A 72,089-nucleotide genomic window follows, 5' to 3' on the forward strand; every position below is an offset into this window, starting at 1 on the left:
TCGCTCTATATCTCGACTTTACTCGGTGCGAAATTACTTAGCGGGATGACCTAATTAGGGCTCCACTAAGAAAAATTGCGGGTAGTAAAGTCGAGATATGAAGCGAATTTAAATACAAAGTAAACGCTAATCACCTTTTTACTGATATGGATGGAAAGTGAGCGTCATTTAAAAAATAAAGAGAAGTAATAAAGGGTATACAACGGCGAAAAATAACTCTCTCGGTATGGACGTCGCCATCTTGACTATCACGTGATTACCCCCTCTGAATAAGACAGGTAAATAGAATGTACTTATCGATGGAGTCTGTCTTTTCGTCATTCCATTTAACAATAAGAAGCCGCAGCTACAAGGTATGTATTCTCATCTAGTAAATCTCTAGGGAAATACATAGATTTTAAGCATTTCATCGAACTCGACATCTTCTTAAAGAACACACTTTAGTCTATTAATTTGGTATAATGTGAAACCTGACAAACGTCTGTATACAACGCAGACAAACATGTTTAATATCGTACGGTTAATTTTTGGTCAACCAAACCTTATAGACAAATGGACACAGAGATTAAAAAATATACATTGATAGGTTCTGTTCATCAAAATGAACATTTGGAAGAGATATCATAATTCTTGGTCCATTTGTATCATCTTAGAAGATTTTGTTTGGAAATAATCATATTTTTTCAACGGTCGCACGTTTTAACAACAGCTTTTGTTCGTATTGTATGTTAATTACGACTAGTAAATACATTTATGATTTTATCAAGAGCATAATATGATATTTTAATAAGGGTATAATAATTTATCGATTAACAAAAAATGAACGAAGCATAATTCTATTGCAACGTTGTACATGATATTGACTTTTTATAACGATCATGTAACAAATAAATGCACTACGAAAACCTTAATAATTTGATGTTCATAAACTGTATTTTCATTCTTCAAAATCGTAGTCAATGATCCGTTCAAGACCTAAATACTATTATATTAAAGGCTTATTAAAATACTTTTTTGTTAGACTCCCCCCCCCCCCCGCCATATTCATCAGTAAAAGCAGCCTTCTGTGATGCTAGTACCTTATAAGGCACAGTTACGATTTTCAGGGTCAATACATTCACTGATGTAACGAAAACAGTACGATCAAATAAGATATTTTATGGTTGATATTACGCTAGAAAACTACTGCATCGAAGGCAAGTCATTCGTTAAACAACAAGTTTTTTTAATGGAAAATTCTAGGCTAAAATGCGAAACGTCATACAGTTGAACTTGTGCAAACATGGCGTGATAGCAACTTCATAATCAAAGCTTTCAATGGCAAGTTCAAGATCAAGTGTATAGAACACGATTAAATCATTAAATCTGTCCCTAATGCAGATGACGCACTACATTATTACCCATGATTAACAGGTTTTAATGATACACTTCTTGTCAGTTAGTCTCATATTTCACATGAATCTACCTTCTTCTGTTTCCGTATAATTAGCAGTATAAGAAACCGTTTATATGTTTTACGTGACTTCAAAATTCTTAATGAAGGATATTCCAAGGAAACATAGGTCATCAAACGTTAGGTCGCAGTTTAATTAGTTTAAATATACTAAATATACGTAGTATACAAGTTTTATGATCCCATGTGCCATTTATCCGCTTGTTGTTTTAAAGCTCAAGAAAGAAGGCACACGCAGACTATATTTTATGTATTATAAGACACCAAAATCAAATAATCAAAGCTCAGTCTATATTCCTTAACATGTGATACAGAACACTGAAAATTGCATAGAAGCTTAAGTTTGCTATGGTTTTGTATACACCGCCCCTCTGGTTTCAAAAGTCTTTTTAGGTGGGCCATGTGGAAGACAACATTAATTGTCACACAATTAAACTTAAAGCCCACTTGTTCCTCAGATGTGCGACCTTCATGTTACAAGTTGAATATATCCCTTTGCAATCAATACCAGAGCAGGATATTCCGTTGAATCCATAAATTCGCGTGTAATGCTCGATAAATTAACACAAATTATGTAATATTAATTATAATAAAATAACAATCAGAAAAAGTTAATGAACTAGCTGATGTTTTCAGATGTGTCACTTCAGTCATCTAACCTATTGACTTAGCATGTCTATACGTAGTATCGGCCCTCTTAATGAATAGTTACGTATTTTGGAAGTGAACAAATACAAAAACACACATGTGTTATATTTCAAACAATAGTTAAATGAGTATTCTTGGACATAACAACGAAAACTGCATTTTATTCGGCAATGTTTTGACAAAATACTGGCTTAGACTTAGATCCCAGTAGTAATTTGTTTCGTATAGTATCGGCCCTTCTGATTGGTTGCTAAGTTTTGTCACTATGCGCATGTGGTTTGTCTAAAACAAGGTAACTTAATGGAAAAACGAAACATGTGCTCATGTTGTTCTTAAATTTTTTTTACATTTAACTCAAAAATAAGCGCCATATGAAACATTCGATTAAGCTACCATTAATCCATAAAAAACTAACATAATTGTGTGTTACGTAATAAAAAAATCATAGCATCGCCCTGGAATAAAAAACATGACCTACTTTCCAACGAACACCGAAAATCATGAGAATGATCGTCGTAATAGTCAAGGATAACCATCAAATAAATTACAACTTCAAAAAATTGAAGAAAAAACACACTTTCCTGCACTTCTTATAGTATTTCTTTAAAGACACGATACTAAGGGGAGGACCGATACTATGAGAGTAAAGGATAAGTAGAATGCACGAAGAATTTCATGATCTGAAATATACTACCCAAATCTTTCAAAAAAAGCTAACACGATAAAACGGACCTGTTTATCCATGCAGATAGGCATTTTCTTCGTGTATTGCCAAGTAAATCACACACAAATCTACACAAATCAACTTAAAAGTCTCATTTGTTATCGAATCTTTTATATTCTCACTTAGGTCACCGGAAAACAAGTCTACTAATATTGACCTGCGTAGCGACCCTGCAGACCCGTCTCCTCTCTGTGTATTACCAACAATTTTCCATAAAATTTACAATAACAACACACTTTAAACTCAGAAGAAACCTTTTTTTCAGATCCGTTACCTAAGTCACCGGAGCATCAACCCCCTAGTTGGGGCCTGTGTAGAACCACTGAAGACCTGCATCCTTTCAGTGTACTGTCTGAAGGGGAGCCTTCTCGATGTCCTAAAATGACAACATTAAGCTGGACAAGATTTTCAAGGTCTCCTTTGCGACTGACATTGCTAAGGTAATGGTGTCCGAATTTGATTATCGGTCGTAAATTTTAGTTGACCATAGAATATTAAAGATGCGAAAACGCTTAGAAAAACTTAATATTACACGTGCATTATTTACCAATAGTTTTGGTGATCAATGACTTTTAAGTAAAACAATCACTCATTACTTAAAGTTGTCATCCTAATTTTCATAAAACCATGCCCTGATTTGAAGCCTCATTTATCTTTGTGTTTATGTTCACTCCAAGCTAGTTTCATATTTATGTTCATATTTATATTCACGGTTCTCCTTGGTAGTACAGAATTTGTAACGATGTCCTCACCATTGCAATTTAGACAAAAAGCCCGAACTTCATCATAAAAAGTGTTTATGTTACTATGTAAGTAATTGCTGTAATCTCAGTTATGCATGGACAACAATATGGTGTATTGATTTTGGCCTTCGCGGCGGCCATTTTCAAACAATTGTTTACTTATATCGATTATTATACATTATGATGATAATAAGCCAATTATAGGTCTTTATACATTAAGTATGTGTAATAATTAAATTTATTTATACACGTTTGAACGGAGTTGCATCATTAAAGAATGATTTTAAATATTATATACACATAGCACGGACTCACGTTAAATCTTTGTGCATGCAATGGTGGTTTTCATCTGTTTGCACTACATGATCATTTACACTTTTTGCGTTGATTTTTTTTGTTCTCCACATCTTTGTGTTTTGATATTACTTTAGGGGATGAGTTACTTGCATACATCCAATGTCAAAAGCCATGGGCACTTAAAGTCATCAAACGTGTTTATCGACCCACACTGGACTTGCCGAATAGGCGACATCGCTATGCCCATCTTCCGGGACGGGGAACGACCACTGCACGATAGTGAATTCAACAAGAATTACCGTAAGTCGGGGCAATAACATCTGTGTCAAAGTAAGGAGAACAGCGGTTGGATTTTATTTTCTGAGACCGTGTGTTAAAATATCGAAAATTATAAAACCACGCATCGAGATTCAACTAGTTCTAAGAAACCTCATCCAATCCCTGCTTAAATTTCAAATGACATGATACTGATTGAATCGATTTTTACTTAATTTTACGTTTGAGTGTTTGACTGTAAACATATAATGACCATTTCTGCCAAAAGGCATATAGTATAACTATATTAGAAAATATAACAAACTGTTGATCCATGAAAATCTGGATTTGGATAATTGTAAGTGTGATTGCCGATAGTACCATTGGTAAGGTAACGGCCAAACGGATTCATAAAAAATAACTTCAGGTCAAATAATTTGCTTATGAAGTCGTTAACTAGCATGTAACGAATACTTAGTGTGCACCTATTTATTTTCTCTCGATTGCATAGAAAACCTAATGCTTATTTGAAACGCTATCGAGTCCGTTTCCTGCGACTATAACCAGTGCTTGGTGTCTCTGGGGGAAACCTAAAGAACGCTTAAATACGAAGTAAAATAGTATACTAATCGTATCAGACATTTCATCGTTCTAAAAGATTATATCCAATATTTGCAAGTATTTGAGTTACCATCAAACATGTCCGCGAGTTGGCGACCCAGTGTTCCAATTATGTCGAAAACTCCGGAATATGGCACATATGTTAGAGTGTTTCAACCAATTAAGAGTTCAAATGGTTGCGGCTATAGAAGCTCATATGAACACTAGCTATATGCATAGTTTCACTTTATTTTTTATACATAGAATATCAACCAATTTAAGTAATACATTCTTACACCTTTTTTGCGAACATTTTTGTGATTTGTAAAGTCGATTGCAAGTTTACTGATTATTCAGGCACTTGGGCCCGTATAAACCAACCGATTTTTAGATTTCAGTCAAAAAAATATTTTTAAAATTTTAAGGTACTAAAACTTCTTTAAGTCAAGTGTATTATTATTATTTGATAAAAACAATAGGTAATTAAAAAAGCACCATTTCGAGCCTGTATATAAATTCAAACTCTGATTTAGATTTATTCATAAGTCTACGAAATGGTTGATGAATACCTAATCTGAAACACATCATTTATATCTGCCTAACGTATCAGATACTTGGAAAGCAACTTATCAAATAGGATTTCATCCCTTCCTGTTTTAAATACATGTGTATTCCAATGTCTAGCATTTACATATGCAGCCAAATTGCGTTCATAGCTAAAAATGATAATATTCGGTGATTTGTATATGAAGAGTGGCATAACACATACTATTTTGAATAATAAGGCATCAATTTTAAACTCCAGCCCTTAGTTTTGAAACGTATCTACACTCACAACACAGTTAAAATACTGCTCAGTGCCTATGTTTCCATGATTATTAGAAATGTCTACTCTTCCAATTCGAATTTTCGGCTGAAAGTTGTATTGTTTATAAGAACCTTGTCTTGTCTTATCACTGCCAACGTCATGCGATTTATCGAATAATTTTTGTTTGGCACTGTTTATTTATAATTATTATAATTAACAAAGTCAAAAACGATTGCAATGGTTGTTCTCTCTTCCATCGTTATTAATGCATAAAGTCGAAATCAATGAACTCGTTTTTAATGTATTAAGTCATAAACCTAAATATATGGCACACCAACGTAACTACATATATCTAGGCAATTTCAGAATTGTTGTGGACAGCACCCGAGTTGCTTCGCGACAAAAGTCAGAGCGTCCGAGGCTCCCAGAAGGGTGATGTGTATTCCTATGGAATCATTTTACAGGAAATCATACTGAGATCCGGTCCATATTCGTATAACCATCTAGATCCCCAAGGTGATGTGATTTTCTCATGAATAATCCTGATATGGCGATAACCATAATAATGACGGTGATTTTGCTATCGATATTTGTTTAAGTAACCTTGGTCAGGAGGGTTGTCCTGTTTAAATGACCATCTTTTTCATTCTATTATTGTAAATGATGATGAGTATTCGGACGATTTGACAGCAGATAGTTTACTGACCATAACGCTAATGAACCAAATGCTAATATTGATTATTGTGCCGAGTACGTAAATATATTGATCAAATTGCTCTTTGACCGATGTACGGTAGTTATTTAACGAGCACGAAGACGAGAACAATTACTTGAGTGATGGCAAAAGTAGCTGCAAATGTAAAAAACATTTGCAAATACCACAGCATGACTTTACTGGAAACCAATAAATGTATTTGTATTTCGCCATATCTTAAATTTTCTTTCAACATTACTACTTTCTATTCATTATTAAATGTACAAATACATTGACTACATCTTTGTCTTTTGCTTATTTCAGATATCCTTCAACTTATAATTGCAAAGCAGACGCCCCCTTTCAGGCCGGAAGTACCGACAGAAGAAACAATACCGGAACTCGATGACATTATGCGCATGTGTTGGGAAGAGGTTCATATGTTCCGCCCGACCTTTGATACAATATTGAAACTGTTGAAGAAATTGAATAACGGAAAGTAAGTTATTGCTCTATTAAACGAAAAATAAAATTGTCGAGAACAATATGCGCGAGAGCTTGTCGGTTGACACTATTCTTGCCATCAAAGGCTTTGCGTCGAGTGCGAAAGAATCCATCGATTTAATTATTGCATATCTGCTTAGGAAATGCGTAGTTCCCGGAGATAGATTTCTAAACGCTACACTAAATCTTGTTAGCTTTTGCACAGGTCTTGATAACATAGGTTGATTATAAAATAGTGTTTAATACTACGTCTCGTCTTAAACGATGCATTTGTTTTATACAAAAATGTACCATGACATCTGAAGAATGATTGTGTTACAACCTTACTTCAAACTTCGAGTTTTCGTGTTGTTGTTTTTTTCAAATCAAAATGATAACTTGACAGCAGCAAACGGTCTATGAAACGCTCCAAAACGCGCCAGAGTATTTATCCATTCAACGGATACCACCGTTATGCTGTTTAATACTGACATCACACGCACTATTAATTGGCATTTGAAACGAAACGCGTTTAACTTAGTTTTAGCATAAAAATTGCTAAGTTATTAACAGATGCTTAGACAAGAACACTTAGTCATTTTTAAAAGAAACCCGTTTGGTTTCTATGACAACTTACTGACACAAAGTTTTTGACACACCCAAACAAAAAAATATTTAAATGAGACATGAGTAACTACAGCTTTTACAAATTCGAACTAAAGGCTTGTCAATTAACCCTTTGCATGCTGGGAAATTTATTCGTCTGCTAAAATGTCGTCTGCTGAATTTCTAAAAATATCATTTTTTTAAAATACTACCAGAATAGCAAACAGTTTGGATCCTGATGAGACTCCACGTTTTGTGGCGTCACATCTGGATCCAAATTGTTTGCAAAGGCCTTCAAAATTCGGTTCCAGCACTTTAAGAGTTAACGGCCTGTTTGCAGGACAACGAACCTTGTGGACCAGATGGTGCACATGATGGAGAAGTACGCTGACCACCTTGAAGAACTCGTTAACAGCCGCACACAGGAGCTAGAGATAGAACAGAAACGCACAGAAGACCTTCTTTGTAGGATGTTACCCAGGTTTTTTTTCATTGTACGTTTTAAATAGGAACGTAAAGTTTATGCCTGTGGATAGAACAGAAACGCACAGAAGACCTGTTGTGTAGGATGTTACCCAGGTTTGTCATGTTTGCATGTGTTAAACAGGAACGTAAAGTTTATGCCTGGTGTTAGAGGACTTTACCTCGAGGTTTTTTAACACATTCCGCACACATTAGCTAGAGATAGAACAGAAACGCACAGAAGACCTGCTTTGTAGGATGTTACCAAGGTTTGTCACCATTGCACGTGTTAAATAGGAACGTAATGAATGTGGTAAGAGTACTTTACCTCGAGGTTTTTGAATATATGCCGCAGCGAGGAGCTAGAGATAGAACAGAAACGCACCGAATACCTTCTTTGTAGGATGTTACCCAGGTTTGTTGTAATTGTACGTGTTCAATAGGAATGTAAATTGTATGCCTGGTGTAAGAGTACTTTACCTCGAGGTGTTTGAACATAGGCCGCACACCGGAGCTAGAGATAGAACAGAAACGCATCGAGGACCTGCTAGAGTAGGATGTTACCCATGTTTGCATAGTGACGATTGTCTGTTTTACCCAAGTACGCAGTTACGCAGATCAAATACTCTTGGCAATAACTGTTTTCCTCGATGTTGGTGCACATCCGCATCAGCTAGAGTTGGAACAAAAAAGCACTGGGAATTTGATGTGTAGAATGAATCCAAGGTCTGCATTGTTACCGTACAGTAATTGCCCTTGGTGAGGGTAGTTTGCCTCGATGTGTGTGCAAATGCTCATCTTTATAGGTAAAACCATCCTTTATAGCACAAAGTCACTTCCAGTTGAAGCCAGTATTGCAAAAATTCCATCTTTGGGTAACACATATGAGCATTTGTACCGCCCTTTGTAACTATATTATTTTGTACCTAAATCATGTTGCATTTTCGAATGCGAGACAGAATAGGCACGAACCAAGCATCCATAATGATTTTAATTTAGAATTGGTCCGTATATTTATCAGGTCGATAGCGAACGACCTGAAGTTGGGCAAGATGGTCGCGCCTGAGACGTACGACAGCGTCACAGTCTTCTTCTCCGATATTGTCGGATTCACGACTCTTTCATCGGAGAGTTCCCCGATGGAGGTTGGTTCGTAAGTTTGTTTGAAATCTTCGACGTTTTCAATTGAGACCAGTTTTATTGCGGGAATAGGTTATTTTACTTAACACGGGGATCAGTAAACTGTCTGTGTTCTGAGGCAGTCTTTACAAATTGCGCATACATATGCCAGTAAATGGAAGATGTGGTAGGGACGAGGTCGAACAAAGGATGTTATTACAAATCCCCACAATTCCGTCCGGAATTGAATGCACTCTTTCCCGATTTTAATGAAATAACTGTTTAGAATCCTCATATAAATATATAATATCAATCGATTAAACGCAAGTCGGCATACTATAAACTCTGTACGAGATATATGTTGTCGCTTTTTTGCGATTCCATTTTACCATATTAAACTAACTATTTTTCAAACGTTATCATGGAGTTGTGTATAGTATCATTTAGAATGCAAGTGACACATAAGATTGACCGAGTTTTTACCAATCTTTGAAGCAGTAGCAGACTATTCACGTTTTACCAGCTAGTGTAGTGCAACACGATCACAACTGGCACCAACATTTACTCCTCATAAATGTTCAACAATTTCAGCGACAGAGTTATATCAAATACTAATACGCCAAAATCATTTACAAATTAACACACGAGACTTCGATAACAAAAATTGCCACACTTAACCATTTTACAAATGTCAAATCCACATAAGATTGAAGTCAATACCCATGCAAAATTGTTGTTTAAAATCATTAGGGAATATGTGAGTAACCAATGACGTCACATATATTGTCCAACGCGTTATGAGAAAAGCGAATACGTAGTACCAGTGTATTTATTTTTGTAATTTTATTTGAAATAAAGTAAAGTGCATATATATTTTAAAACTTCGTGTGATGCGGCATAACAAAACATCAAGACTTATACATACTCTTTGAACAAATGACTAGCGTAATAGTCCCTATGTATTCTTGCGCTTTAGCACATGAGCTATAAGAAGAACGTAACGTGTTCACGATTCGGATTGATTTATTGCTTTGACATGCACTTGTCAAATGTGTTAATTTTTTATGGCCGTTAGCGTGGTGCAAGATTTTGTTCAATAGCGTGCAAGGACAATTTGTAAACACTAGTTGCTGCAAAATTTCAAGTATATACAGTGCCACCTTTATGAGCCTTGCTCAGTGAAAAGGGGGCTTTATGCATGTGCGTAAAGTGTCGTCCCAGATTAGCCTTTGCAAACTGCACAGGTTAATCTGATACGACACTTTACGCACAAGCATTTAATCCCCTATTCAAAGAGCGAGGCCCATATGTTATTACTTTTCTTTCAGGTTGTTAACTTTCTGAATGATCTGTACACGTGCTTCGACACGATTATTGAGGACTACGATGTATATAAGGTAATAGAAATTATAAGTTTATACTGAGATCTTCGTTACGTATTTCAGTCTATAAAATCATGTTATTTTACATTGCGTACAATACCTCGATACATTTTAATGTGTATACACAGATGTGGTAATCAGTTGATAGTCAAGATGGCGATGTCAATTCCGAAACAGGTATTTTTCGCCGTTTTATATGTTTTATTACATTTGTTTAATCTTTAAATGACGCTCAGTATCCAGCCATATCAGTAAGAAAGTGGTTACAGTATATTTCCTATCATAATTTGCTTTATATCTCGACTTAACTCGCTGTGAATTTTCTTAGTGGATTTGTAAATAGGTCATCCCGCTTAGAAATTTTGTAGCGAGTAAAGTCGAGATATAGAGCAAGTTTTTATACGAAATAAAAACTAAAAAGTTCCTTTCTGACATTGCTGGAAAGTAAGCGGCAATTATCAAAAGAATTAATATAAACATTAATGAAAGCAAAACGGCGCAAAAATGTCTCGGCATTGATATCGCCATCTTGACTATAACGTGATTATCCTGACTGATTAAAACATACCTTACTGGATGGGTCGAGGGAGAGAATGTTTGTATATGCATTTATCAGCTTTGTAGTAAACAAAAGTAGCAGTATTGTTCACTACGCTGTTAAATAGTATCATATGTTATTTATTTTATTTATATTCCTTTATTATATACCTTTAATATTCATTGACGTTTTTTTAACGTTTAACATCCTTACCGCAGCGGAGCATTTAATCTAATGACGTTGTACATGCATCGTGTTTCTCGAGAACTGAATCCTCGCAGTATATTTTAAATACATATTTGAAGAATGTTTTTCATGTTTCACTACAATGGTGTTGCAAATCTGCAATATTTCAAATTTTAACACCATGCGTATTAGACTGATTGTTCTCGAAGGATATATCTTAAGCAGACTGAAATGTTCGCTTAAACTCGGATCGCTCATTACTAAGTATATTGGACGGATGCACGTACAATGTTTGAAATATATTTGACGGGCACGAAGTACTAATGACGACAGTAGATCGGATTATATAATAGCTATATAAGACAAATATGTAAGCGATGAGCTTTTGGATTTCATTTTAAATGTATTCTATACTCGTATTAGAGTATCCCTTTAAAGACAAATATAAACTAATTTATGCGAGTGAGAATGAAGATAATTCTCTTTACATGTATTAATGATATTTATTCAAACAGCAGAAATATGGCGACCACTTCATGGTTGAAAAGTTATTCAAATAATTCACACAAACCTATTGCAAAATGAATTGAACGCAATGTCCTTGAAAGAACATATAATTATATATGGCATATATGGTGGAAAGGGTATTCAAATAACTTACACAAACCGATTGCAAAAAAAAACATAAACGCAATATCTTTGAATTAACGTTTAAGTACATGTCGTTTAAGTGGAAACCATAGGCGACGTATTTATAATGGCAAGGGCATTCCAATAAATAACAAAAACCTACTGAAAGAAATATCGAACGCAATATCTTTGAAAGAACGTATGTTAATATATATCTCCTCTATGGTGGAAATGGTATTCAAATTGCTCGTCAAATATACCTATTGCAAACATTGAACGCAATATATAAATGAAACAAAAACCTTATGCAAATCATACTGAACGTAACATTGAACAAAGTAAACGTATAAGAAACTCATAGTTTAGCATATTTACCGTAACATAGTTCTAACAGGTGGAAACTATCGGTGTCGCCTTCATGGTGGAAAGGTTACTCAAACAACTTAACAGCCTTATCGCGATACAAAAATGAATCATATATCTTCATATAAAGATCGACATATATATCGCTCAGGTGGAAACCAAATAACTTAACAGCCGCATCGCGATCGAAAATAATCCTTATATCTTCATATACAGATCTACCTATATATCGCACAGGTGGAAACCATCGGTGACGCCTACATGGTGGTGAGCGGCTTACCTCAGCGGAACGGTAACAAGCACGCTGGCGAGATAGCGACAATGGCTCTAGATCTTCTCAGCTCCGTGACCAAGTTTAGAATACGGCACCGACCCGAGAAACAGTTGCAGATGCGGGTTGGAATACACAGTGGTAAAATGAAAAAGAAAACCTTACGAAATAATAAGTTAACGCTTGCTGTGTTGAATCGTGATGGTCGGCCTGTTCCAGTAGGTCCTTGCTCTTGTTGAAATTATGTTCTTTACATAGCTCTCTTGACGACTTTCCAGCAGCTGGCCTCTCAGTTCTTTTTGCTTTTTTTCAAGATCATCTTAGAAATTAAGTTAGATCGGCCAAATTATCTAACGTTTTCGTGATGCTCTAGCTTTGTTCGTGTTGAATACGGATGGTCAATGGCAAACATCTACCAATTTTAGATGTACACGTTAATGTATCGATGTATCGAATAGGATCGAAAGTGGCAATCATGAAGAGTCCCACTGTAAAACCTAACAATATTCTAGCGTGATTTGCCTCTTTCCTTTGCTTCCGATCTTCAGAGGGGGTAATTACGTGATAGTCAAGATGGCGACGTCTATGCCGAGACGATTATATTTCGCCGTTTTAAACCCTTTATTAATTGTGTTTATTTGTTTAATGGCGCTCACTTTCCAGTCATCTCAGTAAAAAAGGGATTAGCGTTTATTTCGTATTTAACTTCGCTTTATATCTCGACTTTACACACCGCAAATTTTCTTAGTGGAGCTCCAATTATGTTATCCCGCTAAGAAATATCACAGCGAGTAAAGTCGAGATATAGAGTGAATATAACTATGAAATAAACGCCAGTAACTTTCTTGCTTATATGGCTGGAAAGTGAGCGGAAGTAAAAAAATAATAATACCAGAAATAAAGGGTATTAAACGGCGAAAAATACCTGCATCGGCATGGACGTCGCCATCTTAATAATCACGTAATAACCCTCTCTGGATCTTGTTAAAAACTGAATCATTTAAAATCATTTGTTTGCTTTAAATATGTAATTTGTCCAATCCCCGCCAGGTTCTGTATGTTCGGGTGTGGTGGGACTGAAAATGCCCCGGTTTTGCCTGTTCGGGGACACAGTAAACTATGCCTCAAGAATGGAGTCAAGCGGCCTTGGTAAGTCCATTAATCTCAGGCTGCAAAAATGGTACATTTTGAGCATAAGATCATAACATCAAACGTTTTGGAAATTGTATTAAAAATGTAGCAGACATAATAATATAATTTAAGATTACAAGTTTAAATTGTTTGGTAAATAAAAATGTAATCATAGATGTAATCATGGTGTTCAGCGATAAAATGAATCTGAAAAATTTGGGTCGAAATGATATTAAATAACACGGATTCTTGGTTTTTGATAAGCTCTATGAACATTAACTAAAAGTTCGGTCGTGAAAAAATCAGTATACAGTTCTTCCCACCACATTGATCACAGTGCAAAATCTTTCAACGCGAGAGCGTTGTATTCCAAACAGATTCACAACCAAAGAGAAATTGTACAATTGAAAGTGCGGTGTTAACTCCGCCAACGAAGGGTTAGGGGTTTGGGTAAAGTTAGGGATAGGGGTAGGGTTATGGGTTTGGGGTTAGGGGTAGGGTTAGGGGTTAATTGATGTGTAATATCTATTTGGTATCTGTAATTTGTGTCTTATCTATCTGGAAAACAATGCCACCTATTTCAACGTGTTATGTGAGTGCGTTTTTTTGTTAGACAAAACTAACACGAGTAAAAATTGAATATGCACCGATTGTGCCTGTAGGTAAGCGAGTCACGTCGTTTACGTTTACGGTGAATGGTTAGGGTAGGTAAGGAGATAATGACATTCTAAGTGTATATAATAACTTAAGCCCTAACGTAAACGTATAGCTTGATTTTACCCAAAGAGAGGACTACGCAATATTATTCGCTGATGATCTCATTCAATATTTCTAGCTTTGCGTATTCACGTGAGTCCCCAGTGTAAGACCATTCTGGATCAGCTGGGCGGGTACTACTTCCACTGCAGAGGACCAGTGGCTATGAAGGTCGGTAACAGTATTAACAATTTCATTATATAGAATGCTTTACTCTAACATACGTATAGATTATTTACGACATATTCCAACGTGTTCCAGTTTTAAATTTTCGATCCAAACTCGTGTCATAAATAGTATCATGTGTTCTGAATAAAAACAGCTAGCATGTTAGTTCATGACGTTTATGAAAGTTATCGCATGCTTCTCGATGATTTTAAAAATACGAACAAAGAAGCACATTTCGTCGTAAAGAATCTAAAAAGCGCAACAAACAACCGGATCTGGAAAAGCATAGTAAAATATAGTTTGCATTGTTATAAAAAAAACTCGTATCAAAATAATAATGTAGAATTGAAAATATTTTTTCGTTAAATTAACACCTTTTTTTAATTATACTGCGAGGGTAATAAAGGATGCTTACTTAATACCTCTTGCTTGAAGCCCTAAGCATTCAACCAGCAAATATGTGTTAATTGGACGTTCAACGAAAAAAAAAATCTTAAGTGTGAATCGCGTTTTAAACATGTTTTCAAATAGCTTTTTAGTTGTAAACGTAAGCTCACAACTAATGTAGAGTGGCAGTTTTGCAAGTCAGTGTGCTGTTAAGTACGCTAGGAACGATAACTGCAAGTCAGTCTGCGGTAAGCTACGCTAGGAACGATAAACACTGCCTGTCTGCACTACCTGTAGTAACATTATGCAGACGACGAATGCTAGGAGCGTCTGCTCTACTACTGCAGTGTGTGTATTTAATCGATAGTGTTTAACTGGACAACATTGGCCAGTCTAGTGTTTATCACTGACATCTGTACTGCTGTATTAGCTGCTTTCAGTGAAAACGGGGCTTAATGCATGTCAAATAAGATTAGCCTGTGCACACTGTGCAATGCGCACAAGTTAATCAAGGACGAAACTTTCTGATTGTATGGTGTTTTTCGTTTAAAGAGAGTATCTGGTACTGGGATGATAATTAATGTATATGCATTAAGCCCTGTTTTCCCAAAATGAAGCTTAAATTATCTTTTTTATTAATGATTTGAAGAATAAAAAACACATCTCGACCTGTGCTTGAAGACACACTCTTTATAAACTTGAATGGGATGTGTTAATTTCAAACTTGCGATATAAAAAGCTATAACATAATTTTGAAAACTGAGTTGCGTCTAAGAGTTTACAACAGCGAACAAAGTCAGTGCCTTCAGCGTTTAGATTAAACATGTTAAAACTTGAATCGCTTGTTAACACGTCTTCGAATGGCTTTTTAAACATGTATTCGAATCGCTTTTTTTAACATTTGTTCGAACCTGTTTTTAAACATGTCCAGCGATGAAGAAGTAAGAATATTCACTAGGAGCATTCTACGTTTATTTCGACTATGATATATTGATATGAAAAATACACATTAAATGAACAGATGAAGTATGGTGAGTGATGTAAGTGAACATAAAATATGAAATCTAAGTACTAATCTTGTCATTGATTTCAGGGCAAAGGCGAGATAACGACATTCTTTTTGCTCAGTAAAGAAGGCTTCAACAAACCATTGCCGGACCTCAAACTTGCTGTTCCTATAGAAGCGCATGAGTTTAAATAACTATACACAATTCCAAGGGATCAATATCATGTCTTATTTTATTCTGTATACGATTTGCTGGACTGGTCATCTATTAACCCTTTCCCACTCAGAAACAAAGTGAAATGGCTATGTGCAAACAGAAACAAAAACAGAACAGCATGCGAGTATCTCGCAGTATGTTCGGGTTTTATGCTGTTTGCTGCTTATCATTATCTTAGGGTTGGAAATGTAGCCTTTAAAACTTGAATCTAGTAAGAAAGGTCTTTAATTAAATTTAACTTTCTAAGGGGCTATAAATGCGTAAAAATTTGTATTTAAGTGACAAAGGGTTAACATTTGAATTGACCTATTGTTCTACGCGGTATTGAAATGTCGTACACTGCAAGCGGCGTTACCTCCCTTCTGTGGATTACTGTAGACACTGAGTTATGAAATGCGACCCGCGCGAATTTGGAAGGATTTTTATCTTTTTTAATGATTCTTATTTGATGCAAATCAATGTCATCTTCTACTCAAGAATGTACATGAAATGTTGGAATGTAAAAAACAAAAAAAAATATTTGATGAATATAAGTCATTAACATCTGTCATGCTTTTGTAAAATTAGAGCCTCTTGGATAAAGCTAATTTGTGAAAAACACTCCAAGTATGAGTATGTAATAACAAAAGGCAGAGTACATTTTTAATTTTGTTATAAAATACTGCGTTGGGTTTGACGTTGGTTATGTAGATTATTGTGCAATAATTGTTGAAAAAAATGCTCTTTTTGAATAATCTCTTATTAAATTCTTGTTGTGATGAGTACTACATGTTTAATACTGTAAACGTTATATTGGTATCTTTGTTATGTTAATTCTTATTAAATTGTTTATTTAATAAAAACATTTTCAAACTTTTGATTTCACATCCTCGATAGGATGGTTTGTTCGTTTCAATGAAAATTGTTGCAGTTAATTGCAGGCAATAAACCCTTTAATTTTCATTAATATGGGGAAGAACATAATGATGATGATGATGATGATGATGATGATGATGATGATGATGATGATGATGATGATGATGATGATGATGATGGTGATGGCGATGACGATGACGATGATGATGCTGATGATGATGATGATGATGATGATGATGATGATGATGATGATGATGATGATGATGATGATGATGATGATGATGATGATGATGATGATGATGAAACAGACGTAAAAAAACACAGTAATTAAGTCAAATTTTACATTTACTGAACTTTAAATCAATACCACATCGTCAAGAATAATGTGAAATTCGTTCCTTTAAATCTACGATTTGGATATATATGTCTAACCGATCTTTATGAAATTGCTTTTCACACTTGAACATAGTGAATTTGTTTTCTTAAATTCGAATTCAACGGCGCCTTATCTTCCAAATATTTCATTTGCTGAACATGTTCTTCAAACAACCTTGACTAAGCAAGGATAATTACTTTAAATACCTATACACGTTTCACGAATAATGGTTAACAAAATTGAATTTATAAGGAAACAACTTCATTAATATACATTTATACATAACGAATATGAAATCGATATCTTTCAGGTGTGAGTGATTATTATTTCGATGAGTGTTGTATAGATCTGTTTATAAAAATTAGAATGACTTGTAAGTAATGCATGTACCTCTCTATCGCCATTCACCAAAAAGGACGGATAATAAACACGCGGGTTTAGATTGGCCTATGTTGAAACCGATATCATGAGTAAACCAAGTAACATACAGACGCGTGTGTAAGTATCGGATCATTTTGCATCGAATAAACGCATGGCATAGTTACGCTCAAGCCAGTAAAGGGATAGTGAATAAGGCGACTGAAGTAATTTTACTACAATCGGCATGGTAAGCGAACATTTATTTGGATCGCGCTCTGTAAAAAAGGAGGTTAATGCATGTGCGTAAAGTGTCGTCCCAGTGCAGTCCGCGTATGCTAATCAGAGACGACACTTTCTGCTTGTATGTTATTTTCTGTTTGAAGAAAGTCTCTTCTTTAGCAAAAGTCTATTTCAGCGAAAAGTGTCATCCCTGATTAGCCTTTGCGGACTGCACAGGCTAATCTGGGACGACACTTTATTATAATTGCATTAAACCCCATTATCACAGACCACGGTCCATATCTTATTTGAACGTTTTTGCTAAACGGTGTAACTAGGCTAATAGTAATGTATAAATTGTATTTAATTATTTCTTCACGAGCTGCTTATCAGCGTACAAGAAATACTGAAACATCGCAGGCCTCAGTGTATTTATATGTTGTTTACAAATGATATATAGCTCGCCAGCGTTAAAGGGGCCTTTCCATGTTTTGGTTAATTGACGAAATTAAAAAAAGTTGTTTCAGATTCGCAAACTCTCGTTTTAGTAATGATATTTGTGAGACAGTAATACTTATCATTTACCATGCTCTAAAATAGCCATTATATGCATTTTTTGACGATTTAAAACCCCGAAAATTATAAAGCGTTGCAACGCGAAACGATTTAATAATTTGGAGAGTTATGTTGTTGCCGTTATATTTTGCGAAACTACGAGGATTGCTTATATAAAGTATAAAATACATCTATATTTGCATGAGCACGGATGGTCGAGTGGTCTAAATGGTTTGCTTTTTACTCCAGGACTTCAGGGGTCAGTGGTTCGAGCCCTCTTGAGGATTACTTTTTTTTCTTTTTTTACTTTTATTCTTGATTTTTTACTGGAGCTTTTTAGATCCAATGTTTACATTTATCAATATAAAGCATTTAATGATAAACTTCAATACATGCCAAAATCTGTGAAAAGGCCCCTTTAAAGCTAATATATCAATACATTCTAGGCCGTTAATATGACGGGTTATTGGCCCTAATTTTATATGTGCGTCTTAATGATACCAGACTTGAGGTTATTAAGTCGATTATAACTACATTGATATCTAAAGTTTAACAACATAGTATGTTTTTAAATAGTAATATATGGTATAATTAATTCAAAATATACTTTCCCTTTCAAAGTTTCGCATGTTCACTTTGATCAATTCTGTTATGGAAACGCAAATTACTTTCTTTTAGGAAGTTTATTTTAATATATCATCCCATTTAGGACTTCAGCACAGACAAGCTTGTGAGGAAGACGCTGGAGAACTACTCCGGGGCATCAAATCTCATGCACAACGAGAAAGTGCGAGAACTTATGGCGGCAGGGAAGACAATTTATGATTTCGGATTCGGTCAATCGCCATTCCCTATTATAAACAAAGCCGCCGAAAGGCTTAGCAAACATGCATCGAAGGCCGCTTATTGTCCCGTGGCTGGTAACTTTATATTTATATCCAGCGTAGAGCGTGCACATATCTGCATCTGCTTAAGCGTTCTGTGCATGATATGATGGTTGTCAAGTATACTCTAATAATATATTAGTTGTTTTTAAATTAAAAAATAATTGGATTGCAGTTCTATAAAATTATTATAATTAGAATGGTATGTGTTTGAAAAAAGTGTGTGGATCTATTACATGTATCTTTATAATCATAAATTATGTATGAGCATTATTTAGCCAACAGCAATTTATAACGCACATTACAATATTAATTATCTTTTTTAGGTATTCAGGATTTGCGATATGCGATTTGCGATTTCCACAAACGTTATGACGACATTTCCCGTTCACCCGATGACGTCATAGTTGGCCTCGAAGTAAGGAGCTGATATTTCTACTCATGAACATATTTGAAGGAGGTTAGATTCGTTCTTTCATTTTAGACGCATAATATTTTTAAGAACATTAACAAAAGACCCTGAAAAAAAATCTGATGACAAAAAGTTTTCTATGTAACAGTCGACAAATTATTGTTCTTGTAACATCATACCAAGTAACGTTATCACGTGAGAACATCCATGTCACTGTATAGATCACAATCAATAAATCAATATGACAAGCTCTACGGAAGAATCAATGTGGTAACATTGTAACGAAATGTATGCGAATGATATTGTGTTTTTTTTTAAGAAATGGCTGTATTGACCTAGCTTTTTAGGAAAATTAAGGTACAAATACATGGTCATTACGTCGTGTTGGTAAAGAAATTCCTTACTGCATGCTAAAGAGCTAATCTATGCGCATATTTTATATTGACACAGTTTTAAAAAAATCAATAGTTTTTACATTAAGGTTCATGTAGAGGCTTCAATATGAAAAATGTGGGACCCCTAGCATTGAACTCAAATTTGACTAAAGGAAGAATGCCACATTGAAAATGTATACATATATGCTTTATAGGATGTTTTTCCTTCAAACTGCTACCAATTTTGTACATCAACGTATCATAACATCCACAAAATCAATCAAAATACAAAGCGATTCTAACAATAAAATATACATTATTTTCAAAAATCTGAATCATGTTTATTCCACGTATTTCTGCTGAAAACTATATAACTAGTGATTAATATCGACATTGACGAAGGCAAGTTACGCTTAAATAGTACAAAAAGTTGACATATCTAGAAATATCAAAACTCGAACACATGTCATTTAATCACCATGGGGGCAGCCATTTTTAAATTAATAAAATAGAAAGAAACATGCTAAAAACTCACTCATCGCCTAATTGACATTCCAAACGGTTGACGGTGACAAATGCATTGGATTGTACTCTTTCCGTTGATGTTTGCAAACTGCACGATCAGACCTCATAAACACTCAAAAGAATAACTATGTAAGAAGTATTTCACCAATGTTTACAATCGTTGTCTAATCACATTACTTATATTATTGCGCATAAAATAGTACGCTTACAGACTGACAGAAAGATCGATACGTAACTCCGTTCAATTCATCACGGTATACTATTATAATGATAATATATAATAATACATCGCTTTAACAATCTAAAAGTAGAAATAATTCTTTTAAACGGAGATTTTAATAACGAAAGTGAAAACAACGGAAGTTGGATGGATATTCTGTGAGATGCACTTCGGCTCCAGAAAAACAATACAAATAAACTAAAAAAAGACGTGTGGGGGACAATTTTCAGCTGGAAAATATTTGAAATAGGGTAAGTGATGATATCTCTACGTGGTCATTTCTGTTATTTAGTGCGATCTCTTGCTGATTAATGTTAATAGTTGTTTTACTAGTTGCTACCCAACTGTCAAAATAAGATATGTGTTTTCTCAGGTATGTGTATACACATACCCGGTTTTCTCACCACTGCACGTGGTTTCGACCAATTTGTTTTGCACGTTTTTCTACGGAGCACAGCGATGGCCACGCTTTCAAAATGGGTAGAAGGAATCGAAATATAAAATCAATCGGTTTGCCAATTTCTTTATATTCCTTTACTTTTTATATGTCGTCTGCAATCTATTTCAATTTGAGATGGTTTAAAATTTGCAATTTTGTTGAGAGGTAAATAACAAAATTGTTAAGCCTTTGAAATAGAATTGTGACTCTTATTATCCACCATACCTGGATTTTTAAAAAGTAGTTACGTTTTAGCTATTTTTAGAACTTTGTTTAGGAAATTTATCCAAAAAAGGCAGTTGAATAAAAACTCATTTGTTGTTTTATGACAATAATTTTCTGTGAAATGTTGCTAACTTGACCTTGTATATGTATAAAGCTTTGTATTTATTCAACTTAAGGTAGTGCATATCCTTCCTAACTTTAGATTGAGATTTTGTAAATTAGTGTAAAAATGTATAGGTTTTAAACCAAAATATGAATAAAGCACACAAATATTAATTGTCAAAAATATGTTTATGTTATTCTATCCGTCTTAAGCTTTAAAATGATATATAGTTTGACCATATTGTACCACATTGAATGAAGAAAAACCAAAGCGAAGTTTTAATGAATTTTATCCCCCCCATGAACCTTAAAACTACACTGTGCATACATGTTCCAGATTTTAGCCTTTGCAAGACGAGTATATGTTTTTAAAGTAACTCAGATTTTAAGATTTAACCCATCAAAAGAATGAAACTGTAAAAGTCGACGTAATAAACGTTATATAATATAAAAATACAATATAGTTGTTCGGACCATAGTATTTGACTTTCTGAATGGCATTTTCACAATCAAGCGAGATAAACGTATTAAGTTTCGAAATAGATTACATACCAGTAATTATATTACGCGTCACTAAACAATCGCTGTCATTCCTTCCATTCAGTATTTGTCTCCCCAAGTGGTCCCAGACACGCATTCGAAACGTAAACTCCAAACGCACAAACATATTGATTGTTTCAAATTCTTGCTTTGTTCACCTCAGATGGGCTTGTTAACAATTTACAAATAAAAAAAAACTAAAGTATTATTCCACCCTCTTAAATAACGATAAATCTTTATTTAACCAACATTATTTTTATTATGATTCACATTTATATTTACTCCGTTTCAAATATAATAGACATTAAGACCCATCAAATTGTGAGTGGGTAAAGAAAAGAAAATTGACAGAACGTATTTTTTCTATCACGGGGGCATTCTGATATAGATATCATTATAATCTTGTAGTTTGGATCCTAGCTTCAGATACTAATGTCATAATACCCTACGGGACCTCAGATTTCGTTATAATGATCCTTTCCCCATCGGGATCTTGTACAGGTATCATTGGCATAACTTCGTCGTGGACCTCAGTTTTCAGATATCAATGTCTGGTTTAGTTTGTTTCGATTATGTCACTTAAACACGTGTAAATGTTCTAATTATAAAGCATTGTGAACGCATGTTTAATATGAAAGATGTGTTTATAATAATAACAATAACAATAATAATAATAATTATAATAATAATATTGATTATAATTATAATAATAATAATAATGACAATGATAATAATAATGATACTACTACTTCTACTATTTCTATTACTTCTACTAATACTACTACTACTGCTACTGCTACTGCTACGTAACTACAAAAACAACAACTACCACTATTACTACAACTGCTGCTACTGCTGCTGCTGCGTCTGCTTCTGCTACAACTACAAACACTTCTACTTTAGATATCATTGTCATTTTCCTGTCAAATCCTTACGTTGCAGATATCATTATAAAAAAAATAATAATAATGACAATGATAATGATACTACATCTACTACTTCTACTACTACTACTACTGCTACTGCTACTACTAAACAACAACTACCACACTAATACCAAAACTGCTGCTTCTGCTGCTTCTGCTGCGTCTGCTTCTGCTACAACTTCTAATACTTCTACTTTAGATAGCATTGTCATTTTTCCGTCAAATCCTTATTTGGCATATATCATCGTTATTTCCCCGGTAGGATGCTTTTTATCAAAAGTATTTCACTTTTCCGCGTAAACCTTGTTTCAGATATCATTGTCATTTTCCCTTCCTGGACATCATACAAGCCTCAAGTCCAGCTGTCCCAGCATACACCGAGCGTCATTTAAACAGGTAGAGTGTAATTGTCTAGCTTTTGTTTTACAACAATCATAATATATAACTGAAGAGACAATTGTATTGTTTTGTTGTAAATCCAGAAACTGTCATACAAGATCGATAAATAGGAGACGGTGCTTGATATAAGTGCTTACCATAAAATATTCAATAGAAGGACATTGTGTTGCAATTAATTCACACGATACTTATTGCTCTGATCAATACTATTCGATCAACACAAACTATGTTTCTGAAGGACTATTCAAACAAATATGCATCGGCGCTGACCTTGGCATATGAAGCCTCCCTCCTACAATAAAAAACACCTTCTGATGGATGCAAGTCGCAATAGGTGTATTATTCAGGAAGAGCGGCGATCGAATTAACCCATTGAATCACAGGGAATAGTCCTTTACTTCTGTTTACTTCAACATACTAGAGAACGCGTTCCATATACAAATAATGAGTCTGCTAAATCGGCACTACTATTTTAGCTCACGACCAACATGGGCAGCCAGCTCATATGTTCGCTCAAGAACCGCTAATCGCCATTTCTTACAGGAAATATAGTTTTTAAGCCCGACTTCAGTAAACAGTCCGAAGCTGTTCATCAGGAGCGCCTAGCTGACAAAATGAGAATCGCGGCAACATCATATAGTGGGGCTTCCTTTCATATCGGTACTAACACGTTTTTGTTAAAAGAGACATATCAGCCGCATACCCTGTAATATCCGGTGCACCACTCTGTCATCAGACGCATTTTGTTCTTCGTGTTCATCAACGTCATAAAAGTTTCACCCGCCTGTGAATTCTTAGCTGATTATAGCCTCCTATACAAAAAAAGAATATACGCTCCAAGACCTTGCACGTCGAACTGGAAAAGCTCAGGAAATGTGAAAACAACTGCATGGTGTCATGTAAACCAGCAAAACACTCTGAAAAACAAATGCATGCGAGTCTCCACATGATGTGAAGGCCAAATGCTACAAGACAATCAAAAGGCCCATCCTTGTATATGCAAGTATACCACAACCAACATCAAAGCTGTACAGAAGTGCCGTGCATCAAGATGATTTGCAACTGGCGACTTAAGGTCGACAAGCACTATTAGGCAAATGATGCACGACCAAGGCATGCGGACTGTGCAACAATGCCGAAATGAAGCAAAGTTTGTAATGATGTACATAAATATATACAATCTGTTTGACAGGCTGTGCCATTTACACTCTGACTTATTATTAACAATCCACGATGTCCATCATGCAGACATCTACAATTATCCCACAATGTAGATTAGTAACAGCATGCTGTGCGTTAAAGATACCACGTGACGTCGACCTTGAACTTGAACGCCCTAGGATCCCATGGCTTTAAATAATTAATCTCGATATGTGAACGTGTTTACATTTATAACATATATTATACAACTATGTGATACATTCATTCAACTTCAACTAGCGTTGTAATAACTTCACTTGTTGTTTATGATGGCCTTGTACATTTCTGGTTTACAGCATGTGCTATGTAAGCTAGGATTGCTTTTGCTAGTCGGATCGAATTCCTGTAACATCATTCTTTTTCGATTTCAGTTTCTTCAGTCTTAGAATTTCTCCACGTTTAAGCTTCTCATCCTTAACAACCCGGACAATCCTAGTACGTAAACTTGGTTAATGATGTTTAATATACGTCAAAATAACATCAATGTGTTCATGCTCTGTCATTTTTTCTATATTAACTGTTTGTAGGGATTAACGAGAATGATTTCAGCTTACTCAAACACTTCAAATGCGAATGATCTTTTATAAGATATCGCATATTTTAATCTTGATGCCATAAAATCGCTGTGTGACTATGAAGATAAAGCAGCAAATACTTCATCAAAGGAAATAATTATATGTTTTCCTTTTTTCACGTCGCTCTGATGCATTATCGTTTAAGCGAACCCTTTTTAAAGGGACCTTTTCACGTATTGGTAAATTGTCAAAATTAAACAAAATTCTTTCAGATTCGAAAATTTCGTTGCAATTATTATATTTGTGAGGAAACAGTAATACATGTACTGAACATTTTCCATGCTCTAAAATATCCATTCTATGCATCTTTTGAGGATTTAAAAACATGAAAATTCTAAAGCGTTGCAACGCAAAACGATTGAATAATTTGGTGAGTTCTGTTGTATCGTTATATTTCGTGACACTACGAGGATTGTTTATATAAAGTATAAAATACATCACTCAATATATGAGCACGAATGACCGAGTGGTCTTAGCGATAGACTTTTACTCCAGGGGTCACAGGTTCGAGCGAAGTTGAGGGTTACTTTTCTTTCTGTCTATAATTTTATTCTTGTGTTTTACTAGAGCTTTCACGATCCAATGTTTACATTTATCAGTATTTAATGATAAACTTTAATACATGCCAAAATCTGTGAAGAGGTCCCTTTAAGTTTTTAATAACCGATTCAATTTTTTTTGCAGAATTAATTGTATTTGTATATGAATACGACATAAAAATGGTTAAAGTTAAGATCGGATTAGCTAGATCTGAGGTATGTTGTGCTTTAACACTGGTACCTTTGTCACTTTTCAGCCGGTAAATTATACACAAAGGAAGAATTAATCTCTTTGAGGTAATAGTCTCTCTTTGAGGTAAAAGTCGACCTTAAAAATACATTCGGTTTCACTCTTTTAATTTCTAAATTAACTAATTCTGATTGGGAATTAAACAAAGTTTGACTGAAAATAAAAACTAAACGTTTATTTTATTGTAAACACGAAACATTGACTTTATGTTTGAATTAAAAACAAACAAGTTATCATGAATGAATTTATACGTTTTCGTTCCTAAATTCGTTGCAATAACTTGAAAAATAAACAATTTAAGCACCCTTAATATGTCCGTATTGTCACACAAAGCACAAAACAATGTGTTTATTAGATTAAAGAATAAACCATACAATCACCCTGTGTGTCTTTTTTCTGATACAAAACACAAAACAAAGACAAACGTTGACAAATAAATCTTTAAATATATGGAGTTAACAATAACTAGGGTAAATGTTGGTTATCTGTATTCAAAATCTCTACATTATTTGCAGGGACGTTTGCAGACAACACAAAGTCATTGTATTGGCCGACGAAATTTACGCAAGATTAACGTACGATGGTGACTTCACATCGATGGCCCAGGTACAGCGATTTATATTTAATTGTGTATGCACGTTTTATGAAAAAGGCGGGCTTTAAGTTATTTATATATTGTTTTACATTAAGGGATCCGGGGCCGCAGGTTCGGACCCGTCGTTATTATCTCGTCCACTAACGCACACTTTACGGAAATGTGATGACTATTAAGATTTCAGTTTTCACACACAGCACTTAAAGACTTACAACTGTTGTATTTCCGTTTCGAAATCTACACATGTTCCTTTGCAATTCCGAAATGGGACTTATTCATGATCGTGTATTTTATGTGTATTATTATTATTCCTAAAATAAATTTATATTTTTATTTTTCGGCTTTCAGTTAAAGCTGGCCATCAATCTTTATGAATCGAAGTATTCGGATTTTTTGTTATTGAGCTTCCAATTTTTCATTGTAATATTAAAATATTCGTTGACTTGTAAACAATAAACTATCAATATTTTGTGCAAGAGATTGCAATTTTAAGTGATAGCGTCCTAAATACGTTTTTGACTAGGCTTTACTCAACTAAATTTGCATAGGTGTCAAGTTTAATGTTGGTGAAAGGCCATAATTTGGCACTCTTTGGTACGCAAGCGCAGTACATCCGTTCTTTTTTCTTTATATTTGTATCAAATTTATCAGTTTTGACCATAAATAAGCTACAATCTAATATACCACGTAACATCAATAGACCAATAAAGACACATTATATAAAAATAATACCATTTAAATAAATAGTAAACTTTTAACTAGAAAATTAACCTTATTAATAACAACCCCGTTATTGCCGGCATGTTGTTGTTGATCAGCATAAATGCATAGCTTAAAGTAAGACATGCTTTATACCAATACAACCAATTATTGCCGAAAATGTTTTGTATTGCTTACATATTTTTTAATACCAAAACATACCATGTAAGCTGTATTTTACAAATCATGTGAATTATTCAAAATGTAACAGTTCACCCAGGACTTCCGATTTGAGCATGTTTAGCATACGGCGACCATGTGTCGTCTATGTGTTGCATATGCCTAGGCCTCTAGCCGGTTAGGTCTTGGTTTGAACCAGCTCACTAATTTAGGCAAATGAAGAGTGCGCAGAATTCACTATCAGTCCAACCTGCTTTATCAATCAAAACAAAACAAGAGTTCACATTAAAACTGTTTTCAATACCATTTTTGTGAATCGCAACCACAATTTGACATTGTCTGAAAATGCGAGAACTTACAACACTGAGTGTCTTGCTAAAATGCTTCCCTGATAGTTTATATAAAATGGTCAACCGTTTATTTTTTTAAACAAATTCCAAAGCCATAACTTCTTTTACCAATTGAATGCTGCGCGTTGCCAATGTATTAATCATATCTCCTTGCGAGTTTGAAGTTTTTGCTCAAAAACCGAATAGTGCTACCGAAAGAGGGAAACAAAATATTTTTAACAATATGCTTTGATTCATCACATGTTTGATGGCTGACCTGTCGGTCACTAAAAGGTCAAAAGTGTTGCAACACATCTTAAATGCTGTGTTTTGTATTTTTTGTAAATGAACTATGACCCCAGATTTAATCATGTGCGTTTGTCTGGAATCTATTTTTATGGGAATTTCGTTAATCCCCTCTATATTTTAAGGTGTATCCGGAAGGCACCGTGTTGTGTTCTGGGATGTCAAAGTGGGCCAGTATGGGTGGATGGCGGGAAGGTACACATATCGAAATCAAAAGTGTTTTATATTTTTGCAACATGATAACAACTATATTAAAATATATCAAATCCATGCAACATCGCACAGCATCCTACTTATTACATCAAAATGCAACAACACACAGCATTTCCCACTGGTTACATCAACGTTTATGAATACACATAAATGACAAAGTATTTAATAATTGTAAATATTCCCATAATTGTTACCGTTTAATTAGGGAATGAAATGAAGAAGATATAATTAAATCAGTGAGGTTAATCCTTATGTAATCCACTGTGCTGGACTAATTGTTAACCTTGATTACATTCTTAAACTAAGAAACACATATGCTTTTATTTGGTGTGATAACTTTTCCCTGTCGAACAATATATTTTGCAAATTTAAATGAAATATAATATAACTTGTTAAAACGCCAAAAGAAAAATGACCTTTTTGGCTGATTTCATGACTGTTTTGTGTCATTGTCCAATAGCAAAAACAACTTTGTGTATTGATGACTTGTCTGGAATGAAGATATGCAGATACGCTCCTATATTGTTTTGAAAATAATTATCTAATCGAGCAATAAAACATAAATACGCTGTCCCAATTACATTGACGATAACTTTAAAAAATCTTCATGTGTCGAATCTCAAAATTTTCAAGAGAAAGTCTTGCAGTTTTATAGTGGAAAATCTGTATACTTTTTTTTTTAGGTCGGTTATCATATCTTCCCACCGGAACTGACGTCTTTGAAGAACGCTGTAAAGAACGCTGCAAGTAATACGTACACATCCGTAGCCGCCCCGATACAGTACGCAATCACAGAGGTAAGAGATAATTTGTTATAAAAGATTGTTGATAATGGTGGTATTGAGTATGTAGGTAATGATGATGATGCTGATGATGATGAGGATGATGATGATGATGATGATGATGATGATGATGATGATGATGATGATGATGATGATGATGATGATGATGATGATGATGATGATGATATTGATGATGATGATATTGATGATGATGATGATGATGTTGATGATAATGATGATGATGATGATGATGATGATGATGATGATGATGATGATGATGATGATGATGATGATGATGATGATGATGATGATGATGATGATGATGATGATGACGATGACGATGACGATGATGATGATGATGATGATGATGATGATAATGATGATGATGAGGATGATGATGATGGTGATAATGAAGATGATGGTGATAGTGATGATCATGAATGAGACAAATATAAAGATTATGTTATTAACGATTATGACGATGAAGAAAAGAAGCAAAACTTGTTATTTAAATCATATTTGTGCTGTTTTATTGGTTTGTTCTTTTACTTCAATATAACATACGTGTGCAGGTGTTACAAGACCATGCCGTATGCGAGAGTTACATGTTCCACACCACCCGCATAATGGCGGCCGTAGCCGAATATTGCCATCGGTGGGTAAGGCCGGGTTTCCATGTCTCCGCGTCCGCGCTCCGTGTCCGTGTATCCGTGTCCGCGAAAAAAACGAACTGGTTGAAATCTGTTGGAGCGATTCCATGTATCCGCGTTCCGCGTCCGCATTTTTCGTCCGTGAATTGCGTCCGTGAAAAATCGCTCGGTGAGCGATTTTTCACGGACGCGGACTCAGTACACGGACGGAAGTGATCATGAATGGCCGACTTTCAAGCATAAATATTAGTGAAAAAATAATATATTTAATAAGGGATCACTCTGAAATATACAACCAACGTATGAAAGAATACAATGACAAAGACATTGCATCAAACAATTCGTATATATATCGTCTGCATATTGTACACTCTATAATCGCTTTTCAAAAGACACAGTATACATTTCAAACAAGATATAACGCTATAAGAAGTCGCTATTTATGTACTTTTTTGTCTATGCGGGTTCACTTACAAGTTTTTAAGTCTGTAATACGAATAATCAGTAATGTTTATCAATATAACTATGCTAATTGTCATTATTTCAGCCTGTCCAGAGTGGCTTATCAGCTAGTTTCGGCTTTCTGTACTGTGGTGTTGGAGAAATTAGCTGATAGCGGTATGGAGATAATTAGGATTTTTGTATACCTTGGGTTATAAAAGTATTAAAATATTTTGTTAATAATTATTAATAACTTACCAAGGTCCTGAACTCTTCATCGTTCAGCTCTAATTCTCTAATACGATGGTAGTATGTACCGTAATTTTGACGGTTTCTTATGATGGCACGTGTCTGCGTTTCCGTCTACTAACTTGCAGTGCTGACGCAGCAGTCATCATAAAAAATGTGTGCTCTTCTAATAACGACATCCTAATCCAAATACCACCACGTTTGGAATGAGCTTTTTACACAGAAAGGCTTAAATAATAAGCGGATGCATGGAAACGATACTCCGTGTCCGTTTACGGATCGCGGACACGGAACGCGGACCCGGAGCGCGGACACGGATGCATGGAAACCCGGCCTAATACACGAAATCTTTTCTTGCGATCCGACGGATTGTTTACAGGCCTAGTTAAGATTTTTTTAAAACAACGACAACATCATACATATGAACATGTAATTATCAATGGCAACCATGTTGAATATAAAATTTATCATTGCTTATTATACATAACGTATATCTAATTAAGTAATTCTGAGTTTCAAGATTCAAGTACAGTCTACATCACTGCCGTAAGCTACCACTACAATTACTCCTTAACAAGTGCTACTAAATTTATAGCAAAACCTAAAACGCAAATTCTGTTTTAAATAAAAGATACTACTTTCACCAAATACAATTGCTCTGTGAAAAGGGGGTTTAATGCATGTGCGTGAAGAGTCGGCCAAGATTGGCATGTGCTGACCGCACAAGCTTGTCAGGGACGAGATTTTCCGCTTAAACTTGATTTCTTCCAATTTGAGTCTTTCCTTAAACGAAAAATACACTTAAAACTGAAAGTGTCGTTCCTGATTAGCCTGTGCTGTCCGCACAATCTTATCAAAGACGACACTATCCGGCTTAAGTGGGTTTTTCTCAAAAGAGTAAACGAAAAGTACGATAAAAGCGGAAAGTGTCGTCTCTGATTAAACATGCATTAAACACCGTTTTTACAGAGTGATGTGTTATTAAAATAGTTTGATGAAGATGTAAACTATGTCGTTTTGCGATAGTGAACTGACCGACGTCGGCGTTAAAACGGTTGTTATACATCTTTCCAAACTTCGAGGTTCTGAGGGAGACGCTCACTGCTCAGGGAATTCATACGTGCGAGCAAATGGTGGAGAAGCTGTTCCGAGAAACAGCAGTGTCGGTAAGGCGTTTACTTACATCTTGTTCAGGTATATTGCCCTTCCTTTCTGTGGGACTTCCTTTTTACATTTTATCTTTGTTAATTGTAATTTTCTGTCTGTTTACCCCCTCGCCCTTTTGTTCGTGTTCGTTTCATCACATTTTCATATTCCCACTCTGTTATCCTCATCCATATTATATTTTTCATACACATCCTCGTATCTCTTTATACTTTTCTCTTCTATTATATCGTATTTACTTCTGATTGTTCTTTGTCTTTCTCATCATGGTCTACCTCTACGTCTATCATTCCCATCCTCTCTGTTTCCCCACATGCTGCTATTTCATACTAAGCTATTCATCTTTCTAGTATAATGCGACCTCTCCTGCTATCCACTCTACTTAACCATCTCGCTCCTTCACATCTTTATCATTAATACCGAATCATCATTTCAATCAACAAATAATCATCAACATTTCCAACGACATCATCGTCCTCTCGCGTGCCTTTTTTTAACTGCTATGAAACGTATGCATTATGTCGTCATGCAAAGACGGCTCAGCGTTACCAAAATAAACTATGCTTCTAAATTGATCGTGGGCAAATTGATTTGCATGATATAGAATTCGTTACTAATTCCACAAGGACATTCAAGCAAAGTAGCGACGCGTTATCGCTCGACGATATTAACTGGCACTCACGAACTACATTTGCAAAAATTACACGCTTGGATCGTTTCTTATTTTGGATTCGGTTTTGTTCCTACGCACGAGTTAATAGAGATCATATCGATTATATCTGTATATCTAGTGAGGTATGTTTCAATCGAATTAAATCGCTTGTAAAAAGGAAATTAATGAATTCATCCTTTCGGCATTTTAAGATGTTTATGCATAAAGGTCAGAGCCAAGTGCATTTGGCGAGCTATTTAACCCATATACATGGTTTAGTAATTAGAAAGTTACTGATTCGCTATTTTTGTAATTACAATTATCCGATAAATTGATCGTTATCCATACCTCATTCAAGTAGGTGTATCAAAGAAAAGTACGATGGTATTGACTTTAAGTTGTCTCATCAATATATGTGAAAACGAAATATCGATAGACATCGCTCCCACGGTATACCATGAAGTGATAATGACTACTAGTATATGCCGTAGATTCCGACTATGTTAGTCAAACATAAAAGTCTACATTTACACATATACGGTGTTTCATCATGTTATCACGTGTACTTTTAAGGTCATGGCAGGCGGACCCGGCTTCCTGCGACCGGAAACGGAACTGACGGTCAGGCTGTGTTTCGTGCATTTTGACGGAGCCGACGCATTGCTTGAGAGTGAGCGGATCGGTCGCGGTACCCCATTTCCGGAAGACTTTGTGCGCACGCATTGCACGAACGTTCATGATGGAATTCAGGTGAGGTTGGATTAATGAAATTACTTTAAGACATAATTGACTGACACGATGTTTACCGTTTAGCCACTATTGCAAGCCATACATTAAGTTAGAACACACTTCTTTGTAATTTCAGAAAATGTCCCGCTGGGTTATTGACTTGCTATCTGAAAAGACGACGCAAAAGCCATAGAAGAAAGAAGCTGTATTGTTTTGGATAATTTTTGTTGAAGTGACCATCGTTTTGCTATAGTATATTACGAGTATTTCAGAACGTGTTTGTATGTTCATGAACTCTATACATATAAGTTTATTGGACGCAATGAACAACGTAAGTTTTAAGAATTTTTTATGTTGCATTTCTCGCTATAAAATAGAAAAATGTTGTGTTTTGTATGTGACATACGTGTCATGGATATTGTTATCTGAGAGAGTGTGAATTTAATTCAACATGTAAAATACATATATTTTCAACAAATACCAGGCATTACAAACGACACGTTCAGATGCAGACATTTCCATTGCATAAAGTTGCGATGGGGTTGTTAATTATGAGGTTGTATGGATGTGTTTTCTTGTCTCTAACACTATCGAAACTTTTATAATAAAATTCTATACACACATAATTACACCAATATCAAATAATAAGATGCGTGTCAATTACGTATATTGACTAACCCAGACAGACACTCTATGTGAAAACATCATGAACATTTTGCTCGTGTGTCATATGTCAAAGTGTATGGCCGTCCTCGTATGCAAAGGGCATATTCCATGTCAGTTGTGTTCCGGTAGGTTGTATCGAACAAATTGGTTTTGTGAACTTCTATTCCACATTTTCGAATGGCAAATTGAATGCGATGTAACACAATAAACGAGAGCGATAAAATACATAGTTATATAGTATTATACTATTTATAAATGTTTACCATTATAATAAAGTAATATGACTTAATTTAAAATCGGTATTTACACACAATAAATGCATTTTACATGTTTGAAAAACTCGCGTAAATGCATATGACGTGTGTTGCGCGTGTCTATGATAGAAGGAGTTTTTCAAAACGTCCCTTGGAGCGTTACAAATAGCACATACAAAATTTCCGCTTTCTTACCCGTTAAAAACAGAAATGCACTTCACATTGCGATATAATGAATTTCAAAACAGTAGATTAAATTGGATAAAGAAAATGCTCCAATATTTAAGTAAGTATATTTATAGGTTAATGAAACAAACCAATCATCAGGTATATTACTTATCTAGAAATATAGTACGTTAACACATATGCAAAGGATGATAAAAATAAAATACGTGGAAACTTGTATAAGATACATACGCCGTTTTCCTGAGCGAAGCAACGACCAATACGACAACAAAGTGAAAATCACATACGAAAGGAAAAGCTACTTAATGAAGCTTGACAAAATATAAAGCAGTTAGCTATTATGCATAACCCTCAAAGTTTGTATGTTACAACTACTACTGTCACATGAAGGACTAACACATGTTAATTATACAAAGACATATGGTATGTAGCGTATATATAGTTCAGTGACGACTGTTTACACACGATACGTATACTATACATTATTAACTATATCTAACGATTGTGTATTTTAGTGTCGGTTTCATACAAATATTTCACTAATATTTTACTTTTTTAAGAGGAACATATTTAAGTGCACTTCAATCAAAACATTTTATTTCTTCGAGATAACAACAACGTATTCACCAAATCCTGTATTTACGTTTAGAATATTTTTCTGTACAGAGTGTCTCCAAAGGCAGGCTGTTATTGCGTGTGACATTTTGACAACTTTATTCCGTTGCTATTCAATATCATTCTTAAAATGGTTACCGTGCCCTGAATATTTGTGTTGTTTGACACACATGACTCTAACTGCTAAACATCGGCATTAGCAAACTCGCAAAATACTGTAATGTTGCGTTGCGCTCATAGGAATATTTCCAAAACCGAGTGAAAACGATTTAAATAGCAACATTACATTGTCTCGATATAAAAACGATGATTTTTAAATAAATATATGAGTACCATTTAAAAATGTTGTAAACTACAATGAAATTTGAAACTTCCCAGTTTACTCGTATTTGTTGTAGAACCCACAAGGGTATAGATATGTGTCTTATGAACATATCGGCACAGATACGTCGGGATTTGCTCATAGTTTACATACATTTTGCACATAAATGAGTATACAACATACAAAATAAATTTTTCAATTTCATAACACTTATATTTTGTTTATTTTCGGGTACCACTTCTTCTGAACTTGTATTATAATTTTTATTCATCAACTTTGTATCCGAATGAAAAAGAATATCGCAGATGTTCTTGTTACGAAACGTGCTCTGAGTAAGTGGATGTGTTAGTTTTCATCGTATTTGGCTAAATCAAAATCAAATTGTTTATGATAACATGAATTCCCCAAAACACTGCCGCCCTAATCTTCCTAGTGATGAAGTAATGTTTGGCCACTGATATGTTTCAATAATTGTGATAAGATAAAACCATGTTTCAGTATCTTCCGCATTAGACGCTGGTCGTTATATCCCAATTCCCATAAAGCGTTTACTACGGGATATGAGAGGTTAAGCTAGCATGTCGGTCACTGAATTGGTAATAAGAATATGTATTGTGCTCATAGGATCTACCTTTGCTGCTATTATAGGTGAGTTTGGCAAACCGAAATGATGTTACATGGCTTTACATGATTTAACAAATAATCAATCTACTTATCCATTGCTAATATTTATTATTTATACGTATTACGTGTTTTTATTCACATACAACATTAACATAATTGAATGCGACGTTCTCACATTGTATTAGGTCCATCAGGGATTACATTAGTCGGAAACGGATCGTCCACGAATGGCGCAACGGTTATGCAAGGAGATGCTCTTACAATGACATGTTCAATGGCACAGAATATATCATCTGTTACCTGGATGAAAACCGAAGCTTCACTGAACGCCAAATAAGAGAGTCACGTGTTAATGAGACTTATGAATGACGGTAAATGTGATTTTTTCAAAAACACACCGCCAACCGATGTTGACTGTTCATGCATTAGCCCTCGTGTGTTTTCATGTACAATAAAACATACAACTGACGTTGATAATGAAGACATATGGCGATGTTGGGCAAGTGGTAATGGCCGAAACATGTCTAGCAACGAGATACATATATACGTTCATGGTAAGTATTTCGTTCAAAGTCTTTCAGGCATAAATTAATAAAAATCGTTCTAAATCTATGTATCTTTCATATACAAATACTTAATATTATGCCTTCGTTTGTATTGATATTTAGCTGTAATGTAAAATTTATATTGATATTGCTTTCATGTCATCATTGAAATAAATCGGTGTTGACAATATAAGTTTTAATATCAGGCCAATAAATCATTTTCAACTTTTGTACACGTTGCATATGATTCGGTACAGATGCAATTATTGAGTACAGTGACGTTGTCATTTGACCTATACGATGAGTATTACGCTTTAAAAAAATACACACAATATCTCTTTTTTTCTATAATTTTATCTGCATAAATTATTAACCATTCAATGAAGAACACGTCATAGTAATTAGTGTGTGCCAAATCTGTACATATTGCTTTTTAAACAGTTAAATAATATAAATTATAAATTAAATCAAGTTAATCTGCATACAAGATTATATATGTTACATGATTTAATAACATCACAATTTTGTTGTGACTTAGTTTTTTGTTCTCGAAATTCATCTGAATACCTTAAAAATGACATCGTGGTTATTCAAGCACATTGTATTAAAACACCACACAACACAACATTTATTCTGTAGAGAAACTTTAAGAACTTTTCAAAAGCAATAACGCTGTTTTTGTTTGTATTTAATTTCTCAGGTAATAGGACCTCTATATCGGCTAACCAATCAGTGGAAGTTAACGGCATCTCTACCGGAAAATCAGTGACACGTAACGGTGTCTCTTATGACCAATCAATGGAAGTTAACGGCATCTCTGTCGGCAAATCAGTGACACGTAACGGTGTCTCTTATGACCAATCAGTTGAAGTTAACGGCATCTCTACCGACCAATCAGTGACACGAAAAGGCGTCATTTCTGACCAATCAGTGACAGCTAACGACAACTCATCTGACCAATCGTCAAACGTTGTTTATGTAGCTGTAGGTGGAAGTATAGTGCTTGGTCTTGTCTTTGGGCTTATAGTCGGTATACTGGTTACTCGGTGTGTCCTGCGTCGTCGACATTAGAGTAAGCGTCAAGAAATATTTGTTTATTGGAATTATAATAACATATCTAATTAATAAATTAAGATTTTTTTTATAAATCCCTGTATTTTCTATTAAATAATATACATTTGCATTGTGGTTATACAACTCTGTTATGGAACGTTATCAGCCAATGCAGGCGTTATATATGCATCTTTTATCTCCTTTTAGATGCTGCCAATTCATTCGAAGACAAAACACGGTATAACAATTTTATAACACGTGTGGTTTTTTTAAGTTTTGGAAACAGTTGTTTGTATCGGTAAACATGAAATGCATGCTTTTTTTAAACGTATCCTTAATTTTAGTTTGTCCAAAGATGCACCACTGGAAAATATGTACATAACAGTTCTCCCGCAAAAAGAAGGCTCTGAACAGAATTCGAGTGCCAATGTTGGACATGTTAGACGACCGAACACACACCACAACGAACAACCGCTTCATTTGTCGTCATCAACCAAAAAAACCTACGCTGATATGAACCTGCGGACTGAAGGATGTACCACTAAGCTCGATAGTATGCATAAACATGCATTTTGATGTCAACGTACGAAATGTTCAAAGCATCATTTTAGTACATCTTTGTCAGAAAAAGATGTTTGGCTGCTTAATATAATAAACATTCAAATCATGGTCACGCAACAGTAAAGAAAACAGGATGCTTTAGTGTTATAAACTTAAGTTATATTGATTATGTAAATTCATAATTATGCAATGTTGGACAAACGAATTATTAGTATCGATAACAGATGTCAATTATAATTTTCAAGCTCATATACCAAACACATATTTCATAGTAAATATATAATTATAGAACAAAACATATGATTTTGACAGTTTTAAAAGCAGTTTACTTTTTATGGCGTTTGTTTTCTTACAGATATTCACAAACGGCAGAAACATGTCAACTTAAGGTAAATAAGTTTGTTTAATACAACAAACGAAATGTTATCATTATTACTTCGCAATGTGATGTAATTCATTGTACACAGAAAGATGCTACGAATGTTGACATTGGCATATCACTATATGATAGTGTGTAAGGAAATATTTATGTTGAAAGCATGAACGTATATTGATAATCGAAGTTTCTATGTATATGTGTCTGTTAGTTTACCACAAACCCTGGCATATATTGATGCCTGATGGAACGTTTCCACACACACTCTCTGTCGTTAGTCTCCAAGATAAATCAATATGGCAGCAAATGTATTCTGACTGTTTGCGAGGGACTTTGGTACCTAATATGTGCATTAATCGCCAAACGCTGCTGGAAGGAATTATAGTCGCCAGCACAATTGTCTAAATATACTCGTAACTTAGTGACTCTACTAAAACGAGTCAGTGTGGTTCCTGCCAATGGTAATTTACAACTAACATAGCACTTAAGCTTTTGTTTCATAAACGAAATGATATAATTTAGTAAGTTCATAAGACCGAAGTTTTTAACCATGTGTGAACTAAACGTCGATTTAGACATTCATTGATTTTACAGCACACACAGTTAGAGCAAATGTCAAATTTAGTCATAAAAAATGCGCACAAACAAACGAGAACAATATACATGTTCTTATATAAATAGTTACAAAAACTGTAATTGTTTTATTTTTAGATATTCCTGATTTGATGCGGAAGATTTTAATGTGAATTAACACTTTTTTGATTGATATAACGTAATAGTTCGTATGTTTCAGTCCTTCATCACCACCTTGTTCAACGTATGAATTACTTTCTCCCGAGTTACGTCGACATGCAGTTTATGATTGCATAAAACCGGAACAATACAGCTTGTAAAATTAGCACCACACCGAAATGGTAACTGTTTTATGTGATGTTTGATGTTGTCATTACGATGTTTTGTTTTAGAGTGCAGTGCACGCTTAGCCGATTTAAGCGGCTAGCTAGTACAACGTGTACATACATGTATGTTGGTGTGCAAATACCTTGCAGCGGAGCTAATTAAAATTAATATTGAAGGAACATTTTCACATGGCTTGGTTTGTACTTCTTGTTTTATGTTCATAGTACAGTATATGAAATGATGTGTTGCTATAATTAAGCGATGTATGATTGATGTTATTGTGTTGTTGTTTTTCAATTAATATACCGTCGAAATTATATTGAACCTTTTGCAATTTATATCTCAAAAGTTATATTTGACATATTAATACATTGTATCCAAACTAATGCCTATTTATCTTCACATACTATACGTAGCAAAGAGTAGGCTATATTTTATTATAATTTATTACTAAATTATCAACTTATCGGTCATTTTCTCGCGCCATTTATGTAATTCTTTAATGGAACATAAACGAGTTGTATTAGTTTATTTTCATGACAAATTAATGTACTTTATATAATTAATGAAATGAATACAAATAATACTATTTATACTATCACTGACACAAAAACTCAGAAATCTAAAATTATATATTGGATCAATGACACTGTTCCAGCCATCAAACTAAATTGATTTAACGACACGCTTACCCACTTTATAACTTTTCCCGAAAAATGTGTATTATCTGTGCTAGGTGCCAAGAAAGGTATTTACATAATGCGTTTTATTCGGTTCACTAAAACATAAATTGAAAAGCAAATGCGTTTTACATTACCGGTCTTTTTCAATAAAATCACGATCGTGATGCATTTTAAATAAAATAGTATTGCTCTGAGCAGTTTATTTACAGTAATTTGGAATGGATTTATTTTTTCTAGTCTCGTTCATTTACATGTACAACATAGTATATACAAGATATAAAAATACATATATAACAACATCTGTAAATGGACATTCAAATCTGAATTATAAGAGACTATACAAAAAATAGTCTATATAATACAGAGAACATATTTATGGTAAAAGATAGTACATATATTACGTGAGTGAATGAGTGAGTGTGATTGTGTGAATAAGAGTTGTATGAGTGGGGCTTATGTAGGTGATATGAATACGAGTGAATTAGTGAGTAAGTGAGTGAGTGAGTGAGTGAGTGAGTGAGTGTGAGTAGATGTGTGGCTGTTGAGTATAAGTAAGTAATGGCAGTAGAGGGTTTATTGAGCTATAATGAATTACGTTTTATTCAGTGACAAAGCCAGTGGTTGACCACTTACGTGGAGAATGAGTATGTGTTGATTCAATTGTCTTGTTGGTAACCTAGTTTATTGGTAGATCAACTACCATTTAACCTATGTATGCAATATCAATGTTTTGATCTTGATATATGTAGATGTTTCTGACATTTAAACAACATGATTACTAAATTACTGAAGAGAGAATATACATAATGCATTCAAAAATGCAACAACTGTACAGTTAACTGAAAGTGCTAATCTTAACTTTCATTTATAAAATAAAAAAACTGCCTTAAAATCAATAATTTTAAGATACTAAAATGAAATAGTGTGACTATTGCCAAAATTGTAAAATGTTAATAAAACACATATCATCTCAGACCAGGCCTGAAATGGTCGACCGATTGACATTACAGTAGAGCTTATCATAGGCACCACGAGCATAGTGAACTAAGTTAAGCTAATGTAACATTTAAAACTGGGATCACCTCTTCAAAAGAAAAATGTAACTTTTTTTACCAAACACAATTACAAATAAGTACATACACGACATATTTTCATCGCAGTTTGTGTAACATTTTAAACTTGATGAAGATAATTGGGACAACACTTTACAAATTGTATCGATCTTCTCTGACTTAAATGCGCGATGTAATGCTAAGAAGTCGTGATCATTTCGCAGGCTTCCTGATGCCGCCCTTCTTGGTTAAGTGACTCATACAACATCACATTTGCTGACCTGAATAATTAAACATTTTAATAAATATTTAAAATTGTAAAGACGTATTAAATGATGAAATGATGAACAAATGCGTGCGATGACAATTTGTGAGATGAAATACGTTGAATTGATATAAAGTTAGTTTTCGTTCAATAAACAGTAATTTCAGACACATACCTCAATGTTGTCGAGCCATGGTCCCTGTGTAGCTTCCCTGAATCTGTTCGAAATGTATAGTTATTTGTGTCAATTTTGGTACAAATGGTCCTTCCAAGAGTTTTAAATTTTAATTTTAAATTATTTTATACAATCTTAACAACAAACAAATGTTACGCAACATGATTTCTTGAAGTTGCGTTACTTTGCTAAAAAACTGTCAATTATAAAATGTTTTCTTTGGAATAAAGTTTTGGATTTGCATCACGGTTTGTTCGTATTAAATTAGTGTTTGCTTAAATGTTTTGATCATTTTTTACGTATGAGATTTGAGCATGGAATGTTTTTTTTTTAAATATTTTAGACAGTTTGATCATTTGTGTTTCTTTTGAATATTAAAATAATTAAATGAATCAATACAATTAATGCTTGGAATACACAAATTATACATTAAACATATTTCATATATTAATACACAACTCGTTATTTATTCAGATTGTATGCATACCGATGTTTTCGTACGATGTTACAATAACGTTCTGTCCTTCTAGCTCCACTTGATTGGATGGTACTTGTGCTCTACCAGCTACGGTATCGTCATAGTAATGTTCCCTTTGTACTGGAGTAGCGGCATCGATGGAAGAGTACGTGGCGTCACCGGTTGAGCTCCAAAACAAATAAGACATTGGATCGTGACCATCCATGAAATGTCTAGTGCATTTTAATCGCTTAACGAAGCGCGTAAATTATTGAAAAATACAGCTGTACTTTCCTTACACATGCGCATTGCAGTGTCTTTGTATTGAAACGCACTTAATAACAACAATCCACATGTAGGCAAATGATAAGTATATATAAAGAATTAACGGTAAACAACTTATCTTGTTTTAAATAATGCGTTCGATATACAAATATTACCTGATTTTAGCTTCGTATGTGTTGGTTTTATCTGTAGTAAAAATAAATATGTTCTGTGTATGATCTTTACAAAACAGCACTCAAAAGTTTATTGCACGTAACATTTTGAAACATAAACAGCAAACTACTCGATCGCGTTTACGAAACATTTTGTACAAAAGTGCTCAATAGAATCATGAACAATATTAATTAAAAACACCACCTATTAAATGTAAGCTATACATTACCTGAAATGCAACATGCGGAGCATCCGCCCTTTTTTGGCCTGTTTTTACGAACGAAAACAAACCAGATCCCAGTAATTCCCAATAAAATCCCCAATACAGTTCCTCCGCTAATACTTCCAATAATAGGTCCCACCTGGGTAGATTGTGCTGAATTTAACGACTGACTTGAATCTAAATAGGAAAAGCAGAGCATAATATTAAATGCATATTAAAACAGTTTGTACGAAAATCATTTGATTTATATTAATGTCTTTTTCAATAAAATGCATTTACTTTTTTTAAAGCACAACAAGACCATCAGATTGTTATAAAAATGTGTTCAGACAATTTTACGACGTTGTCAGTGCTTTACTTGTTTATTTATTTAATACAAACGATTGAAATTAACTAAATGGGATCTCAACATAAAAGTATATTCAATTCCGTGTATAAAAATGTATGTGTATAATATAAAATTCATATGAATATTCACGATAAATTTAATTTATGTGATATTAAATGGAAAAAGTTTGTGAAGCTTGGAGTTGGTCACAAAGAAAATCTACAAATAACAATAAGCTTTTTAATATTATATAGAAATACCTGTCATCGAGGACGATAGTGTTGTGAATGATACCACGGATGATGGAGCGCTTCGACCTAGAGAATTCTCAGCATACATACGAACTGAGTAAACAGATGAAGAATTCAGCATTGTCAATGTAGTAGATAGTCTCGTGGAATTTGTGGATATGTCCAGTAAAAGGCGTTCCGTCCATCCAGAATTAGACTCTTTCATACCAATTATAAATCTGGGAAATATATGATTTCCGGAGGCATACTTCCACGATAGTGTTACTGAATTCGCTCCAATAATTGTTTTGGCAAGTTCCTCTGGGATAACCGGTAATGCTAAATAAGAAATGTGTTATATTCTAGTATGTACATGGTCGGTGAAATGCATGAGATAGCCTTTATTATAAACAATTAATCAGTACAGATAATCTGGCAATTTATAATTATTGTAATGATTAATACTATTATGATTATCATCTCTATAATTACTAATATAATGAGCATCGTTTTATTAATGTACTGATAATAATAACTATCGTCATTTCTATCTTAATGCTGCCGATAATGTTTGTGAAAACAATGATGATGATGATGATGATGATGATGATGATGATGACGATGATGATGATGATGATGATGATGATGATGATGATGATGATGATGATGATGATGATGATGATGATGATGATGATGATGATGATGATGATGATGATGATGATGATGATGATGATGATGATGATGATGATGATGATGATGATGATGATGATGATGATGGGTTTACAAAAAACGCTTACACACTATGATCAGTTTCGATCGCTGAGGAGAGGTAAACACTGGTCCAACATTGGAAGCCGTGCAGTATATACTCATTTCATTATCTAGTCTCTTTGCTTGATATTTCAAAAAGCTCTTAACGGAGAATTCTGCCATTGCTGTAGTGTTATATTCATTAAGTGTAATGTCATCTTCGATGATTTCTTTTGTCCCGCCGTCCTTGTACCAGTGAATTATTGCAGGAGGTTTTCCTGGCGAGCTCTGGCATTCAAAGGTCGATGTATCGTTTTCTTTCAGGACAGCATTCTGAGCATTTGACCCAACAAGTGCAACCTGCGTTATTGGAACTGCAAGCATAATCGTTCACACATATTCTTGTTAAAAGAATTAGCACAATAATTATCATGTAAAATACACATATCGTATACAATAAAAATAAACATGATACGAGTACACGCATATGTAACTCTAAGAATACGATTTCAATTCACTTCCGGTATTACAGGCATTATCTTTCATATTTATAATACATATAGGAAACATTTACCATCAATATGAAGGAAAATTGCAGCCGCCTGATGTGTTGTTAGTGTTCCACCTGATGACGACAACATCACGTTCCTTGCTAAGCATGTGACATTCCCTTCGTGTAAAGGTTTAATCTCAGGAATAACAAGTTCCTCGCCAATAGCTGAGCCTCCCGAATATGTCCATGTAAATGATGGGTGAGGATTGCCGTTACTGGTACATCGAAGAACGAATTGTGTTCCGGAAAGAGCGTGTATAGCAACATCTACATTCGTTCCGTTGAAGTGAAATATTGGAATTGTTGGTCCATCTACAATTGTTAGGACAGAATGATGGTTCCTCATATAACAATCGGAACAGTCTTATCAATTCTTAGACTAGAAATTATATTTCTAGAAATTGACGCTCCACCACCTACTACTACTACTACTACTAAATTTCTACTACAACTAGTAGTACTACTACTACTACTACTACTACGACGACGACGACTACTACGACGACTACGACGACTACGACTACTACTACGACTACTACTACGACACAACGACGAAGACTACTTCGACTACGACGAGGACGACGACTACTACTACTACGGCGACTACGACGACGGCGACGACTACTACGACTACGACGGCTTCGGCGACTACGACGACTACTACTACGACGACTACTACTACTACGACTACGACTACTACTACTACTACTACTACTACGACGACTACGACTACTACTACTACTACGGCGACCACGACGACTACGACGACGACTACTACTACTACGACTACTAGGACGACGACTACTACTACTTCCACTACTACGACTACGACGACTACTACGACTACGACTACTACGACTACGAGACTACGACGACGACGACGAGACGACGACGACTACGACGACGACTACGACGACGACGAGGACTACGACGACACTACTACGACTACTCCTATTACTACTACGACCACTACTTACTACTGCTACGACTACTACTACTCCGATTACTACTAAGACGACTATTACTACTACTACACTACGACTCTACTATCCTACTAACGACTACACTACTTACTACTACTACTACTACTACTGCTCTATTACTACTACTACTGCTACTACTACTACCTTACACTACTACTACTACTACTACTACTACTATACTACTACTACCTACTACTGGCTTCTACTATACTACTACTACTACGATCCCTACTTCTATTACTACTACTACTACTACTACTGCTACTACTACTACTACTACTACTACTACTACTACTACTACTACTATTACTACTACTACTACTACTACTACTACTACTACTACTACTACTACTACTACTACTACTACTACTACTATAACTACTACTACTATTACTACTACTACCACTACTACTACTACTATTTCTTCTACTACTACCACTACTACTTCTGCTACTAAAACTGCTGCAACCACTACTACTACTACTTCTACGACCACTACTACTACTACGACTTCTACAACAACTACTATTACTCAGAATAATAATACAAATACAACTAATTATGATTATTATAGACTTATTGATAATCTAGCATAACTACATCTTTTATTAATGATTCGCTTACGACTAAAATTAAATGTTATACAAACATTTCGAGAGCATAAAATGTTATTTTAATTCGTCTTACACAGTAAATTAATCAATGGCCTTATATTCGAAGTCACAGATGGTCCACCGTTATTACCGCTACAGTATAGCCGCATTCCAAGGTCGGATTTCAAAGGGGTAAATATCAGAGTGCTTATTGTTATATTTACGCCTGTTGTTGATGTCGACGAGAAAGCTGTTATATTGATACCATCAGCGACATCATCTGTAGTGTTGTCCTTGAACCAGTAAATGGACGGATTTGGCCTTCCGAAGTCACTTGTGCATTTGAACGTCGTAGGTTGATTTACAATTAGCGATACCGGATCAAAAGTTGGGGATAGTTGGAGGTGACCTATTGGAACTGAAACAATAAGAAATTTGATAAAGCAATTGTATAACAATGTATCGTTCAATTAATAACGAATATTGTTTAAACACGTCAATACCACTGGTTTTGTGTGATATAAACTTCGTAAAACATTGCGATTTCAATGGTAAGAAACAGTAAAAAAAACACGGACAATTAGTTTTGTCTTTATTTAAAAGAAAGTACGCAAGAGACAAAATGCGTAGTGATTTCTAAGCTTATTAAAAGTAAATACAAACAATACAAACAGCAATAATAAAACAACCATGCCTGAGGAAATAAATCAACAAAACTCGCGTTTATTTTTAAATTGATATATCAAAGAATGGTCCGCTCCAACCTGTTGGCTGAGCTTAATGTTTTCATTTTTCCACCATTCCATTTTATGTGTATTACATCTATTCTCTTTGTAAAATTGATTGTCCGAAATTTAAGCTATTTTTATTCTGATTAAGCAGATGCTATGAGTAATGGAACAATTATCATCAATATTTTTGAAGACAACATATTGCTTAATAAGTCAGTCTAGAATGATAATAAGGTTTTAAAGGATCAGAAATAAAAACGATGAATAGTTTACCACGGATTTATATTATAACGTATTTTAGCTAGTGATAAAGCGTGCTTTTTGGATTCACATAATAAAACCGTATCAATAGTCTTGTTAAAATCAAATGATCGTGAGCAAACATTATTGCACAAATAATTAACCTTTCTTAACAAACAAGGTATCTTTCCATTTATGATTATATTAAATGTACCTATCAATAGCACTTCTGTACGTGAAACGTTCACAGTTTTTTGAGAGGCGCACATATAAAATCCGGTATCGTCCTCTTGGAACCCGTTTATAACAATGTCCCTTTTATTTGTAGCAAATGATACGCGTGTTTTAATAGGATTTACAGTATCACTTTCCTCATAGTTAAATAATGTTAACAGTCCATAAGTATCTACAGGTGGACCTCTCCACGAAGGTCTAACAACATTCAAAGAGCACAGCACAGTAACTGTAGTGTTCAAAGCGGCGTAGATGGTCGCGTTTACTGTTGACATTATGTAAGTTAGTTAAACTCATTAAATAATAAACCAACACTCCCTTAACAGTGCTTTGTAAATAAATCCAAAATATTTGATTACAAAATATTTTATTTTTGTTTTTCAAAGATATTAAATAACACATTTAAAAAACCAAATCAAGTCTCAAACCCAGTTTTTAACAAAATTTAAATGAATACTAAACTACAAAGCACCGCTTTCAAAACGTGGCCTAAAGAACTTTGTTACAAGCGCATCTGTTGTTGATGTGTATCGAAAAAGGAAGATAAATACCTCAAAAGTCACTCGTAAGCCTTACAAAATATCAAGGTTTAAACTCGCTTTAAATCTTTAAAACTTCTGTCTTAAATTCTTTAACAGTTAGGGCGAAATTTGTAAACACGGTGTCGAAGTAAACAACAAAATCAATACATGAAATAATTACCTTGGTTTAAACCTTTTGTTATTATTATAATGAAAATTTAAGCATGGCATGTGAAATAAATTCATACAATACTCGATAAGAAAACAAGTTATTGCAAACTTATATGAATTCTTCTCCATATGTGTCCTCAGAGCGTTTAAGAAGTTAGCACATGTAACGATTTAAGGCAAATGATAAAACTTTTAAACATTGAAGTGTTAGCGAAGTGAAGACTTTTTTTATATATGTGAAAGATATAGCATGAAGAGTGTTTACGCCGAGTGGGAAGACGGGGAACAATAACGGGAAGACGCTCGACATCAAATATGGTGGGCTGTTACCAGTTTATTTATATGAGAAGCGTTTTGACAACACAATATATCGTTGAACCCTACAAATAATTGTATATTTGCTCAGTGTTAAGGTATTCGCATCCAGAGAGTAGGTTATTCGTTGTAAGAGGGTACATAGTATCTCCAAACAGATTGTTCCGGACATGTTTGTGGTGATGACAAAGTAGAAGGAAATGGTTTGCAGTTTCAATTTCTCCACATATGCAAAGAGTACTGTCTACTAGTGATCTTCAAAATAGGTCATTATTTATTATCTTTATTATTAAATGATTACCTTATTCAGCCGAAATTAATATTAGGTTTCAGATGATGCGTAATTTGTGTAAAATCGGTTGATTTCATGTACATGTAGATGATGTTAACATGTAGAAATATTACGTGGCGTGATTGTTTTCATTTAAGCTTTTTTAAATGCGAAAAGCAAACATATTTACAACATTTCAACACTATTACTTATTTCTTGCATCGAAACAACACTTACGTTCCATTATCATTTTAAATCGTCATCGCATAGCACTTCGCATGGCAGATAAATAACAATAAAACATGTCATCTTCCAGCTTTAATAAAGTAAAATAGAAGTGTTGAATGTATTCGTAAATAATTATACACAAACAGTATATACTCAGTAAGAATGTATCGTTTTTTTTTATATCTACCAAAAGTGATATTGATACTTGAAAATGTGTTCCGCTACTGAATATAGTGCTTCAAAATCTACGTAAACACTTACCAAAAGCGAAAAGCGAAAAGCGAAATGCATTTAACATACGTAGCATCCAGTGCAAATTTATACGTTCCTTCTTGCTCAGTTGTAAAAGGTCCTAAATGTAATTTTAGAAAACCAGCATTTATATTCCCGCCTTGTGCCAAGAAACAATTATTGAAGACCGGTCCTGCAAGAATAGTTCCTCCAACATATACCACAACAAACATAGAGTAGTTTGAAGGAGTGTGCAGAGACACCGATCCATCATTTGTTATATCAGCCGCGTAGGTCAAGACTGGTGAGGAGCCAAGTCTAACAAAGTTTGTCTCGGTTGTTTTGCATGTACAAACTAGTTCTGAAATTAAACAGAGTCTTTATTTTACATGTTTTAAATATTAATGAGAATCTATATACATTATATATATATAAAACACTGTAAAAGGTAAAATGTTATGTGTTTCTTTTTCTTATAATCTTACAATCATCGGAGTCAATTCTCGTTCTAAATAGGCCGCGTGAACGATAATTCTGTTACATAGTTAGAACTTATAACAATGGTTACGCAAAACGTATCTGTCAAGAAATTATTTGTGTAGTTTGCCGTTTCTCAAAGTCCTTAAAATTACACTTACATGGTACGTAGAAAATACCGCATACCGCAATGAAAATGGTCGATCCACTGTACACATCCCATAATTCTGTTTTCTTGATCATCTATTTAAAACCTATTTAAAAGCTAAACAAACTCGACCGAAATGAGACTTCATGTGTGTATTTATAACTCGATTAAATATTGCCTCTTTATCTTGTTGATCGAGTGTCGAATACGAACGCGTGAAGTGTGTATGCTACGCTAGCAATTTGAGCTTCGTAACCATACTTGTACAATTTACTTATGCTTTTCTTAACTCGTTTTGCTGTATTTGATAAACTTTTCCGTACATGAAAACAATAAATTGCATAACATTAAAATGTGATGAAGTTTGTAACATTTTAGCCGCAAATTATTGCCTTGATCCAATAAATTAAATGAATAGCCATGGCGAGACAATAATTGTATTCACTTTTAACGCAATGATGGCATTATCGTTTCTTGATAAAATAACATCAGTAACGTACATTTGTCACTTGTAAAATTGCATCATGGTTTGGCGCAAACGTGTGCGATATGTTGCTCGAAGAAACATCATAAGATTTGAGCACATCTCATATTTTTTTCGAATTTTAATTTTAATAATTTAATTTCATGTGTCTGCATTTCACCGTAGTTTTTCATTTCAGTAACTGTCTTGAATGAGAACCTAACATTACTTGTATACATTACTTGTATTTATGCGTAGATGTATGAAAAAAGTAATCGTGTAACCGTCATAATCACTCATGTCCGTTGTCTTTAAAAAAACACACTGAGAAATAAGAAACGTGAAAGTATGTTAATTGTTACCTTTAATTTGTTATCAGTATAAGTATTGGCCTTTAAGATATTGCCAGTGCATCACACCTTTCTTGATAAGTTGACACTTCAGTCAGTTAACACATGCTTTCCAAACAATGTCATTGAAGTTATAATAAACTGATTGTCAGACTAAGTTTGATGAGATAAGCGCAAAGGTAAACTGGTGTGCATTATGCATAATATTTTGCACAGAAAGTGAGACAATGCAAATGTCATAGAATGTACCTTGAACATTGATGGTGATATTGTTGCTGAATGTCGAAACCCCGGCAACGCTAACGCTACACTGCCACCTGTCTCCATCCTGCGACCGGTTTACGCGCAAGATAGTCAGAGTTGTCAGAGTAGCATTGACGCATGCGTATTCGAATCCTTCAGGTAGTGGCGATGGATCAGACGTACACTTGCCTTCCAAAACCCCTGTCCATAGAGTACTGCCAAATCCATTTCTTAGCCAAGCTGTTGGGACTGCTCTTGGAAGGATACACGTTAGAGTCACTGAACTGTTTTCAGCAACCATCACCTTGTCTGTCACTAGATTTGGGTTCTGAGTCGTTACTACAAATACGTACAATAAGTTAGAAATCCTTGTTGCTAAAACACAAAGTGAATTAAAATGATAAAAAACGGTTTGGTCCTTAAAAATGGACACATAGAGCAAAAAAGAAACAATCCACTTTTTCTCAAACATGTCTTATTTGTATAAAAGAGTGAATGTGTTAAACGATAAACAAAACGATACGAACTGTGTGTATAACAATTAGAACAGGTTCTTGGCTCACGTCATGTTTGAATGTGAATTTCACCAATAACCATGTTCAACATAAATTGCATCAGTTTTGAGCATATTCTTAATGGCTCTCTGAGTATATGCCGTCGATTTCAGTTTAACTAATACTAAAACGAAGTTGACACCGAGATGGTCATATATTTACACTGTATATGGTCATATATTTTACACTGTATATAAATTGTATGATTGCCAGTATTTTCAGACGTAATTCCATATATTAAACAAATGTTGTGAGACTAATTCCTTAAATTAATATTTCAGTACATGATTTTGCAAAACGTATTAAAAACGAAAATATAAAATATAACTGTCACCAAGAATACAATTACATAAATGTATCAACATTTTTGAGGAAATACCAATTAAATATATTTTAATATGGAGTTTTTTTCAAGCGTTGCAATCAGCTAGTTGTTTCAGTATCATTGGCCGGTAATACGGAATAATATAACAAAAATAATATTTTCTTTTAAATAAGTAATTAATTTATGATTGCTCCACTCGCATCTCTTTGTTTTAGAAACGCTTAGAATAACATGTATTTGAATAATTAAAAAGGTTGTGTCCGAGAAATATTTGTGTAGTAAATTAAAAGAAGGCAGTTTGTGTAGGCTTGCAATCTCTTTCAAACTAAATTAGACACCTAAAATAAAATTCTGTGAAATTGTATGAAACTGTTTAAATGAATTAAATAAGATGACACTTTTAAAGGACAAACATTTACCGAAAAAGAGCTAATATGCATCGTTAAAATAATGTTTGAATAATTGAGAAATATTTTCAATATGCCCCTTTAACGTCTAACGTTATCTAACACTGTCAAGTTATAAAGCGCTGCTTTGATTGTTCTGTGCAATGGAAGGTTGGTAGTCAGTGAGGAACACACAAGGGTAGTTAAAACCTGTGAAAATAATGTATTGGTGTCAATGCAAAATGGTAGCATCTGTCCTGCTATTTACGCGAACTTAACTTGCTTGTACACTGGAACAATGAATGTCCTTGTAGCTTTTAAAGTGAAAAACAAATCATCATGACAAGGGATACCTCCTTAAATGTCCATGTCGGGCACATTCTGTTTGCTAGCTATGTGTTAATCATAGTTCCGAAATTAACCCATTTTTGCCTAGTGTCTAGAAAAAAGGCCTTGGAAAACAGCGTAGACCCAAATGAGACGCCGCATGATGCGGTGTCTCATCAGGGTCTGCGCTGTTTGCTGAATAGAATTTCTGTACGAAATATTCTGAAAAAAATATAGAAATAAATATACTATACATCCCTTATTTTGGAAATAAATTGATCCAATTTAGAAGGATGGGAGAGTCCACTTGGCATAAATGGGTTAAATGCAAATGCATGCACAATTTTCTCACATGTTTGATAGAGAATCCAAAATATTAACCAATATACCGTGTTAACCACATGCGCATTCATTTTGTTTACAATTGTGTACAAACTTTAACACATAATTTTTTAACTTGATACATGTGGGATGTCGGCATGTATCGAATATCTTTTAAACCGAGTGAATACAGGGAACTTAATTTGAACTGGCTTGCAGCTTAGTACGGAAGCCCTGGAGTGACATTTTTTGTTACTTGTTACGAGTTATTTGTTATTAACAAATTTTCTATATCGAGCCTTGTAATCAGCTTGCTTCTGAAGTAGCAACCGTTTTTATCTATTCATTTTAGTATGACTCTGGTCATTCTGTCTGTAGTTTATTTATCATCGGCTGTTCAAATTCTGGAAAATGGGCCTCGGCCAGTGGCTGAACGGAATCATTAAACTTTACTGTATAATTACCTTACTCAAGTGTTGGATCATGGTGCCTTGTATGCAGTTTCTAGGTACGCTCAAGATGTTTACAATGTGAAGATGTTTAAATGTGGTGCATGTTTATTTTTAGAGATTATCACATAGTTGAGTGCAAGCGTATCCAAGAGGCTGAGAAACTGTACAGTGCTGCTGCTTAAAACTAAAAGCGTGGCAAATGCTATATTCATTAAGCTGTTGCTATATACATCTACAGTTTTATGCGTAGAGGGCGTTGTTCCGTAAAATATTCCACTTTTTGGAAATGGTTTCACCAGAAATGAACTTATTAAAATATACTTTATGGAAGGACAAAAATACATGAAAATAGTCCTTTTTTTGCAGAGCTAGTAATAGCCATATAGTTGTGCAGAGCTAGTAAGAGCGATATAATTTTACAGAGCATGTAAGAGTGATATAATTTGTCAGAGCTCGTAAGCGCGTTATAATTTTGCAGAGCGAGTAAAAGCGATACAATTTTGCAGAGCTAGTGAAAGCGATATTTCGCAAAGCATTTTTAGCAAGTGCATTATAATTTGCAGCGCTAGTAAGTGCGATATAATTTTGCAAAGCTAGGAATAGATATATAATAACTCCGAGCTAGAAAGCCCGATGTAATTTTGCATAGCTAGTAAGCGCGATATATTTTTGCACAGCTAGTAACAGCGATACAACTTTTTAGCGCTAGCTTAAGCAATACAATTTTGCAGCGCTAATAAGCGTGATAAAATATTAAAGCGCGATACAATGTTGCAGCGCAAGTGACAGTGCGATATTATTTTGCAGAGCTAGTAAGCGCGTTATTATTTTGCAGAGCTAATAAGAGCCATATTATTTTGCAGAGCTAGTAAGAGCGATATAATTTTACAGAGCAAGTAAGAGTGATATAATTTGTCAGAGCTACTAAGCGCGTAATAATTTTTCGGGGCTAGTAAAAGCGATAGAATTTTGCAGAGCTAGTGAAAGCGATATATAATTTTGCAGAGCTAGCAAGCGCGTTATAATTTTGCAGCGCTAGTAAGAACGAAACAATTTTGCAGCGCTAGTAATAGCAAAGTAGTTTTGCAGAGCTTTTTGCAAGAATTTTGCAGAGCTAGTGAAAGCGATATATAATTTTGCAGAGCTAGTTAGCCCGATATAGTTTTGCAATGCTAGTGAGCGCCATATAATTTTGAAGCTTGTGATAGCAATACAATTGTGCATCGCTTATAACAGCGATATTTTTTAGCAACGCTAGTAAGCGTGAAATAATTGTAAAATGCTAGTAAGCGCGTTATAATTTCACAGGCCTAGTAAGCAAAATGTAATTTTACAGCGCCAGTAAGCGCGATTTAGTTTTGCAGAGCAAATAAACACGATAAAATTGTGCAAAACTAGTAAGCGCGATATAATTTTGAAATGCTAGTAAGCGCGATAAAATTGTGCAATACTAGTAAGCAATACTAGTATAAATTATAATTTTGCAGTGCTCGTAAGAATGACACTGAAGTTCGCTGTGCCTAAATGTAATTTAATGCAATAAAAGAATATGTATATACAAATAGTGCCCAGTGCTCCTGGTTACAGCTAATAAAAGCAAAATAAAAAAAATAAAATAAATAAGAGCTTTTTCCTTGCCAAGTTTATTATGCTAAAACTTTTAAGATGTAAAGTAAGATAATTGGACAGAAAACTTAAGGGGATATATTCAACTTACAAAGAATATTAGTAAAGCATCATCTCAACTTTACCGGAATTAACAGCATAATAGGCGATGCAACAACCATGGTCCGTGACCTTCTTTTCAAACCAACATTACGGATCTCTTAAACACGATTGTTTGTCCGGATATACGCACACAATATACTTTATCATAATTGTTTTGCTTTTTAAATAAAATCAAAGATAGAAAAATGAAACGTTAGTACAACAAAGGTGTATAAAACACGAGGAACTGAAGTGGTTCGGATATTGTTGTACTGATGTTGCAAAATAAATGCACAGCCTCATTGTGAACAATGTCAACAAGCATTTGTAGACGCAAAAAGGATTCAAATTGATTATCGATATTTGTGTTTGACCTCGAGTTTGTTTATTTAACACTTAACAACAAGAACATTATTACTAAGCTAAAAACAAAACACTTGTGAAAATTCTTATATGTGATTTCCAAAAACAGGACACATAGTTATCTGTATATGTGTATTTAATATACCGTAACTATTTATAATAAACATCGACTTAGAGTAAGCGTAGGATGGGGCTTATTATATTATACAAGAACCAAGTATATAATATTCAACAATCTGTTTTGACCGATAAACAAATATATGTTATACGTGCATTTTATTTTCTTTCTTAGATGCTTCGCATTGACCGTTCGAAGGCAGAGACCCAAATTGTATCTGTTTGTATGTGTTGCGTGTTTGTTTGTTTTTATGCAGTTTCTAGTCATTCTGTGCTGTATCACACGGTTTAAGTGACATTTCACAGATCGTGTATTTTTTAAAGTTTGTCATTAAATGCTTTTATTTAATAAATGTAAACATCGAAACTAAAGAGTTCCAGTACAAAACAAAAGAACATTAATTACAGACAAACATGTAATCTTCATTTATGCTCGAACCACTGACCATTGCAGTAAAAGTCTAGAGCTTAAACCATTAGGCCATCTATGCTAACGTAGTACCATATGCATTTTAGACTTTATTTAAACAATCCTCGTTATATCACAAAATAGAGCTTGATAAGTTTTATGTTTTTAAATCGCCACAATATGCATATGATGGGAAATTTTGAGCATGGTAATGTTCAGTATTTCTCAATTCTAAATTTCTCAATTCTGTCAATCAAAACGTGAAACGGTCCTTTTCAGAGATATATCGTGTGCCCTGTGTAATAATATAGTAATGCTTATCTTCTGCTGAAGTTTATATGGATACTTTCTAATAACTAATTTTGCAGTTGGAAGTGCTTAGTTTCGAGATTCAGTATATCTTGTCAATGAATCTCAGCTGCTATTTTAGTGCAACCTGATTGCAAGAAACATGGTTTCATACGCGGATGTAAATCAGTTCAAATCCTGATGATTTTTATTGTTGTGATAAATTCCGGAAATAATCCTTAAATAAATATTGATAAAAGAGTGTTTGATTGCGTGAAGTGACATTTATCTTCATCTTATTTCCTAAAATACGAGGGGTGTACAGGACACTTGAGAGTGAAGTAAACTAGATCTCGGACAGAGTCCGTAGGACACTGATAGCCCCAAATTCAACTTTTGTCGAATAAAATATGATTAAAGTGCACGGCGTCGCTGTTCTTCGAAAACTGCATAAGTCAAATTTGGCGCAAATTGTTATTTGTTTTTATACGAACGGCGGGTTCACGGGTCTTTTTCTGCGAAAATACTGGATTTCATATCCAATTGGAAGACATAATTATGTGCACGTGAAAAAATCCTGAACACTCATTGGTGCACTAATTGTTTCTGCAAAAACTGCGTAAGTCAATTTTTCCAACTTTTCAAAAAACATTTTTAAAATATTTTTTGAAGTTTTACAATACTATATTAATTTAGATAGTCTTAGTCAAAATGGGCATACTTTTTATTTATGAAAATATAAAAGCCTGTAGTTGTTATTTTAATTCTAAAAATGGACTTACGCAGTTTTCTCTTTAATATTTGGTTCCTTTTTTAGACTATCTAAATTATTATATTTTACACATTTGTTTTTTGCCTATTGAAAAGTTGTAAAAATTTACTTACGCGGTTTTCAAAGAACAGCGACGACGGGTTCACTTGCTTGTTGATATATATCTGTACAGTTTTGTCACTCTTACATCAATACTTTTGGAGGAAACAATTTGAAAAAAAAGGAATGACAAAGTCATTTTAGCTAGTACTCTCTCATTTTTCAAATCCATTTATCAGAATGTTATTTTCTTAACGAGGATTTTGTGACGTCGTTCATTCAGAATACCATTCGCTCGCTTTTCTGGCAGAACAAAGGTTTAAGACGAAGCGCATGTTCATTTAAATTCAAAATATGCCGTTCGCTCGATTTTCTGGAAGAACACAGGTTTAACACGAAACTCGTGTGCATTTCAATTCAAAATATGCCGTTCGCTCGCTTTTATACCAAAACAAAGGTTTAATATGAAACTCATCAAAATAGAAATAGTGTTGAAGTAATTTTGCATGTATTCTAAAATCTGACACCTCCCACAGATTGATAATATTTACAGCATGTCAAAGAGGAGAAAAATATGAAATAGCGTTTTTTTCAAGATGAATCGTGAATTAAGAGGTGCGCGAAAATATTTTTTTCGTGTGATTTTTTTTTCTTTTTTTTTAATTTAATCGAAGCAAACTGTTGGGTTTGCGTACTTTGGGAGAGTCGATTGGTTTTTTTTTTTAAACAAACACTCTTTAAGAATGGCCTATTGTTTAACGTGTATCACTTATTTACATTTCCCACAGTTTATGTTATTAAGTTAATCGCAAATATGTACATCTAATACAGTGAACAAATTACAGTCCGTCTCACATTATGTCACGGTAGCATATTTTGGTATATTTTTGAATAGCTTTCCAAGCCGTCCGGTAAGTTGACGCAATAGAGAACAATCTTAAACGGGATGTATTGTGTTTGTTTTACGGACTGCATGCACACTTTTTAACTCTCGTCATATAGTGGAACCGTGTTAAACTTATTTCTCTAAATAATCTCCTTGGTGTCAAAGGGTAGGTGAGGCACTGTTCTATGTGACGTGAATTCGATTCAGAAGAAGATTTTCAACATGCCCTCAGACTTAACCCATTTATGCCTAGCGTCCAGAAAAAAGGTCTTGGCAAACAGCGTAGACCCAGATGAGACGCCGCATGATGCGGCGTCTCATCAGGGTATGCGCTGTTTGCTCAAATGAATTTCTGTAAGAAATATTCTAAATGTAGAAATAAATATGCTAGACATCCCTAACTTTGGATATAAATAAATCCGATTTAGAAGGATGGGAGAGTCCACTAGGCATAAATGGGTTAAGAGGGACAGTGTTTTGTATAAGCGGTCCGGTTAGCTCACTCGGCAGAGCACGCGCCTTGTTTGCGAAGAAGGGATGGCGAGCCGGGCTAAAGTCCTTGACTGGCCGCACACTTTTCAAGTCCCGACGAATAAATGTCCTTTAAATATGCTTAAGAACGTATAACCATCCCAGTTTGAACAGACATCACCACAAAATATTGTAGGTAGTTTGGCCAAATTTCTTTTCATTACTTTCATTTTACGATACGCGTTATTTTCCACTTAAATAAGGGTGTTTGCTGACAGAAATCTTCCACGTCTGTTTGCAACATATCTACCTTTATATGTGAAATGCAGCAAAAATGAATCTCATATCAACTTGATATGCACAAACAATTTAGGAATGGCAACACGAATTAGAGTCGGTCGTGTTAGTGGAAACAAACAATATTTTGTAGGTCTAACTGTAAAATTAAGGGTTGAGAAAAAAGACAACTCGCTGTTAGATGATGCAAAAGTGTATTATAGTTCGTCTTAATATGTTACAGAATCGTGTTTAAATCACGGCATACAAAACGATGTACGAAACAAATAACTTATGATAGTATTTGTGGAAGAAGCTTGATTTATATGCACCAACACAATTTAATCATCATCACAAGAAATACCTCCTTAAATGTCCATGTCGGGCACATTCTGTTTACTAGCTACGTGTTAATCATGGTTCCGAAACAAAATGCACTTACATGACAATTACCTCACCTGTTTGATAGAGAATCCAAAATATGAACAAATATCCCGTGTTAAACACATACGCATTCATTTTGTTTACAATGGTGTACAAACGTAAACACTGAATATTTTAACTTGATGAACGTGGGTTGTCTGCATGTATCGAATATCTTTTAAACGACAAGAAGCTTAATTTGAACTGGCTAACAGCTTAGTACGGAAGCCCTTGAGGGACATTTTGTGTTACTTGTAAGGAGTTTTTTGTTATTAACAAATTTGCTAGATCGAGGTTTGTAATCAGCTTGCTTCTGAAGTAGTCACAGTTTTTATCTTTTCATTTTAGTGTGATTCTGGTTATTCTGTTTGTAGTTTATTTATCATCGGCTGGTAAAATTCTGGAAATTGGTCTCGGCCAGTGGCTGAACGAAATCATTAAAATTTACTGTATAATTACCTTACTCAAGTGCTGGATCATGGTTACTTGTATGCAGTTTCAAGGTACGCTCAAGATGTTTAAAATGTGAATATATTTTAATGGGATGCATGTTTATTTTCAGAGATTATCACATAGTTGAGTGCAAGCGTATCCAAGAGGCTATTAAACTGTACAGTGCTGCTGGTTAAAACTAAAAGCACGGCACATGCTATATTCATCAAGCTGTTGATATGCACATCTACAGTTTTATGTGTAGATGGCGTAGTTCCGTCAAAAATTCCACATTCTGGAAATGTTCTCACCAGAAATGAACTAATTAAAATATACTTTATGGAAGGACTAAACTACATGGAAATAGTCCTTTTTTGCAGAGCTAGCAAAAGCGATACAATTGTGCAGAGCTAGTAAAAGCGATATAATTTTGCAGAGCTATTAAGCGCGTTATAATTTTACAGCGCTAGTAAGTGCGATATTATTTTGTAAAGCTAGGAATAAGGATATCATTTTTCAGAGCTAGAAAGCCCGATGTTATTTTGCATAGCTAGTAAGCGCGTTATAATTTTGCACAGCTAGTAACAGCGATACAATTTTGCAGCGCTAGCTAAAGCAAAACAATTTTGCAGAGCTAATAAGCGCGATAAAATATTGAAGCACAAGTTAGCGCGATATAATTTGCAGCGATTTTGAAAGCACGATATAATTTAATTTTGCAGAGCTAGTAAGAGCGATATAATTTTACAGAGCAAGTAAGAGTGATATAATTTTTCAGAGCTAGTAAGTGCGTAATAATTTTGCAGAGGTAAAAGCAATAGAATTTTGCAGAGCTAGTGAATGCGATATATAATTTTGCAAAGCTAGCATGCTAGTAATGATTTTGCAGCGCTTGTAAGAGCGGAATAATTTTGAAGCGCTAGAGATAGCAATATAATTTTGCAGCGCTAGTTAGCGCATTATAATTTTGCACTGCTAGTAAGCCCGATATAATTTTGCAGTGCTAGTGAAAGCAAATACAGTTGTGCATCGCTTATAACAGCGATATTATTTTGCAGCGCTAGTAAGCGTGATATAATTTTACAATGCTAGTAAGCGCGTTATAATTTCACAGGCCTAGTAAGCAAAATGTAATTTTGCAGCGCCAGTAAGCGCGATTTAATTTTGCAGAGCAAATGAACACGATATAATTGTGCAAAACTAGTAAGCGCGATATAATTTTGAAATGCTAGTAAGCGCGATAAAATTGTGCAATACTAGTAAGCAATACTAGTATAAATAGTAATTGTGCAGTGCTCGTAAGAATGACATTGGAGTTCGTTGTTCATAAAGATAAATTAATGCAATAAAAAAGTTATGTCTTTACAAATAGTGCCCAGCGCGCCTGGTTACAGCTTAAAAAAGCAAAATATAAAACAACTAAATATAAGCGTTTTTCTTGCCCAGTTCATTATGTTAAAAATGTTAAGATTTAAATTAAGATAATTGAACAGAAAACTTTAGGGGATATAATAAAATTACAAATAATATTAAAATAGAGTCATTTCAACTTTACCGGAATTAACAGCATAGTAGGCGATGCAACAACCATGGTCTGTGACCTTCTTTTTATACCAACATTACGGATCTCTTAAACACGATTGTTTGTACGGATTTACGCACACAATATACTTAATTATTATTGGTTTGTGTGTGTGTTTTTTTTAAATAAAATCAAAGATGTAACCTTAGTACAACGAAGATGTATAGAACACGAGGAACTGAAGTAAATTTGCAAATCTAAAATTGTTTTTCTCAATATGGTCAATCAAAACGTGAAAAGGTCCCTTTCAGAGATGTGTCGTATGCTCTGGGTAACAATATAGTAATGCTTTTCTTCTGCTGAAGTTTTATATGGATACTTTCTTATAACTAATTTTGCAGTTGGAAGTGCTTAGTTTCGAGATTCAATATGATTTTTATAGTTGTGATACCTTCCGGAAATAATCCTTAAATAAATATTGATAAAAGAGTGTGTGTTCTTGTGAAGTGACATTTATGTGTATCTTACGCGGGGTGCACAGGGCACTTAAGAGTAAAGTAAACTAGATCTCGGACAGAGTCCGTAGAACACGAATAGTCCCAAATTCAACTTTTGTCGAATACAATATGATTTAGTTGCACGGGTTCACGTGATGGTTGATTTATATATGTACAGTTTTCTTTCTCTTACATCAATACTTTTATAGGAAACAATTTGAAAAAAAAAAGAAATGACAAAGTCAATTAAGCTAGTACGCGCTCATTTTGCAAATCAATTTATCAGAATGTTATTTTCTTAACGAGGATTTCTGACGTTGTTCATTAAGAATGCCGATCGCTCGCTTTTCAGGCAGAATAAAGGTTTAACACGAAGCTCGTGTGCATTTCAATTCAAATTCATGTTGAAACCTCTAAATAATCATATGATACAAGTGAGAGTCAGTGAACTGTTTTCCGTAACAACCGCCTTGTCTGCAACTAGAAAAGGGTTCTGACTCGATACTGAAAAATACGAAATATTAGGTACGAATTCTATATATCAATGAACACATATTTAAATGGTAAAACAGGTTGGCCCACGAATGTAAACGCTTATAAAAAAATGCAATGCAATTAACTTCTCAGTGAAGTAGATCATTTTTGTAATCGCTTAATCTCTATCAACCAAAAATGATATTCGTTATAATTGCATGTCTTTGTTTAAATGATTCAATCAACATAACACTGTGAGACAGAAGACAAATGTCTACCAAAAAGACGAAATGTCATCGTTATTATTATCTTTGTATTATGGGGAAAGACCTTCAATATGTCCCTTCAAATTAATGTCTTACGTTTAACACATAATAACACGTAATGAAGCGTTGCATTGATTGTTCTGTGCAATGTTAAGCAATTAGTGAAGAACAAATCGGAGGTTTTAAACCGGTGAACATTATGTGTTGGGTGTCAGTGCAAACTGATAACATCTGTTCATTAATAGTACACTGAAACAATAAAAGTTCATGTAAATTAATCAAAGCGCTGAAGGCTATGAAGTTGTTCGTTATTGCATAATCTTAGATGCAACTCAGTTTTCAAAATTATGTTATAGCTTTTTATATCGCAAGTTTGAAATGAACACAATCCATTCAAATTTATAACGGGTGTGTCTTAAAGCACAGGTCGAGATGTGTGTGCACTGTTTATCCTCATAATTATGTTATAGAGATAACTTAGAAAAAATAACAACACTATGTCTCTTTTTTACAATTGGTTGCTGCTCTGGCAACCATCTTTAGAATTGTGGTTACCTTGCTAAAGAATAACAAGCATATACTCATATACATGTTGTATTATGTGTATTTAATACTTTATCTATTTTCTTTAAATTGTTTAGCAACAATTGAATACAAGCTGTTATAAACACTAGACTGGCCAATATCGTCACGCAAGCTCCTAAACTTATTGTTTACATACAGGCTGTCTGCTGCAGTGTACCATTGAAGTATAAACAGGCAGTGGTTACTGTTCCTAGCGTAGCGACTTGCAGTTATCGTTCCTAGCGTGGCTAAAGCAGACTGACTTTCAAAACTGCCTCTCTACTAAAGTCGTGAGCTAACGCTCACAACTAAAAATAGAAAATAAATAATTTCGACCAGAAATACAGCCTTAAATGTCCATTCCGTGCACATTTTGTTTGCTAGCTTCGTGTTTATCAATGTTAAGAACTTAAATGCATACACAGTTATCTTACCTGTTCGATATAGAATCAAAAACATAAACCAATAAGCTGTGTTTAACACATAAAAATCCATGTTGTTTAAGTTATTGTCCATATCTTAACACGGAAGATTTTAAGTTGATAAATGTGGGGTTGTCTGCATGTATCAAATATCTTTCAGAACGAATGAATACAAGACGCCATATTGGGCTGGCTTAGAGCTAAGTGTTCGTAGATTTAACATTGACATTTTTAAATTAAGAATGTTTATAAGTTATATATAGTTTCTTACGTTTAAAGAAACATACACTGCTTAAAACACCAACACGGATACTGAACAATCTATATTTACAATCTCACCGCCAAGAATGTTAAATCTGATCAATTCGAACGATACCGTTTCGCTTAGTTTGAGGATATCGGGAATACGTATTTATAGTTCTCTTCTCAAAAAAGTTCTGTCTTGCAATTGTGGTGATGTAAATGTTTTAGCATGATTATCCGTTCTATCGGTCCTTATAATGAATACATACGAATTTTGGAAGTGAACAAATACAAAAAAACGCATGTGTTATATGTCAATATATAGTTAAATGTGTTTTCTTTGACATAACAATAAAAACTGCATTTAAATCTGCATTGTTTTGACAAAATACTAGCTAGAATCAGGTCCCTGTAGTAATCTGCATCATTTTCATTTGTTCTCAAAGTATCGGCCCTTCTGATTGGTTGCTACGATGTGTTACTAGGCGCATGAGCTTGTTCTAAAATAGTATTTTAATGGAAAAACGAAAGTCTTTCTCATGTTATTCTTAAAATATGTTTACATTTTATTCAAAATAAGCGACATATAAAGCATTGATAAAACTACTATCTATTAATCAATAACCAAACTAACTTTTTTTTACCCAATTTTTTTTCGTACCCATTTTTTTTTCGTACCGAAAATGTTTTTTTGTAATCAATTTGATTTCGTACCCAAATGTTTTTTCGTACGCAATTTTTTCCTTTACCACATGTTTGCTCGCAGCCAATTTTTTTCCTACCCAAATTTGGTTTCGTACTCAAATTGTTTCGTACCCAAATTTGTTTCGTACCCATCTTTTTTTCGTACCCACATTTGCTCGTACCAAATTTTTTGTACCCATTTCTTTCGTACCCAAAATTTGTTCGTACTCAAAATTTGTCTCGTTATATATATATAATGATCAATCTTCTTGCGTTATTTATAGTGTGTATATCGTTATGTCACCTATTTTCGCGATTTACTTTCGATTTGACATCGCGAAATGTTATTACCGAATATACTGAAAATATGAACTTTTTGAAGTAATATAATATGCCAGTCGTGATATTTTAATCAATATAAACTAATAATTGTAAACAATACGAAAACTTTTCTTTTTTTCGTCATTCGCGGTTGACAGTCCCTTTAAAGTTCATGGCATACATTTAACGTTTAACTGCGACTGCATACAAATAAAACATTGCTTTAAGATCTTCGAGTGTTATGTCGCACAGAGTTTTGATGTTATCCTCTAAGCTACAACCTTAATCTTGTGCCTATCTTATTCGACCATTACCATTTGACCCAAATATTATCATCATGGCGTCTACATTGATAGATGGTTGTTGAAAGTTTATAACTTTATCCTCTACCGACTGCATACCAATAGAAACAACAACCATATTTTAATCAGTAAGTAATCAGTAACGTGAGTACAAATCTCATGTTTTTGTCGCGGGATTGGGTGTAAACTGCGCATTTCAACAAAATCCGTGGTGTACACGTTGAGGCCATCATAGTTATATTTAAAATAATGGCGAAATGAATAAATACTCAAATTCATCAAATATCGTAAGTATATTTTCATTATCAATTTTAGTAGTATAATGGGTGAATGAAATGTACATTGAGTACCCCTATAAACAAATTACGAAGTATCAATGTAGGAATGTAGTAACTACTTATTAACGATACGTCGCATTAGTTGTCAAATCTTCATAAAAAATCTTAAAAGGGTTTTCTATATGATATATCGACATCGGTCAGTTAAAAAGCATTAGTGCCTTCGGGCGGACCTATTTTCCTTAGAAATGTATGTTGTGAAACCTTGTAAAGGAACACGTATTTCCTATACATTGATTTCCTATACATCTCAGAACGTTTCTTCTTAGTATATCTAAGCCGAGTTCGACATTGGTAACGGTCCATTTAAAATCTTGAAAGCAACGATGCGGAATGTTATTTAAATGGCAATTGTTTCACCTTTGTTTTAAAAGTCTCATTTATTATTAAATCTTCTGAAACTTGGAGACGTCTTTCTAATGATATCGCGGCCATATTTGACAATGGTTCAGGTCAATCGAAAAACATGGCCGCCAGTGGGATACGCAGTTTTCCTTATATGGCTATAGTGAAACCTTGTGAACATTCTAGATGTCACACATTTGCCAAATCTTTTTAAACCTAGCTTGGGACATGTAGTTTAATCACTTCGGCCAAATTTGACCATGGTTTCGCTCTTTTGAAAAATATGGCCGTATGAGGGCGATGAAGTATTATAAAATCGTGTGAACACTGTTGAATTTTCCGAGTTTAGAAATGGTTCAGGTCCGTTAAAAACATGACAATATAATACAATATATACATGCGCCGGGACAGTTTCCAAATATGGTCATACACTAGTGAAAAAGTGTCAACACAATTGAAGACACATGTTTAAAGCATTCAACTTAATCATATTAGTGCTCTAATAATATCTCAGCCGACTTCCAAAATATGTCCTGGTAATAGGCATACCAAAAGCGACATCAATTATGCAAACTTATGATTTATTAAATAATCAGCGTGAAACTGTATCAAAACGTTTAAAACAATGATACCTCAGCTGAATTCAAGAATAGTTTCTGGTAAAAAGAAAGCTCAGAAACGAATTGTTTCTTGAACACATCCCAAAAGCTGCGGGTTTTTTTTTGTTTGGTTTATTTCCTTCGGTTCTGAGGGGAGCGTCCGAATGGCCTTGCGCTGTCGAGCCTGGATATGTATACTTTTATTTTTTGCACAAATGTTTAGAATCTATGATTGACAACATTGACTCCTGATTTTGAATTGCATAGCCTGTAATGCCAAAGAGTCTTAGAAAGTGACTTTGGAATTTGATTGTATGTAGCCGTAACGTTAGCTTATTTGACTGCTTGGAGTTTATCACTAAGTACGGAAGTAGGGACAGTATTTGTTATGGTACAGTATTTAATTATGTTGTTTTTCAGTACAAAAGCAGCTACACCATTTCAATTGTCAAGCTATTAATACCCATTTGTGTTAATTTAGTGAAAACAATTCAAAACATTAAAATTCTTTGATAATTTTGAATTCAATGTTTATTTTAGATGTGCATTTCTGTTGTTTTTAAAGGCACACTCATTGAAATGAAGTACATGTAAATCAATACATATAGATGCAATTTGAAAGTGTGCAACATTTTCATTAAATCTTTAGCCTAGTTAGCAAGTAGATTTTATTGTTAAATTTTAAAACCAAAAGTAGGATTTCTATACGCATACGTACATTTCGACAAACGCGATTATTTCTAAGTTTTAAGCGCAAAAAATACGGATTTCTACCGTGTAACCACCAGATATATTCTTATTGAGATAAATAAAATTAAATATATAGCCTAGTTAGCAAGTAGTTTATTATTTTTCAAACGGTATCGCTTTTAAAACCGAAAGTAGGATTTCTAGACGTATACGTCCATTTTGACAAATGCGATTATTTTTAAGTTTTAAATCGCGAAAAAGTCGGATTTCTTCATTGTAACCACCAGATATATTCTAATTGGCATAGATAAAATATCTTTGTTATTTATACATGTACTTAAATTTACTATGTCATGTATTTCATTTCAAGGTATGTTGCTTAAAACATGCTGTTTTTACATCATAATGTTTGTTCACGTTAGCCTCAAAAATTTCCAATCAAGGAATGGGACAGGATATCTGGTCTACTAAAAGAGCCATCTTGAGGGCCTCCTTGCCCTGGTGCCAAAGGATAACTGTACCTTATTGCGTTTCAGGTTTGATCTCGTAATGAAGTGGCAACTGGTATCGCCGCTACTGTGTCTAATAGGGGTATTCCACTACGACCGGATTTCCCACGATTTGTCCCGATTTCCAATATTTAGAGGTCGGGGACATTCGTAGCTCAATCGGCGAAGGTCCTAACTCATTCGTAGCTAGTCGTGGGCCGGTCGTAAGTGATTCCTGCAACTCGTATGCTCCCGAAAAATCGTGGCCAGATTTTAAACGTGTTTAAAATTTTGCCAGGACCTCCAAGACTGAATTTAATCGCAATTGACTCGTAACAGCGTCGTAGTGCGTTATTGGGCGTCGTAATGGAATCGTAGGTAATTCGTGACTCAATCGGGAAATCGGTGATCACGTGATCTGTATACGAATCAGCTACGACTTTGTCAAGACTCTCATGAGTTCACCCCGAGTGAGTTGCGAGTCCGTTAAGATTCTCGCGATTTAGATCAATATCAATAGATACTGGTGCCTTATTCATGGGTGCGTTCGGTGAGGTCCTAGCTTAGTCTTGACCGATCTGCATCGTTCGTAGTACAGTCGCAGTAGAATCTTACACATCGTAGTGAAGTCGCGACCCTATTCGCAGATCTTCAACCGAACCTCACGATTCGTCCTAACTCAATCGTACCAGTGTCGTAACTGAATCGTAGAATGTCACGAGTCTTCCCGAGTCAATAAATGTGATAAATCGTTGCGAATCGTGGGGCTTGTTTTCGTAGTGGAATAGGGCCATAACATCGGATAATCTGGTATTCACGGCGTAGAGCATAATGGAGCACTCTGACATACTCTGCTAGTAAGTTGTCTGGTGTAGTTAAACGAATATGATCGAACGCTTGTATAGCAAATATATCAAAAACAGAACAAATATGGTTGGCACAAAAACAGCCGGTCGCGTAAGTGGAAATAGGTCTTAGCATTACACAAAGTCAGATTGACAAAGCGTGGTAAACTGACCAATATATAACGGTCACTTCAATTTCAACATTTCTAACATAAACAAGCTTAATAGTCAACTTATTAAATTGAAGGTATGTGTAATAAACCGAGTAAAACCAGACTGAAAGAGTTACTGTTAGCACAATAACATTTAACATATTTTTCCTTAAATTCGTATTGATTAATTGTTAAAATGTTTATAAACGTAAATCAAATGAAAACCCCATTTGGTCATATAGCTTTAAGTTGTTCCCGAAACTGTCGTCACTAAAACATGTGTCCTATAACATGTCAGTATTTGGTACAAACATATTGTTTATATGATTGGTGTGTAACTGTTTAATATCCCGCACCGGCAGAGGGATATATAATTGGGCGTCAGCCTCTCAGTCTGTCACAAAACTGTTTTAGGTCTACAATTCAGAAACTTTATAAGACATCAACATGAAACTCCATAGGTGTATAGATATCCATGAGAGTAAACGCCTTGCACAAGAACCATGACCCTAAACTTTCTTTAATAAGTGAAATTGCCCATTGTTTTAGTTTTTTTTGAATGATGATTTTTTTCAAGGCTATAACATGAAAGATTTCAGCCATAAACTTCATGAGTGTATTGGTATTATTATTAAGTTATTAAGTTAGCCAAATTTGTAAAAGAAGCTCTGATTTTAAGAAATAATATTACTAATGTTGTTAATTAATATATATAGCAATCCTCCATATATTACCCTGCCTTTTCGTAACCGTAAACGATGCTGCTTATGTTATTGTTACTACTATGTTTATCTATTATTATCTCTGTAACTTTTCTTAAACGTATACGATGATCCTTATGTTTATATTATTACTATGTTTATCTCTGTGACATAATTGTATGTGAAATATCTTGTGTTTAGACGATGTACACTGTGCAAGTCTGAATAAATATTTGTATTGTCTTGTCTTGATATTAATTCGGAGAAGTGCCATGCTTAAGAACCATAATCCTACACTTTCTTTAATATGTCTTATTGCCCTTTGTCGTTTTTGTATGATGGACATTTTCAGGGCAATATCTTCGATATGATCCAATATTTCAATTTGACACTTCATGGGTGTGTGTAAATCAATGGGAAGAAGTGCAATGCACAAGAACCACAACCCTGCATTTTCTTAACTAAGATGTACTGTAATGTGTTGTATTGTATGATGTAACTTTTCAAGGCTATATCTCAGATACCCTACACTATTTCAACATAAACTAAAGGGTGTTTATGATGATCAATGCAATTAATCAAAACAATTACCCTACATTTAATTATTCTATGGTATATCAGGGGATTAGCACGATCCATAAACAACGTTTATTGGCAGGGTATATCAATTCAACGAATTTGCTTGTTTTCAAGGTAAATAAAAAACAAAAGTTCTCGTTCACACTTTTTTATCTTCTTGAATAATGCCTTGAACTATCTTAATTTGACACACAAACAATCGGTCACGTATACAACACAAAAGTGTTCTAAACAACTTTTACTTTCATGCAATCAAGATATTCTTTATCATGTAACAGAGAGTTATTGAATTTCCAGAGTCCTTTACTATGGGTTGTTCCGCTGATTTTTTAAATTTTCTATTGTTATAGCTGAATGGTCAGATTTGTAGATTGATTGTATATCAGATTTCCTAATATTTTTGACAAAATTACTAGTGACAAGGAAGAAATCCAGCCTACCTTGTTGAAGAATGTTTGGTTTTCGCCAAGTGTATTGATTAATAGTGCCATTCATTAGTCTAAAACTGTCTATCAACTTTTTAGCATGCATTGCAGAAGATAACAATTCTCTTGACTTTGTATTGTTGTTAAGATTTTTGTAATGGACATAATCTAATTTAGAATTCAATACAAGATTAAAATCCCCACAGATAATATAGGTATCATTTCAAATAATTAATATGTAAATGAAAGTATAAAAATACTACCTTCTTTACAGAGGACATTGCTGATGTTCTTCTCATGTTTTGGACATTCCATTTATAATTTAGTGACGCACTAAACATAATCAAAGATACCCTTCCAGTAAATTGAATTCCTTTCAGGAAACTGCTTGATTATGTTACATTCTGTAAATTCAGATTTGTAAGCCACAATACACATGCATCTGTCTTCTCAGTATTATCCATCCATGTTTTCCAATTTGAAATATATCCGACTAACCTTTCGTATAACCTTTCATATAAGATTTGCTTCAGTAAAAATCATCTCTTCTGTTTAACAAAGTGCATATCAAGCTCAACGAAGAATGGTCATAATTAATTTCAAAGGAATTTAGATTGAACTGCGTTTACATTTGACATTGCTTTCTGGTCGCGATTTTGCAAACAAGGGAAATAACTGTGCTCTGTGTAAGATACTTCTTACGGATAAATGTATACATTTTTACCGAAAGTTTGTTCGAGAAAGCAAATGAAATCTACTTTATGAACATCTTCAAATGATCTCTATAAGGTCCGCGCAATCATCTGACTTCTTTCTGGAGTGTTAAAGCATAGTAACTAAGTTTTATGCTACGTTCGGATTATAGAAACGCACTAACGCATTTACAAAAACGTACGTAACTTTATACGTAAATTTGCGTCCGTAAAGTTACGCATTGTACAACAAACGGTCCCCTGGTGGGCTTATCTTAATGACAACAAATTCAAGTTTAAAAAGTGCACATTTCCTTAAGCAAAGAGGATACACTCATACCGGTTGTACCAACCTCCAATTACTTATAATTAGAATACATCTATAATGTACATGTATAATTTTTGCAAGAAAATACTTCACTCTGCCAAAGCATATGTATACATAAAACACATAAATAGCGCATAAAGAAAATCCATTGCACCATCGTCGATTGAAGTGCAACATGTATAATGAACCATGTCAAAAATTGTATCCCTTGAAGCAGGGTACGCTTTTTAGTTTGTTAAATATTGACGTTAATGAGTTAATGACGTTAATGAGTCAATAACAATACCAAACTTATTCCCTTTGATATCAAATCTAAATAATGTATGATATCTCTGAACTGTGTGGTTTTTATTTATACCAACTATTTTAACAAATTTTAATAACTTATTTTACCATCACATGCTTATCGCAGGCATTCAGTACACGGCAACTTGAAACATATTTATGTATTGTGGATTTAACAAGTGTCATTCAGTTACCAATGTCATTGGTCGTTTTTAAACATGTTAAGTCATGATAAAAACAATGCCATGTATTGTTCTTTAACTGAAAAGTTGAGTTTTGCTCTTGTGAAATTGTCAGAGCTCGGCGTTAGACATTGAAGCTTAACACAATTTACAAGAGATCTGCTTTGTGCATATTGCCTTTACTACATTCGTAGTACCCATGTAAATGTTTTGCATTTAAATCTCAGTATTCAATATACGTACACTGTATTTTTTCATATTTGTTGATATATTTAGTTCCAAAAATAATCTTAGAGTTATTGAATTATTGTCACATTCCACACAATTTAAATACCGGTATTTGCCTACTGACAATATTGACAAGTGGTTTATATTGCAAAAAAATCTTCAAAAGAACAATGTTCCAAGCTATTTCTGGCATTTATTAGTTCCTTTTTTTAATTGTCCGAAAATAAATATGTCCGAAAATATGTCCGTAGCAGTTGACGCGAATACACGAAAAGCTCCGAAGACTCCGCCAGTCATCGACAGCAATCGGATAACCAGCGAACCTAAAGTAAACAGACGTGTTTACGGGCCAGATAAATATTCAATGAAACGCTCGTAGTAATTGATATATATATTTGTTGTCTTTAAGTTGTATACCTGCATAGAAAAAAATGATTGTAGATATATTACAGTTATTTTGGAAATTGTTACACGCAAGAGTGTTTATGTGATCCTCGTAGCCATTTCTCCTATCTTGTGCTTATCTAACTCGAATTTGAGGCTTTGATCCGAATATTGACACCTTGCCGATCATATTGAAACATGGAAGTTGAACGTCATACTGTTGTATGCAACTTAAAGACAGTAGGCAGATAAACCAGTTTACAACTCTGTCCTCGGCTCACAGATAACCCATTTAAACAGAAAACATATATTAAGTAACATGCGAAATACATCTCCCACCAATCAGTTCGAGCATACTGATAACCTAATTTTGTCACGTGACGGAGAAAACTGCGCATTAGAACCAAAATCGTTTGTTGTAGAGGTCGAGTGTATCATATTTATATTAATATTTGATATTTCTAGTTGATGGCATATTTATTCGATTATAATTGCACGATTTATTGAGGTATATTGTATTAATGGCTATATTCTGTTCGAATTCGACAAGTGTTCGGGAATTTTTTTACGATAAATACACAAATAAGATGAGTGTTTGTTTTTGCTGTAATGTGCAGTGTTTCGTCCAACACTTACTAT

General features: G+C 34.3%; 2 protein-coding genes, 1 long non-coding RNA gene and 1 pseudogene across 3 annotated transcripts; 2 read left to right on the top strand and 2 right to left on the bottom strand.

Moving 5' to 3' along the window:
- Positions 1 to 15,962, top strand: part of LOC127831479 (atrial natriuretic peptide receptor 1-like) — a 52,768-nt pseudogene extending 36,806 nt beyond the window's left edge.
- A 19,476-nt stretch (positions 15,963 to 35,438) lies between these two features.
- Positions 35,439 to 38,980, top strand: LOC127881351 (uncharacterized). Its single transcript, XR_008050022.1, has 7 exons — positions 35,439 to 35,582; positions 35,744 to 36,112; positions 36,804 to 37,175; positions 37,364 to 37,394; positions 37,501 to 37,709; positions 38,073 to 38,106; positions 38,887 to 38,980. It is a non-coding gene; the product is annotated as an uncharacterized LOC127881351 (long non-coding RNA).
- A 791-nt stretch (positions 38,981 to 39,771) lies between these two features.
- Positions 39,772 to 42,504, bottom strand: LOC127881350 (uncharacterized). The gene is made up of 5 exons (XM_052429122.1): positions 42,293 to 42,504; positions 42,066 to 42,096; positions 41,656 to 41,813; positions 41,169 to 41,211; positions 39,772 to 41,009 (listed from the first exon to the last, which is right to left on the bottom strand). Exons 1-5 carry the CDS (start codon positions 42,483 to 42,485, stop codon positions 40,928 to 40,930), a joined length of 507 nt encoding a protein of 168 aa, XP_052285082.1. The 5' UTR covers positions 42,486 to 42,504; the 3' UTR covers positions 39,772 to 40,927.
- Positions 42,505 to 42,776: 272 nt separating this feature from the next.
- Positions 42,777 to 49,442, bottom strand: LOC127831480 (probable oxidoreductase PXDNL). The gene is made up of 6 exons (XM_052356462.1): positions 49,304 to 49,442; positions 45,818 to 46,141; positions 44,169 to 44,459; positions 43,642 to 43,968; positions 43,131 to 43,183; positions 42,777 to 42,833 (listed from the first exon to the last, which is right to left on the bottom strand). The coding sequence occupies exons 1-6, from the start codon at positions 49,383 to 49,385 to the stop codon at positions 42,777 to 42,779; spliced, it is 1,134 nt and encodes a 377-aa protein (XP_052212422.1). The 5' UTR covers positions 49,386 to 49,442.
- Positions 49,443 to 72,089: the final 22,647 nt, after the last annotated feature.

Source organism: Dreissena polymorpha, chromosome 5 (genome assembly GCF_020536995.1).
Source record: "Dreissena polymorpha isolate Duluth1 chromosome 5, UMN_Dpol_1.0, whole genome shotgun sequence".
Taxonomy (NCBI): Eukaryota; Metazoa; Mollusca; class Bivalvia; order Myida; family Dreissenidae; genus Dreissena; species Dreissena polymorpha.

Coding starts and splice junctions, on each gene's coding strand:
- LOC127881350 (XM_052429122.1), bottom strand. CDS start 42,485: ATGCTCTGCTTTTCCTATTTAGATTCAAGTCAGTCGTTAAATTCAGCA. Junction 41,814..42,065: donor ACATACGAAGCTAAAATCAG/GTAATATTTGTA, acceptor TTTGTTTTGGAG/CTCAACCGGTGACGCCACGT. Junction 41,010..41,168: donor CATGGCTCGACAACATTGAG/GTATGTGTCTGA, acceptor TTAATTATTCAG/GTCAGCAAATGTGATGTTGT.
- LOC127831480 (XM_052356462.1), bottom strand. CDS start 49,385: ATGATCAAGAAAACAGAATTATGGGATGTGTACAGTGGATCGACCATT. Junction 44,460..45,817: donor GCCATTGATTAATTTACTGT/GTAAGACGAATT, acceptor TAACAATTGTAG/ATGGACCAACAATTCCAATA. Junction 42,834..43,130: donor CAATTATTGGAGCGAATTCA/GTAACACTATCG, acceptor TGTTATTTGTAG/ATTTTCTTTGTGACCAACTC.